The 71,128-nt window shown below is 36.3% G+C and overlaps 4 protein-coding genes, 2 non-coding genes and 2 pseudogenes across 12 annotated transcripts; 6 read left to right on the top strand and 2 right to left on the bottom strand.

Moving 5' to 3' along the window:
• The first annotated feature begins 29,996 nt into the window (after nucleotides 1-29,996).
• LOC110631577 (14-3-3-like protein GF14 kappa) lies at nucleotides 29,997-33,721 on the top strand. Of its 2 annotated transcripts, none has more exons than XM_021779458.2 (4): nucleotides 29,997-30,581; nucleotides 30,763-30,885; nucleotides 32,826-32,942; nucleotides 33,445-33,721. In XM_021779458.2, exons 1-4 carry the CDS (start codon nucleotides 30,084-30,086, stop codon nucleotides 33,457-33,459), a joined length of 753 nt encoding a protein of 250 aa, XP_021635150.1. In that variant the 5' UTR covers nucleotides 29,997-30,083; the 3' UTR covers nucleotides 33,460-33,721. The 2 variants fall into 2 exon arrangements, with proteins under 2 accessions (XP_021635150.1, XP_021635143.1); XM_021779451.2 differs by having other exon boundaries at nucleotides 29,999-30,581; nucleotides 33,439-33,721.
• Nucleotides 33,722-35,827: 2,106 nt separating this feature from the next.
• LOC110631590 (protein CURVATURE THYLAKOID 1D, chloroplastic) lies at nucleotides 35,828-39,675 on the top strand. 2 transcript variants are annotated; one of them, XM_021779468.2, is made up of 6 exons: nucleotides 35,828-36,078; nucleotides 36,403-36,617; nucleotides 36,975-37,013; nucleotides 39,066-39,170; nucleotides 39,273-39,344; nucleotides 39,429-39,675. In XM_021779468.2, the coding sequence occupies exons 1-6, from the start codon at nucleotides 35,937-35,939 to the stop codon at nucleotides 39,498-39,500; spliced, it is 645 nt and encodes a 214-aa protein (XP_021635160.2). In that variant the 5' UTR covers nucleotides 35,828-35,936; the 3' UTR covers nucleotides 39,501-39,675. The 2 variants fall into 2 exon arrangements, with proteins under 2 accessions (XP_021635160.2, XP_021635168.2); XM_021779476.2 differs by lacking the exon at nucleotides 36,975-37,013 and having other exon boundaries at nucleotides 35,831-36,078.
• Nucleotides 37,184-37,278, top strand: LOC131181933 (small nucleolar RNA snoR128). The gene has a single exon (XR_009150405.1). It is a non-coding gene; the product is annotated as a small nucleolar RNA snoR128 (small nucleolar RNA).
• On the top strand, nucleotides 38,239-38,328 carry LOC131181935 (small nucleolar RNA snoR128; annotated as a pseudogene).
• LOC131181934 (small nucleolar RNA snoR128) lies at nucleotides 38,559-38,643 on the top strand (annotated as a pseudogene).
• A 1,560-nt stretch (nucleotides 39,676-41,235) lies between the features above and the next one.
• On the top strand, nucleotides 41,236-53,016 carry LOC110631602 (uncharacterized). Of its 5 annotated transcripts, none has more exons than XM_058150293.1 (22): nucleotides 41,238-41,477; nucleotides 41,970-42,013; nucleotides 43,196-43,287; nucleotides 43,396-43,446; nucleotides 43,530-43,601; nucleotides 43,755-43,892; nucleotides 44,813-44,931; nucleotides 45,034-45,339; nucleotides 46,058-46,145; nucleotides 46,226-46,526; nucleotides 46,677-46,840; nucleotides 46,947-47,067; nucleotides 47,870-48,094; nucleotides 48,190-48,377; nucleotides 48,593-48,760; nucleotides 48,860-48,965; nucleotides 50,136-50,273; nucleotides 50,373-50,534; nucleotides 50,622-50,822; nucleotides 51,587-51,781; nucleotides 51,903-51,974; nucleotides 52,586-53,016. In XM_058150293.1, exons 2-22 carry the CDS (start codon nucleotides 41,987-41,989, stop codon nucleotides 52,736-52,738), a joined length of 3,087 nt encoding a protein of 1,028 aa, XP_058006276.1. In that variant the 5' UTR covers nucleotides 41,238-41,477; nucleotides 41,970-41,986; the 3' UTR covers nucleotides 52,739-53,016. The 5 variants fall into 5 exon arrangements, with proteins under 5 accessions (XP_058006274.1, XP_058006273.1, XP_058006276.1 ...); XM_058150292.1 differs by having other exon boundaries at nucleotides 41,240-41,477; nucleotides 43,196-43,446; nucleotides 46,226-46,331; nucleotides 46,413-46,526; XM_058150291.1 differs by having other exon boundaries at nucleotides 41,236-41,473; nucleotides 43,196-43,446.
• A 1,286-nt stretch (nucleotides 53,017-54,302) lies between these two features.
• Nucleotides 54,303-55,979, bottom strand: LOC131181572 (mitochondrial uncoupling protein 5-like). Its single transcript, XM_058150289.1, has one exon. The coding sequence runs from the start codon at nucleotides 55,589-55,591 to the stop codon at nucleotides 54,614-54,616; it is 978 nt and encodes a 325-aa protein (XP_058006272.1). The 5' UTR covers nucleotides 55,592-55,979; the 3' UTR covers nucleotides 54,303-54,613.
• A 2,128-nt stretch (nucleotides 55,980-58,107) lies between these two features.
• On the bottom strand, nucleotides 58,108-58,189 carry TRNAS-GCU (transfer RNA serine (anticodon GCU)). The gene has a single exon. It is a non-coding gene; the product is annotated as a tRNA-Ser (tRNA).
• Nucleotides 58,190-71,128: the final 12,939 nt, after the last annotated feature.

Below are 71,128 nucleotides of genomic sequence, written 5' to 3'. Positions count from 1 at the left end.
AATGCGTCCTAACAGTGAAATGTAACACCATCATACATATCCGTACTGTCGACACCATATTTTGGCCGATCCCTGAAATCAATAAACTTTAAAGCCGATCCCCAACATATAGTCTCCCTTTACCAACTAACCACATTTCCGATCTCTCCTCAAAAGGAATCTAATTAATACTAAGTCTCCGTATCATTTAAAGCCTCACCGATCTCTCAAACCAATGGTCAAGTCCCCTGATCAGTCAATTATATTTCCGATCTTGCTTGTCAAACGAGATTGAACCAACATTAGACCTTCGTGCCATCAGTCTTATTGCCGATCTCTCATTTAAAAGTTTGGGAATAATAAAGTTAAGGTTTCGATCCGGTTTAATGATGATCCCGATCTTAAGTGTTCAAGTCAAATTTCCAATTTCAATCAAGTCCCGTTTAGCGTTGGTTCCCTGCCGATCTCATGCCTATTGTGTTTTCCGACCTCTTACACTTAGATCAATAATCACTTTTAGTTGTTGTTTTAATATGCTCAGACAATCAAGTAATTAGGCAATTTAGAGATTTTCCGATCACATCCATTCATTAAACAAAAGGGGAATTTTCATTTCATTTAAAATTTGTACAAGTCATTCGGCTGGAGGATCACCCCCAGCCTGATCTACATTTTGTTTGCTCCCTCTCTCACCTTCGGCCTCCTCCTCGCTTTCCTCTTCGTATTGGGGAGCCAGGTCGACCATCCAGGAGAAGTCCTCCTCGGGATAACGCTTCTTGAGCTCGGCCAAGAGATCCCTGTGAGCATTTACATAAGCGCCAGCCTCCCTTGTCACCGCCTCTTCCTCTTTCGCTTTGAGCTCCTCAGTGAGGTGAGCAACTTCACCGGCCCGGAGCGCCTGATGAAGACGACAAGACCAGTGCCTTTCACTGCTAGCCCTCGGATCGCTCTTGACAAGAAAATTTTGAGCCGTCAGATTAGAAGAGAGAAAAGACAAATATTTCGAAAGGGATCTCAGCCGTCCGTTCTGATTCTCTTTAATTCCTGAGCCTCAGATCATGTCCTTTAAAATCTCAACCCTCCATCTCCCTCAAAAAAAATCCTGACCCTTCATGGGGAGCACCCGGTTCCTGTAAATACCTGCATGAAAACTGTTCAAAGGAGGACGGAAAATAGTGAATATAGTGGAAGGACTCTGAAACTTAATTCAGTTCGTTACTCTGCTATTTTTGAGTTTTCATAAGAAAAAACTTTTGAAACCAGTTTTCTGAAGTATTTTCTTGCAAAAGGGATTTTTGAATACTGAAACTCTCCATTTTCAGTGTTATTCATTATCCGGTGACACTCTCACTTTCTGTCTTTGTTATCTTTATTTCCACTCCCATTGTTCGAGCTCAACTTCATTCAAACTCGGTTATTCTTTTGACTTGACTGCATCCTTCATTTCAAGGCGAACCTTAGTCTTCCGGTTATCAACCCGCACTCCTATTACGTTTTGTGATTCCGTAGTTAGTTTAATAGATTCGGCCCCCTACAGGTGAGAGCTCATATCGCTGCTTTATTAAGTGTTCGCTTTATTTCACGTATTTCCTGTATTTTTATGTTTGTAATTTTCACCAAGTTTATATTACGTTAAAAAATGCGAAGAAGGTTATTCCCGAGTTTATTTCTTTGTTAATCAGTCCATTCTTTTTGTTAATCTTCGTTACTTCTGAATGTAAGAGTTCTAGTCCCGAGCAGCGTATAAGTAGTTGGATAAAATGTAGGTAACTGTATCTTAAGCGTTTCTTTAAAAATGAAAGGTCTAAATAATAAGTCAAGAAAATAGTAAAGCTGAATCACTAGGCTAACACAGAAGACAATTGGGTAAGACGCCATAAGGCGGAATAAAACCAAATCTCAGATAAATAAATGGAACAGATCGGGTATCAAAAGGTACTGGCTAGGCGACCACATAGGAGGTCAGAAAATTCAGTCTGGTATCCCCTGTCTAGTCGCAAGGTACCAATGGGTCAAAAGAAGCCTTATTCTGATCCCCGCCATCTTTGAATGCAGAACCCTTAGTTCTAGGCTTGTGTGATGTGTAGCTGTAATCGAATTTCGAGAGATCAGAAAAGTCCTTATCCGACTCCTATTAAAATATAAGAGATCGGAGGAGAGTTCTTATTCGATTCTCAATCCTAAATTTTAACAAATATTTAAAAGAGATCGGAGGAGAGTTCTTATCCGATTCTTAACCAAAATTTTAATAAATATTTAAAAGAGATCGGAAGAGAGTTCTTATCCAATTCTTAATCCTAAATTTTAACAAATATTTAAAAGAGATCGGAGGAGAGTTCTTATTCGATTCTCAATCCTAAATTTTAACAAATATTCAAAAGAGATCGGAGGAGAGTTCTTATCCGATTCTCAATCCTAAATTTTAACAAATATTCAAAAGAGATCGGAGGAGAGTTCTTATCCGATTCTCAATCAAAATTTTAATAAATATTTAAAAGAGATCGGAAGAGACTTCTTATCCGATTCTCATCCAAAATTATAATAAATATTTAAAAGAGATCGGAGGAGAGTTCTTATCCGATTCTCAATCCTAAATTTTAACAAATATTCAAAAGAGATCGGAGGAGAGTTCTTATCCGATTCTTAATCCTAAATTTTAACAAATATTTAAAAGAGATCGGAGGAGAGTTCTTATCCGGTTCTCAATCCAAAAATTCTAATTTTAACCTAAAAGAGATCGGAGGAGAGTTCTTATCCGATCTCCAATCGAAATTTTAATCTAAAAGAGATCGGAGGAGAGTTCTTATCCGATTCTCAAATCGAATTTTAACAAACATGCGAAATAATCCCTTAAATAAAACTAATACGCAACAGTAACTCACTAAGGGTCGACTCATTTAGTTGTGTATCTGGGTAACCCGAATTGGTGAAAAATCAAATATTCCCTCTTACCAAGAGGATTAACATTTCCGTTCGAACCTTCTAACTATCAATTCTAGTTTATAAAGAGCTTGAAGTTAAATCTGCTTACCCTCATTGAGGGACGAGGTGGGGTGCCTAACACCTTCCCCACCCGTTCACGGACCCCCAACCTAAAATCTCTGTTTCTGAAGTGGTCTCATTTTAATTTGTTTTTGCAAATGGTTTTCTTTAATTTCCCTCAAAATTAAAGTGGCGACTCCTCACTCTTTCCCACTTCGGTGAGTGTTCGTCCAGGCGACCCCAAAATACCTTGCGACAGCTTGGCGACTCCACTGGGGAGGGTTGGACTTTTCTTCAACCCCGGCCCAAAGGTCCAAAAGCGGATTTAATTTTATGTTCCTATAAACTAGAATTGTATTTAGATAGGTACAATTTACGAAATTCAAAAATCTTAGTCTATTAATGTTTGTTATTTCCTCTAACTGCTTGATTTATTTTTGTTTTATATCTTACAACATTCTCCGTTTAAAAAGGAAAAATAAAAATCCCCCTGTATTAGGAAGAGGTAAAGGTGTCTCTTCACACACTGAACACTCACATAATGTCCTCACACACTTCAGCCCTATACCCGGGCTTTTTTACCCTTTTAGGAAAGTAGGAGGGGGTCATGTAGCGGTAGCCGTGGGTTTTACCCCGTTAGTATCCGTGAAGGCTTCTGCTCAGATTGAAACTCGTTCTATCTACTGTGATACCCGTGGAACCTTTCCGACAATATCATGGGGGATAGAATGGGGCTCTACTATTTACAGTAGGGGCAATTTGGGAACCTATGGCTTTTAGAAGATTAGACCTTGAGCTAAACTATCACGATAGCTAGAAGCCGTAGCAAGCTACCTTATAAGATAGAACTATCCAATCAGGTAGCACCTAGCCGATACTAGGACTCTCCTTATTTTAGGACAAAAGGGGCATGCTTACTCTTACCCCATTCTGCTTGTATTTTATTTAGTTCTTATTTTTTAGGGTAATCTTGAATCATACTGTTAAGAAAACCTACACACTTTCCTACTTTGATAAATGTGTATAATTCAAGATTACCTGAATTTATCCTGCTAACAAGTTTTTCTTGCAGGCATCACCAAAATAAGATTTGTAAAAGGATAATGTAACACCCCTGATTTTTTATATATTATTATTGGGCTTCGTGTAGGTATCCTCAATTCGCGGAAATTCGACAGTTGTCCGGATCTGTGAATTTCCGGCCAGACAGACCAGCTACCGGAAAAGTCTCCGAATTGGATCGAGGTTTTGGCTACCCCACCATTGTCAGGCATCCCGAGCGCGTCCCCGAAGTCGGAATCGGCAAAGGTAAACCCGAACCTAGTTTTTACGTAATTTTCTAGTGCTTAAATAGGATTAAAAATCCATAAAATATTCGTGGTAGCTTAGAAAATTACGATTCTTTTTGCAATAGCTTAGTAATATTGCTAAGGACCGCGGGGCAAAGTTTTATAATTTTTAGAGCTTGTTTGGGCAGTTTTTGCAAAAATGATCAATAATAAGGACTAAATTGAAATTTTACGTATTGTGATGGATGATTGATTTGATGGGCCCAGGAGGGGCTGTGTGATATGATTGAACTGTTGATGTATGGATTGTGAGTATAGAAGTGCGTTTTTAGCCCTTTTGCAGGTTGGGTAGGTCCTAGGTATAGGGGAGACTCTGCCGGATTTTCGGCACGACTTAGGACGTAATTGGTCTTTTTCTTTATTTGTATTGAGTCAGATTGTATTAAATAAATGTAATATGATTGTCAGGTGAGCCGATGCCTTCTTCCTCCGCCCAAGACCACGGTAATTTGTCGTCAAGTCTGTGAGTAAAATATTAATTTTAATTGTAATTTCGATATTATTATATGTTCAGCATGCCCATGCATCACTTATATGCATATATTTATTTAGTTAAACTCTAGGCACGATTTATGTTGCATTCATAACTGTTAATATGCCATGGATGTTGTTGTGGTAATTTGGAGCAGTGTGCGTGCGTTGGCGTGCGTGTGATGTGGTGTGGACTATGGATAGGGCCGGGGTAGTCACGGCTTGAGTAATTATGGGACGTTCCTTCGAGGGTAGTCACGGCTTGAGTAATTATTTGGGACCCTCGATTTGGTTATTAAGTGGAAGTCCGAGCTTGAGTAATTCGGCACCAGTTGGATTTAAGAGAGTCAGATAGGGATCAGCTCCCATATGTTATGATTGATACTACAGGGTGTGTGAGTGCTCCAAATTACCTTTTTGATGTTATGATGTGAAAATGTTGTTTATGTTGCATTTCACTCTACAGGGTGCATTAGTTCAGATAGTTATAGAGATTACAGTTAAGATTGATATTTTACTCTTTGAGTCGAACGCTCACTCCTGTTCAATATTTTTTTCAGGTTACAGGAGGATTTTATTTTGGTTAACCTGCTTTTCTCCTTCGCAGGTTGTTTATCAATATTTGTGTAATTTTAATTACTCCTAGAATTTCCGCATGTGTTAGCAGTAATTATTTGAATTTGGTCTGTAATATTATATTCATGTTGGACCTGTAAACTTAATATTTTAAGTCTGTTTTGATGGATTGGATGAGGGAGCTGAGCTCCCGTTTATTATTAGGTTGATGAGTATGTGGAGGGTGAGCTGAGCTCCCCAATTGACTATATATTGTGTTTACAGGTCGGGTGAGTCGAAAACTCCCCGTTGGAAAGTCCATTTTATGGCCGGACTCTGTCCGTTTGTTTTCTTGATATTGGGCCCAAATGGGCCTTAGAGTTGGGTTAATGAACAGTTAGGCTTACTACGGGCCTCGGGGGCTTTAAGTTGGCCCAGGTCCTAGTGCCGGTCCGGCCCATAGGTTGGGTCGTGACAAATGTGGTATCAGAGCTTAGGCTCCAGATTCCTAGGGAAAAGTTGTCTAAAGTGTTGGGAAGAGTCTACTAGGAGTCACATGCGGAGTATAGGATTCTGTTTCGTCTTTTCCTGTAATTCTTTGTTTCTAGATTCTACGTTATACCTCGGGAAATATAAGATTACCTCAGTTAGTGTCTTGATTTTCGTGGAGTACACAGAAATGTGAAATAGAGTTTGTAGACATGTGAGATCTATCATGAGGATACGTACTCCAAGAAATATTATATTTTTGTCAGTATGGGTTTAAATGGTGTGCCCATTTCGTGTAAGACACGAGTACATAAAAGTGAGTCTTAAAAGTACAGTTGCCCTAGATAAGGATGAGGATACCACTACTGGCAGTCATCAGTAGATGACCCAGTCAGAATAAGTTTGTGATAATAGAAGATTCAGGAGAGATAAGAAATTAGGAGACCTAGTGCATCGGGGCGTATCGTAGTAACTATACAATATTCTCGATGTCCGCTCGTAGTCGCAGACACTGATCGACATGAGATTATTGTGTAGAGCTGCGCATCCCCGTGGTGCTCCATAATGAGGGTGTTTGAGATGGCTTCATTTTGGTACGATTATGCGAGCAGAGTTCTATATTTGCAGAGGAGTTGGGAACTCCTGGCTAAGAGTTTAGAGTTAGAATATTGAAAGGTCACAGTTGGGTGATAACTAGAGTCAGTGACTCAGTTACCCCAGCATGAGTTAGAGTTTCCCAGCACAAAGACCAACAATTGATGAAGATTATAGAAAGAGTACAGCAAGGTGAAGGTGGTGAGTTCGGATTTGCCAATGATGGCGCCCTAGTGCAAGGTTCTAGGATATGTGTGCCCGATGTGGACAACCTCAGGAATGAAATCATGCGAGAGGCACACTACACACTGTACAGTGTCCACCCAGGTTCCACCAAGATGTACCATGATGTGAAAGATAGCTACTGGTGGAATGGCATGAAGAGAGACATAGCAGACTTTGTGTCCAAGTGCTTGACTTGTCAGAAGGTGAAGTTTGAACACCAGAGACCGTCAGGGAAGCTGCAAGAGCTCCCTATCCCAGAATGGAAGTGGGAAATGATTACTATGGATTTTGTGACTGGGTTGCCTCGTACCACGCGAGGATATGACTCGATATGGGTAATTGTAGACCGCTTGACCAAATCAGCTCACTTCTTACCTGTAAAGACTACATACTCTGTGGCACAGTATGCCCGGCTCTACATTCGAGAAATAGTCAGATTGCATGGAGTTCCGGCTTCCATAATATCTGACAGAGGGCCCCAGTTCACTTCTCGGTTTTGGAGAAAGTTGCAGGAGGCACTTGGCACACAGTTGAACTTCGATGACCTTCCACCCTCAGACAGACGGACAGTCCGAAAGGACGATCCAAACACTGGAAGACATACTTCGCATGAGTGTCTTGGATTTTGGAGGTCAGTGGGATGAGCAGCTAGCTCTGGTGGAGTTTGCCTACAACAACAGTTATCACTCCAGCATAGGGTTGGCACCCTATGAGGCACTATATGGAAGAAAGTGTAGGTCTCCTCTGTGTTGGACAGAAATGGGGGAAGCGAAGGTGCATGATGTAAACTTAGTGCAGTACACTTCAGAGATAGTTCCTTTAATCGAGCAGCAGCTTGACTTTCGATGGCGAGAAAAGTTATGCGGACCCGAGACGGAGGATGTGGAGTTTGCGATGGCGACTATGTATTCCTGAAGGTTTCTCCAATGAAGGGAGTCATGAGATTTGGAAAGAATGACAAGTTGGCACCTCGGTATATTGGACCTTTTGAGGTTACTGATAGAGTTGGAGCAGTTGCCTACCGGTTGGAGCTACCACCCAACCTCTCTCACGTTCATCCCGTGTTTCACATCTCCATGCTCAGGAAATACATTCCCGATCCTTCTCATGTACTACAATGGATGTGATAGAGCTAAAAGAGAACTTGACATTTGAGGAGCAGCCTGTAGCCATAGTGGACTACCAAGTGAGACAGCTGAGATCAAAACAGATCCCTATGGTTAAGGTTTTGTGGAGGAGTCAGTTAGTGGAAGAGTGCACCTGGGAGTTAGAACGGGACATGCGTAGCAAGTACCCTTATCTGTTCAATGTATAATCATGTGCTTTATTCTGCCTTGTGTAAAATTCGAGGGCGAATTTTACGTAAGAGGAAGAATGTAACACCCGATTTTTATATATTATTATTGGGCTTCGTGTAGGTATCCTCAATTCGGAAATTCGGCGGTTGTCCGGATGCGTGAATTTCCGGCGAACAGACTCTGGAAAAAGTCTCCGAATTGGATCGAGGTTTTGGCTACCCCACCATTGTCAGGCATCCCGAGCGCGTCCCCAAAGTCGGAATCGGCAAAGGTAAACCCGAACCTAGTTTTTACGTAATTTTCTAGTGCTTAAATAGGATTAAAAATCCATAAAATATTCGTGGTAGCTTAGAAAATTACGATTCTTTGTGCAATAGCTTAGTAATATTGCTAAGCACCGCGGGGCAAAGTATTATAATTTTTAGAGATTGTTTGGGGTTTTTGCAAAAATGATCAATAATAAGGACTAAATTGAAATTTTGCGTATTGTGATGGATGATTGATTTGATAGGCCTGGGAGGGCTGTGTGATATGATTGAGCTGATGTATGGATTGTGAGTATAGAAGTGCGTTTTAGCCCTTTTGCAGGTTGGGTAGGTCCTAGGTATAGGGAGACTCTGGGATTTTCGCACGACTTAGGGCGTAATTGGTCTTTTTTTTATTTGTATTGAGTCGATTGTATTAAATAAATGTAATATGATTGTCGGTGAGTCGGGACAGACCTTTTCCTCCGCCCAGCCGCCACAGTAATTTGTCGTCAAGTCTGTGAGTAAAATATTAATTTTAATTGTAATTTCGATATTATTATATGTTCAGCATGCCCATGCATCACTTATATGTATATATTTATTTAGTTAAACTCTAGGCACGATTTATGTTGCATTCATAACTGTTAATATGCCATGGATGTTGTTGTGGTAATTTGGAGCAGTGTGCGTGCGTTGGCGTGCGTGTGATGTGGTGTGGACTATGGATAGGACGGGGTAGTCACGGCTTGAGTAATTCGCTGGGACCCGTTCCTTCGAGGGGTAGTCACGGCTTGAGTAATTCGCTGGGACCCTCGATTTGGTTATTAAGTGGAAGTCCGAGCTTGAGTAATTCGCTGGCACCAGGTTGGATTTAAGAGAGCTGTATAGGGGATCAGCTCCCATATGTTATGATTGATACTACAGGGTGTGTGAGTGCTCCAAATTACCTTTTTGATGTTATGATGTGAAAATGTTGTTTATGTTGCATTTCACTCTACAGGGTGCATTAGTTCAGATAGTTATAGAGATTATAGTTAAGATTGATATTTTACTCTCTGAGTCGAACGCTCACTCCTGTTCAATATTTTTTTCAGGTTACAGGAGGATTTTATTTTGGTTAACCTGCTTTTCTCCTTCGCAGGTTGTTTATCAATATTTGTGTAATTTTAATTACTCCTAGAATTTCCGCATGTGTTAGCAGTAATTATTTGAATTTGGTCTGTAATATTATATTCATGTTGGACCTGTAAACTTAATATTTTAAGTCTGTTTTGATGGATTGGATGAGGGAGCTGAGCTCCCGTTTATTATTAGGTTGATGAGTATGTGGAGGGTGAGCTGAGCTCCCCAATTGACTATATATTGTGTTTACAGGTCGGGTGAGTCGAAAACTCCCCGTTGGAAAGTCCATTTTATGGCCGGACTCTGTCCGTTTATTTTCTTGATATTGGGCCCAAATGGGCCTTAGAGTTGGGTTAATGAACAGTTAGGCTTACTACGGGCCTCGGGGGCTTTAAGCTGGCCCAGGTCCTAGTGCCGGTCCGGCCCATAGGTTGGGTCGTGACAGATAAGCATCATTTTTAACATGGCATCCTCGAGTCAGTCGGCAGAAGAAGTTCTTAAATCAGAATAGAATGCTAAACCATTATTGAACCTATGAGGCAGTTTGGGCCATTGTTTTTCAAAATTGTGAATGAATAGTATAACTCCCGTAGGAACCCCCTCACCAGGGTTATGTGAAAAATTGGATGTGCCATATGGACAGGTATCATAGATGCGCATTCAATCTAGTCATTCACAGTCAGACTATCGAACGATGCCATGATAAAATTGATGCAATCATCCTTCTGCAGATTTCATTTTGGCTCCCAAATGCCACTGTATCCTTCGTCCGAACCAGGACCTTTAGTTTTTTTTACGAAATTCAAAATTCATTAAAAACCTTTTTACTTCCCTACAGAAAATCAACATTGCTTCAAACAAAGCAAGTTTGACCAGGCACACGGTTCAACCCAAACGAGTGTACTTAACAAGATTGCGAACAAAGAAGATAATGGAAGACCAGGAACAAGTACAGAACCTACAAGGGCAAGTGTCTGAGCTAAAAGACCAAGCCTCAGAACTCATGAGACAAATGAGGGAGATGTCCCAAAATAAACCCGCTTCAGAACCTAACTTACCACTACCTCCCCCACCACCTACAACAATGGATCCTCATCAGGCTTCAACCTCTTTCACCTTTCAGTCACCTATCCCGGATCCGACAATCACTGTCAATCCGGCTACCATAAATAATGAACTACCTTTCTTCCATTACCCAGCCGTCTCAAATGCCGACCCATACCCTTCAATACTAATTCCTCCAGTTCACTCTGCCCCTCATCTCCCAACTGGGGGAGCATTTAATGCAGTAGGAGGGGAAAATAAGACCAGGGAAAATGAGAAGTTGTCTGCTCTAGAGGAGAGATTGAGAGCAATAGAGGGGCTGAACATGTATGGTTTAGTCGACGCGGCATCACTGAGATTGGTGACAGACGTGGTGGTGCCGCCCAAGTTCAAAATCCCGGACTTCGACAAGTACACCGGGAACTCAGACCCCCGCATTCACCTGGCAACCTACATTGCCAAAATGTCAGCCTTGACAGAAGATGACAGACTTCTCGTCCACTTCTTTCACGAGAGTCTCTCTGGGGCAGCCCTGAGATGGTGCATACAGTTGGACAGAAGCAAACTGCGCTCCTGGAAGGGTTTGGCTGATGCTTTCCTAAAGCAGTATAAATTTAACTGCGATGTAGCCCTCACGAGGAGAGATCTCCAAAACCTGGTGCAGAGAGATAGGGAAAGCTTCAAGGAATATGTCCAGAGATGGAGAGAGAAGGCTGCAGAAGTATATCCTCTGGTGACCGACAATGAACTATGCTCCTTGTTCATCAAGACGTTGAAGGCTCCTTATTTCAATCTGATGATTGGAAATACCTCCAACAGCTTCTCAGACATCATCCAAGCGGGGGAGAGAATTGAGGCCAACTTAAGGATGGGGCGATTGCAGGAGTTGGCCAAGAACCCTGCGAAGAAGACTGCCAGTTTTAGCAAGAAAAAGGAGGGTGATGTGCATTCCATCACCCGGTAGAACAATTACTCCCCGCTTCCTCAAAATAACTACCAGCCATATCTTCCCCCTCATGGCCAAACAATTGCCAACATTCCTCCCCCTTTTCCAAATTATCCTCACCCACGCCCACAGTATCCGCCCCCGACAAACTACCAGCCCAGACCACCTCCTCCTCCTGCTCAACCTAGACCACCTCAAAACAACCCCAGACCACTAAGAAACCCTGATCCACCCTTTCCCCTCCCACTCAGCGAAATATACCGATACCTCGTCGGTATAAACCAGATAATACCGGTTCCCCTTGACCCAATTCAGCCACCATACCCCAGGTGGTATGATGCCACTGCCCGTTGTGAGTATCATGGAGGGGCACAAGGGCATTCAACTGATAACTGCGGCGCACTCAGAGGGAGAGTGCACGCTTTAATCAGGAATGGGTGGTTGAAGATTGAAGGGAATGGTTCCCTCCCCAATGTCACTTCAAACCCATTGCCCACTCATGGTACAGGCAATGGCATGAATATGATAGAACCTTGGGATGAAAGCAAAGAGTCTCCTCTAGAACCATCCATTGATATCATCCATCTCGATTCCTTGTATGAAGCCCTGGTCTCGCCAATAGCTGAAGGGCAAGAACTAGACAACTGGACAGCAGATGACATCCCTGTACTTAATTTCAAGTAAAGTATTTTTGGTTATCTACACTTGATCATTTTGTCCATGGTGGCAAGTATAATGTTGTAAATGGACTCTTTTCTTATGTCATAAATGTTAATGAATTAATAGCGCATTTTATATCCAATTCTTTTTTTTCCCTTCCTTTTGAATTCCAATCTTATAATATATTCCATTTTCGTTCATTCAGGACCATTCATCAATTAGCACCTAATAATTCAATAGACTCAGAAATTCCTCTAGTTAATTTTGAAATCCCCATAACTGCCATTACTTCAAATGATTCTGAGGTAGAACTCACAGGAGAAAGAGATGAAAGAGATGAACCTTCCCTAGTGCCTTGTGGGGACGAAACGCGCACCATAAACTTAGGCACGGAAGAAGCGAAAAGGGAACTTAAGGTTGTGGAGAATGAAGAATTAGAAGATATGATCAGTTTGCTCAAAGAATTCCTAGACGTGTTTTCCTGGAGCTATGATAATATGGTTGGTTTGGACCCTCATATAGTGACGCACAAAATTCCCCTAATTCCGGAGACAATCCCGGTAAAGCAAAAATTAAGAAGAATGAATCCTGACACACTGCTCAAGGTTAGGGATGAGGTCAAGAAACAGTATAATGCTGGGTTCCTGGAAGTAGTCAAATATCCCCAATGGATAGCTAACGTTGTCCCGGTAATGAAAAAGGATGGGAGAGTCAGGGTGTGTGTTGATTACAGGAATCTTAATAAAGCGAGCTTGAAAGATGATTTCCCTCTCCCTCACATTGATGTGTTAGTAGATAATGCTGCGGGATTGGGCAGGTGTTCGTGTATCGATGGGATATCAGGGTACAATCAAATCCCAATGGATGAGGGAGATAAGGAGAAAACTGCTTTTATCACTCAATGGGGGGTATTTTGCTATCGGGTCATGTCTTTCGGGTTAAAGAATGCTGGAGCCATCTATCAACGCGCTATGGTCACATTATTCCACAATATGATGCATAAAGAAGTGGAGGTGTACGTGGATGATATGATCATCAAATGCCGGGGACAGGAGAGCCATGTGCAGGTGATGAGGAAAGTATTCGAGAGACTCAGGAAATATCTGCTGAAACTGAACCCTGCCAAATTCATATTCGGAGCTAGATCTAGGAAATTGTTGGGATTCATAGTGAGTGAGAAAGGAATAGAAGTTGATCCAGACAAAGTCCGAGCCATTCAAGAGATGCCATCCCCAAAAACAGAAATGGAGGTGCGCAGTTTCTTGGGGAAATTGAACTACATATCAAGGTTTATTTCCAATCTCACCGCAAAGGCTGAGCCTATTTTTAGACTACTCCGAAATAATAACACCACTCAATGGGATTCATTTTGTCAAGAGGCTTTCGAGAAAATCAAGCAGTATCTGTCCAACCCACCAATATTGGTTCCGCCGGTGGCAGAAAGGCCTCTGATTCTGTATATGGCAGTCCAATAAAGCTCAATGAGATGTGTTTTGGGGCAACATGATGATACCGGCTGAAAGGAAAGGGCTATTTATTACCTGAGCAAGAAGTTCAATGATTATGAGTCAAGGTGCTCTTTCCTAGAAAAAACTTGCTGCGCGTTAGCCTGGACAAAAATCGCCTCAAACACTACATGTTGAATCACAAGACATGGCTCATCTCCAGGATGGATCCTATTAAGTATGTATTCGAAAGCCCATTCATGCCAGGAAGGATAGCCAAATGGCAAGTCATTCTCTCTCAATATGACATTGTCTATATGACCCGGAAAGCGGTGAAAGGTAGCGTGATCGCTGATCTCCTAGTAGAAAACCCTATCCAGGATTATGAAGCTTTGGATTTTGAGTTCCCCGATGAGCATATTAACGAAGTAGATTGCGGAGAAGAAGAGCCAGCTGATGTATGGGAAATGTATTTCGACGAAGCTGTCAATTTATCCAGTAATGGAATCGGAGCTGTATTGGTATCCCCGGATGGAAAACACTTCCCGATAGCTATCCAGTTGAGATTCGACTGCACCAACAACGTCGCAAAATACGAAGCTTGTGTAATGGGTCTACAAGCTGCTATCGAAATGAAAGTCAGGAAGTTGGAGGTATATGGAGATTCAGCCCTGATCATTTACCAAGTCAAGGGAGAATGGCAAACTAAGGATCCGAAGCTAATCCCATATAAGAAGTACTTACTGGAGCTGACTAAGAAATTCGAGGAAATCTCTTTCACTCACCTTAGTCGAGACAAAAATCAATTTGCAGATGCCTTAGCCACCTTGGCTGTTATGACTCAAATGGAAGAAGGGCAGACGACTCAGGTATTAAAGATTAAAGCAAGGAGTGAGCCGGCTTACTGCTTCATGATCGAAGAAGAACCTGACGGTAAACCTTGGTACCATGACATCTTGCTCTACATCAGAACCAGAGAATTCCCCTCAGGGGCGAGCAAAAACGAAAAGAGGATGATTCGGAGATTAGCATTGGGATACTTCCCCAGTGGAGAAACCCTATACAAAAGGAGCTCCAACGGCGAATTGTTGAGATGTGTGGATGCAAAAGAGGCGAAGAGAATCCTTTTCGAGACTCATGAGGGAAACTGTGCAACCCATGCCAATGGGCATATGATGGCTAAGCAAATCATGAAACGGAGGTATTTTTGGACTACCATGGAAAAGGATTGCGTCGAATATTTTCGAAAGTGCCATAAGTGTCAAATCTACACGGATTCGATAAATGTTCCGCCTCACCAATTATTCAACCTCATTTCACCATGGCCTTTCGCAATGTGGGGCATCGATGTGATTGGCCCCATCAACCCTAAGGCATCCAACGGACATAGATTTATTATGGTAGCTATCGACTATTTTTCTAAATGGGTCGAAGCGACATCATATGCCCACATTACACAGAACACATTCCTCAAATTCCTCAGAAATAATATCATCTGCCGGCACGACCTCCCTAATGAAATCGTCACTGACAATGCCAAGAATTTGAATGGTCCGAATATCCAGAAGTTATGTGATCAATACAAAATCTGACATCTCAATTCCTCACCATACCGTCCCCAAATGAATGGAGCAGTGAAAGCTGCAAACAAAAATCTCAAGAGAATAATCCGGAAAATGACAGTCACTTATAAGGATTGGCATGATATGCTTCCCTACGCTCTTCATGCATACTAGACTTCTGTAAGGATATCAACTGGGGCAACTCCATACTCACTAATTTACGGGATGGAAGCTGTACCACCTATTGAGGTGGAAATTCCTTCTTTAAGAATTCTGAAAGAATCGGGGATTGATGAGTCGGAATGGATCCAGTCAAGGTTGGACCAATTAAATTTGCTAGATGAGAAAAGGCTAGCGGCGGCATGTCACGGGCAGTTATACCAAAGAAGAATGGCTAGGGCATTTAACAAAGGTGTTCGCCCGCGTGCATTTCAACCAGGGGACCTAGTCCTGAAGAAGGTGCTTTCGAATCAAAACGATCCCTGGGGTAAATGGTTACCAACCTACGAGGGACCCTATGTGTTTAAAAAAGCATTTTCTGGCGGGGCATTGATCTTGACCCACATGGACAGCGAAGAATTTCAGAGACCTGTGAATGCTGACATCATCAAGAGATACTATACCTAAAAAAAAAAAAGAAGAAGAAAAGAGTAGGGGTGAAAACCCGAAAGGGCGCTCCTAGCAAAATATGTGAAAAAAGGTGAAAACCCTCGAAGGGCGCTTTCTGTAAAATGAGTGAAGGATGAAAACCCGAAAGGGCGTCCTGAAAGAGCAAGAAAAAAAAAATCTAGGGGTAAAAACCCGAAAGGGCATCCCAAGAACTAAAAGGGAGAAATAAGGAAAGGGACATGAAACCGATGAGGGAAATAAACCATCATGGCATGAGACTTCAGAATACTTGAAATAATGGCAGTTAAGAGACTTCAAAGCTAACTACAAGAAATATGTGAGATCTATCCTTGTCCCCTTTTCCTTTGAAACTGTACCTTTGTTTCTTAAAACCATAATAAAATCATACTTTCTTTGTGTTTATCTCTTTGCTTTTATCTTTCCCTATACTCACTCTTTAATATTGTCCTTCTTCAATCTCTTTATCTAATGCGCTATTAATCATTTAAAATTTTGCCATAAGATTAGGATTTGAAAATTGATAATCTCACGTACTTTGCTGTGAGATTTGCAGGGATGGCCTAAAAAAAAAAAAAAAAAAGAGGTGAAAACCTGGAAGGGCGCTTCTAGTCAAATGGTCGAAAGGAAAGTGAAAACCCGCAAGGGCTCTTTTCGCAAAATAAGAAGAAAGTCAAAAACAGAAAAGGGCATCCGAAGAAAGGAGATCGTAGGTCAAGTCTTGTAACTAGTCCTCCATTAATCATTGGCCTTCGGGATCCTGTTAAGTACACTTCGTCAGGGAAGAACTTCTCGTGTCAGGATTGGACTCGCTTTGTAAGTTGATTTTAATTTTCCTGCACTTAAATTTCCTGTCAATCAACCTCTGGTTCCTTGATCTAAGTTGATTTTAATTTTCCTGCATTTAAATTTCCTGTTAATCAACCTCTGGTTCCTTAATCTAAGTTGATTTTTAATTTTCCTGCATTTTAAATTTCCTGTCAATCAACCTCTGGTTCTTTGATCTAAGTTGATTTTAATTTTCCTGCATTTAAATTTCCTGTCAATCAACCTCTGGTTCCTTGATCTAAGTTGATTTTAATTTTCGTGCATTTTAAATTTCCTGTCAATCAACCTCTGATTCATTGATCTAAGTTGATTTTAATTTTCCTGCACTTTAAATTTCCTATCAATCAACCTCTGGTTCCTTGATCTAAGTTGATTTTAATTTTTCTGCATTTAACTTTCCTGTCAATCAACCTCTGGTTCCTTGATCTAAGTTGATTTTAATTTTCCTGCATTTTAAATTTCCTGTCAATCAACCTCTGGTTCCTTGATCTAAGTTGATTTTAATTTTCCTGCATTTTAAATTTCCTGTCAATCAACCTCTGGTTCGTTAATCTAAGTTTATTTTAATTTTCCTGCAATTAAATTTCCTGTGAATCAACCTCTGGTTCCTTGATCTAAGTTGATTTTAATTTTCCTGCATTTTAAATTTCATGTCAATCAACCTCTAGTTCCTTGATCTAAGTTGATTTTAATTTTCCTGCATTTTAAATTTCCTGTCAATCAACCTCTGGTTCCTTGATCTAAGTTGATTTTAATTTTCTTGCATTTTAAATTTCCAGTCAATCAACCTCTGGTTCCTTGATCTAAGTTGATTTTAATTTTCCTGCATTTAAATTTCCTGTCAATCAACCTCTGGTTCCTTGATCTAAGTTGATTTTAATTTTCCTGCATTTTAAATTTCCTGTCAATCAACCTCTGGTTCCTTAATCTAAGTTGATTTTAATTTTTTAGCATTTAAATTTCCTGTCAATCAACCTCTGGTTCCTTAATCTAAGTTGATTCTAGTTTTCTGGCATTTTAATTTCCTGTTACCAACCTCAGGGTGCCGACCCTAGTGGGTTTTAGTTTCCTGACTTTAATGTCAAATTTCAAATTTTAATCGCCCCAAATATGGGTCTAAATCTTTACATAATCCCTATAAGGAAATTTTTCCAGTAGGAATTATGTAAAGAGGGGCAGCTGTCGACACCATACTTTGGCCGATCCCTGAAATCAATAAACTTTAAAGCCGATCCCCAACATATAGTCTCCCTTTACCAACTAACCACATTTCCGATCTCTCCTCAAAAGAAATCTAATTAATACTAAGTCCCCGTATCATTTAAAGCCTCACCGATCTCTCAAACCAATGGTCAAGTCCCCTGATCAGTCAATTATATTTCCGATCTTGCTTGTCAAACGAGATTGAACCAACATTAGACCTTCGTGCCACCAGTCTTATTGCCGATCTCTCATTTAAAAGTTTGGGAATAATAAAGTTAAGGTTTCGATCCGGTTTAATGATGATCCCGATCTTAAGTGTTCAAGTCAAATTTCCAATTTCAATTAAGTCCCATTTAGCGTTGGTTCCCTGCCGATCTCATGCTTATTGTGTTTTCCGACCTCTTACACTTAGATCAATAATCACTTTTAGTTGTTGTTTTAATATGCTCAGACAATCAAGTAATTAGGCAATTTAGAGATTTTCCGATCACATCCATTCATTAAACAAAAGGGGAATTTTCATTTCATTTAAAATTTGTACAAGTCATTCGGCTGGAGGATCACCCCCAGCCTGATCTACATTTTGTTCGCTCCCTCTCTCACCTTCGGCCTCCTCCTCGCTTTCCTCTTCGTCTTGGGGAGCCAGGTCGACCATCCAGGAGAAGTCCTCCTCGGGATAACACTTCTTGAGCTTGGCCAAGAGATCCCTGTGAGCATTTATATAAGCGCCAGCCTCCCTTGTCACCGCCTCTTCCTCTTTCGCTTTGAGCTCCTCAGTGAGGTGAGCAACTTCACCGGCCCGGAGCGCCTAAACTTCCTCAAGAACATGATCTTGCTCGGCCAGAACATGAGCTTGCTCGGCCAGCTTATCCTCATAGAACTTCATCCGCCCCTCAATTTCAGATATGTAGTTCTGAGCGGATGAGAGTTGGGATCAGAGGGAAGCCACTTCATGACCCATCTTCTCGACCTCCTTACCCAAGCGGTGAGCCTTCTCCCGGACAATATGCTGGTTCACCAAGCACTCCACATTCAGGCTCATAGATCGGGTCAAGATGTCATCAAGATTGTTCGGAGACAGCCTGTCTCGATCCTTCCGAAGGCAGATAGAAGCCCCCAGAACTTTAGCCAAACCCGGATTCTCCCAAACAGTTCGGTTCTTCTCCAGGAAATGGATCAGCACTTGAGCACCGCGGGAGAGGGTCCTTGAGGTAGGTTGGGAAGGACCCCCTTCCGCGCTCGAAGCGACTGGAGGAGGTGGAGGCGGCTCTTCTTGGCGAGGAGGAGATCGGATCACTTCTACGTCGGGGATCAGCTTCCCCGAAGGTTGAGAGGAGCCCCCTTGCATTTCCTCAGCTTCATGCCTGGGTGTCTGGAGCAGTTTGAATCGCTTCATCTCCCGCACTTTCTGGGAGACCTCTCTCTTTCGCTTCTGGCTCTCCTTGGAGGCTTCGCCGCTTGCCATACCTGCACAAAGAAGAGGTCAGTGAGATCGCTAAGGTCCAAAGATCTGAGATATAGAAAAATACCGATGCTGAGGTCAGAGAGCTGAAGCCCGCGATCTTCGCCAGTGATCAACTCCATTGTCCAGTGATGCAGTTCGGCAGTCACTGCATCCAAACAAGAGAACTTCTCTCTGGCCGCCTGATCTTTCAGCTCCATCACCATCAGGCCTTCTTCCCTATTTAAGGTGAGGCGCTTCGAAAGTGAGGGGCCCTGGTGCAGCCAACTGCGAGGGAAGCCCTCAAAGCCGTTCGGAATTTTGCTCCTCAGAATGAAGAAACGATTCTTCCAATTCTTCAGGGAGGAGGGCAGATCGGTAAAAAGCCCACAATGTGGCTTCGCCTGGAAAAATCAATACTCGTCGTTCTTTCAATGAGTTAATCTATGTAGTTCGACGAATACCTTAGCTATAGGACAGAGTCCCTTAGCTCGGCAGAGGCCTCTGAAGGCTACTAGGATCCGCCATGAGTTCAGGTGAACTTGGGCGATGCACACTTGATGAAATTTTAAAACTTCCTTGAAAAAGTCATCAAGGGGGAACTGCAGCCCGACCTTTAATTGTTCTTCGTATATCATGATCATATCGTTCTTCTCGAAGAAATGATCGGCACGAAGATCGCCGTGATACTTAATCAGCTCGTATGAATCAGGCTGGATGTTGTACTCCTGGCTGAACGACTGTAGGTCGATTTGTTGCAGGATTGATGGCAGCTCGTCCATGGGAAGATTTTCTATCCCTGAAGAAGATACATGCCTTGATGGTGCTGCTTGCCCCCAAGCTGGAACGGAGACCCTAGGAGGTTCAGGTCGCACACTTGGTCCGACTACCTCCACTTCATCAAACGTCCATGAGATCTGAACGGAAGGGGGGCTTGCAGATCTCTGACCCTCGGCACCGCTCATTTTCAAAGGAAATAGAGAATTTAAACTAAAAGGAGGATCAAAACCCTTACCAGAGCTTGATCAGTGTCGGAAGAGCTTGAAAAATAGAGAGAATTTTGAAATCACTCGCGGGATGCTGAAAATGACATAAGAGAGCAACTGGCTGACCCATCCCCTATTTATACCCATCTGAGCATTTAATGCTCACAGTGTTCCAAGCGGTGCATCGGTTAACGGGATTCGCCAGCTTTTCTGACACGTCTCACGAATATTCCAGAAATTCCATAATAAAAGGGATCGGCTAGTTACAGACTATTGAATTAAGGCGGATCAGTTAAGGGTTGTTCAGTTAGGAACTAGATCGGATAAACACATCAGAGATTGAAAAATAATCAATGCGAAAATAATAAAAATGATAGTTGTCAAAATAAAATTTTATTCCCGAAAAGGTTGGATTACATCATTTGGGCGATCTCTAGAGATTGGATTACATAAAAGTTGAATTACATCATTTGGGCGATCTCTAGAGATCAGATTATATTGAAGGTCTGATTACATCGTAGGGGGGGATCTCTAATAAAGACCTATGTCAAAGCCTAGTCTCATGGCTGAATCAAAAGATGTGTTTGATCGGGAGACCGCCCATTGACATCGGATAGATGTACAGCTTAGATGGGGTGATTATGACTCTCATGAGGATGGAGAGTCATCTCCACTGTCATCGACCAGAACCGAGCTGTAGTCGGGACGCCCAATGTGGTGAGGAGCCAAATGAACTTCAAGGCGATCACCGATGTTAAGAGGATATTAGCGATCTTCTCTTGAAATCGATTCGCGATTATATCAGTTGAACGATTCGAGATCGACACGATCGAAGTCCTCGATCCAGAGCGGTAAGTTAGTCCGGTTCTCTCACTATCATCAAATGAGGTTATCATAATTCTCCGATCACCGGGATCGTGAATTTTCAGTCGGGGAATAAAAAGGACAATCGGAAAAAGATTAAAAGCCACTGTCATGGCTGGGACTACTGTCGGAGCAGTTAGAACAGGAACTGTGAAAAGGAAGAGGAAAAATCAAATGCGGGGGCTTCCCGGTTGAAGGTATATATATAGAAAAATCCGATCATTTATTGCAAGCAGAAAACGAAGCGGATGCCTCGGAAATCGAAGGAATAAATGCTCTGACTGAATCGAACCAGAAAGAGGAAAAGACCGGAGCAGGAGAGATCGAAAGAGAAGAGCCCGGCATGAGAGATCGGAAAAGGATCATGTTGGAAAGACCGGAAAGGAGGGGAGGTCGGAAAACAAAGGGAATAAGACAACTTCCGCTAACTGTCGTCATAATCAGAGCCGAGGTAGTTAAAGTGTTGCAGACGAAATCTCCACCGCACGCCCCAGAATCGCCCGCATTACTGACATGCGCTAGAGTATGTCATGACAGTGCTATACATCCTAATCTCCACCGTTGATCTTACTTGTAAGGACGAGCTCGGAGCCCTTGGATCAAAGAAGAAGACGATAAGACCAGCGCCTTTCACTCCTAGCCCTCGGATCGCTCTTGACAAGAAAATTTTGAGCCGTCAGATTAGAAGAGAGAAAAGACAAATATTTCGAAAGGGATCTCAGCCGTCCGTTCTGATTCTCTTTAATTCCCAAGCCTCAGATCATGTCCTTTAAAATCTTAACCCTCCATCTCCCTCAAAACAAATCCTGACCCTTCATGGGGAGCACCCGGTTCCTATAAATACCTGCATGAAAACTGTTCAAAGGAGGACGAAAAATAGTGAATATAGCGGAAGGACTCTGAAACTTAATTCAGTTCGTTACTCTGCTATTTTTGAGTTTTCATAAGAAAAAACTTTTGAAACCAGTTTTCTGAAGTATTTTCTTGCAAAAGGGATTTTTGAATACTGAAACTCTCCATTTTCAGTGTTATTCATTATCCGATGACACTCTCACTTTCTGTCTTTGTTATCTTTATTTCCACTCCCATTGTTCGAGCTCAACTTCATTCAAACTCGGTTATTCTTTTGACTTGACTGCATCCTTCATTTCAAGGCGAACCTTAGTCTTCCGGTTATCAACCCGCAGTCCTATTACGTTTTATGATTCCGTAGTTAGTTTAATAGATTCGGCCCCCTACAGGTGAGAGCTCATATCGCTGCTTTATCAAGTGTTCGCTTTATTTCACGTATTTCCTGTATTTTTATGTTTGTGATTTTCACCAAGTTTATATTACGTTAAAAAACGCGAAGAAAGTTATTCCCGAGTTTATTTCTTTGTTAATCAGTCCATTCTTTTTGTTAATCTTCGTTACTTCTGAATGTAAGAGTTCTAGTCCCGAGCAGCGTATAAGTAGTTGGATAAAATGTAGGTAACTGTATCTTAAGCATTTCTTTAAAAATGGAAGGTCTAAATAATAAGTCAGGAAAATAGTAAAGCTGAATCACTAGGCTAACACAGAAGACGATTTGGTAAGATGCCATAAGGCGGAATAAAACCAAATCTCAGATAAATAAATGGAACAGATCGGGTATCAAAAGGTACTAGCTAGGCGACCACATAGGAGGTCGGAAAATTCGATCTGGTATCCCCTGTCTAGTTGCAAGGTACCAATGGGTCAAAAGAAGCCTTATTCCGATCCCTAGCATCTTTGAATGCCAGAACCCTTAGTTCTAGGCTTCTGTGATGTGTAGCTGTAATCAAATTTCGAGAGATCGGAAAAGTCCTTATCCGACTCCTATTAAAATAAAAGAGATCGGAGGAGAGTTCTTATCCAATTCTCAATCCTAAATTTTAACAAATATTTAAAAGAGATCGAAGGAGAGTTCTTATCCGATTCTCAACCAAAATTTTAATAAATATTTAAAAGAGATCGGAGGAGAGTTCTTATCCGATTCTCGACCAAAATTATAATAAATATTTAAAAGAGATCGGAGGAGAGTTCTTATCCGATTCTCAATCCTAAATTTTAACAAATATTCAAAAGAGATCGGAGGAGAGTTCTTATCCGATTCTCAATCCTAAATTTTAACAAATATTTAAAAGAGATCGAAGGAGAGTTCTTATCCGATTCTCAACCAAAATTTTAATAAATATTTAAAAGAGATCGGAGGAGAGTTCTTATCCGATTCTCGACCAAAATTATAATAAATATTTAAAAGAGATCGGAGGAGAGTTCTTATCCGATTCTCAATCCTAAATTTTAACAAATATTCAAAAGAGATCGGAGGAGAGTTCTTATCCGATTCTCAATCCTAAATTTTAACAAATATTTAAAAGAGATCGGAGGTGAGTTCTTATCCGGTTCTCAATCAAAAAATTCTAATTTTAACCTGAAAGAGATTGGAGGAGAGTTTTTATCCGGTTCTCAATCCAAAAATTCTAATTTTAACCTAAAAGAGATCGGAGGAGAGTTCTTATCCGATCTCCAATCGAAATTTTAATCTAAAAGAGATCGGAGGAGAGTTCTTATCCGATTCTCAAATCGAATTTTAACAAACATGCGAAATAATCCCTTAAATAAAACTAATACGCAACAGTAACACACTAAGGGTTGACTCATTTAGTTATGTATCTGGGTAACCCGAATTGGTGAAAAATCAAATATTCCCTTTTACCAAGAGGATTAACATTTCCGTTCGAACCTCCTAACTATCAATTCTAGTTTATAAAGAGCTTGAAGTTAAATCTGCTTACCCTCATTGAGGGACGAGGTGGGGTGCCTAACACCTTCCCCACCCGTTCACGGACCCTGAACCTAGAATCTCTGTTTCTAAAGTGGTCTCATTTTAATTTGTTTTCACAAATGGTTTCTTTAATTTCCCTCAAAATTAAACTGGCGACTCCTCACTCTTTCCCACTTCGGTGAGTGTTCGTCTAGGCGACCGCAAAACACCTTGCGACACATACAAGTCACATCATAACAGCAAAAAGGTAATTTGGAGCACATACACACCCAATGATATTCAAACTGTACATATACAGGAGCTGATCCCCTATACAGCTTTCTTAATCCAATATTTGCTAGCGAGCATCTCTCAAGCCGGACTTTCGCTTAATGAACCAAATGTGGGGGCCAACGAGTGTCTTTCGAGCCATGCCTACTCCGACTTATCCACAAGAGGATCGGATCCCAGCGAGTGTCTCTCAAGCTGTGTCTACCCGTCCTATCCATATCCAATACCACACACCAAACGCACGCTAACGCACGCACACTGCTCCAAATTACTATAAACAACATCCATGACACTTCATCTATTAAGAATGCAATATAAAACATGCCTAGGGTCTAACTATATAGATACGTATTTATAAGTGATGCATGGGCAGGCTTGAACATATAATAATATTGAAATTATAATTAAAATTAATATTTTACTCACAGTACACCAGAGATTACTATAGAGGTTGGGTGTAGGAAGATGGTTGACCCTGATCACCTACATAATTTTATTATAAATTTATTAGTACTAATTCAAATAAAAATAAATTTAAAGAGGCAACACATTCTAATTTATGCCAAAAATTTGACAGAGTTTCCCCTATACCTATGACCTACTCAACTTGTAAAAAGATTCAAATAACACTTCTAAATCTTAACTTTTACAATCACATCTCATCAACATCATATGGCCCCTCCTGGGCCCTCCAAATCAGACAATAGTCATAAACTTGAAAAATTACGTTTTAATCTCTATAATCGACATTTTGTAAAAATCCACTCAAATAAGCTTTAAAAATTCTAAAATTTTTCCTCGCGGTCCTTAATAGGGTTATAAGACTATTGCAAAAAGAATTATAATTTTATAATCACTCATGAATATTTTATGAATTTTTATTCTAAATCGGTATTAGCCGGAAATTAGCAACTTTGAGTTTGGGTTTACCTATGCCAATTATGACACCTGAAATGCATCCAGAATGTCTAAAAATGCTAGGATTGACTATAATATTGACCACGTTCTGAGACGGATCGTGGGGCAGCCGGATCTGGTTGAAAATGCGGTCCCGACGCCGGTGAGCTATCCTCGATCCGATTGCACCTAAATTAAGTCTAAATTTTATTAATAATTATCATAATTATCATAAATTTATTTTTTAAATTTTGGGAATAAAAAAAGTTCAAAAATTTCACCAAACGATCTGGACCATCCAATTATCACATTTTTCAAACGGTGTTCGATCGGAGCGGGATCGATCCTATCTCAAAGATTTCGCCGTCTTGAGTCCATCGGTGTTCTCGATTTTCGATTTGAAGGTGGGATATCTGGAAAAATGGCCGGAAAGTGGCTACCAACATTTTCTCTCTCCTCTTTCTCTCTCTTCCTTCTCTCCCTCTCTCTCTCTCACTTCTTCTTTGGTTGCCATTCTTTGGTGAGGCCGACCTAGTTGGGGAGGAGAACCTCATGAGTCTCATTGTGTGTTGCTAACTTTGTCAGAGAGAAGACTAGAGAGAGAGAGAAACGGGGAGATAGAAGGGAGAAGGGGGGGGGGGGGGGGGGGGTTTGTCTGCCAACTTTTAGGAAATTTTTTTTTTTCACTACCCACACACTGCCCAAGATGGAAGTTGTTACTTCCATCACTTTTCATCTCTCTCTTTATATATATATATATATATATATATATATATATAATTCTTAACTTTTAAAATACATAACATTTTATTAAAAAAAACTTTATTAAACCCCAATTTAAAATAATATTTAACTATTATTAATAATATTTAGAATAACTTTTACTCAATAATTTAATTAAACATAATAGCATTAATAATAATAATAATAATAGTCATTATACCAAATTTAAAAATATCAAAACATAAAACTATAATTTAAATTCAATAATCCAAAAGATTAAATCTAACTTCATAATAATCTTATATTATTTATTAAAATAACAAAATAATGTTAGGATAATATTTAAATAACATATAAAAATATAAAATTTATATTTTTTAAAAATTCGGGTTATTACATACTTGTACTGTGTATGGGTATATGGGCATGTGTAAGCTCCTACTAGTTATATATGGAGATAGGTATTGATCAAGATGGAATCCGTTATCCTAAGTAAATAGGGACAAAATTTTATGTTCATTTAATTATTATTGATATTTCAAGTTTCTGGTTATGATAGACAGATTTAGTCAGAAAAGAGTTTCTAACAATAAAATCTAATTAATCGATAACCGGAATTAAAAGAGAACATAATGTTCATAGCAAATAGGATTTGACATTAACCTTGACTCCAGCTCGAATTAATATTTTGTAACGGAGAGATTCTAATACATGGTAACATATGATTAAATATTCATTTAAGATATTCCTTATTACTGATTGAGTGGCCATGGCATACTATGCTAGGTGTCAACCATGGTCTATGAGAAGTCTAAAATGATTTAGAAAAATTATTTAAGATAAGAAAAAGTTCTAATGATATTAAGAGTTAATATCATTTCTCATTGCCAATAAGTAATGGGTCTAGTAAGTCACACATCTGCACAAGCTGATCACCATTTAAAATGTGATTTAATTGATTAATTAAAGAGTTTAATTAACTAATTAAAGAGGTTTGGTTTGCAATAAGATTGCAAAGTTTATAGCATGACTTAAAATCAAATCTAGGTTTTTTGATGTATAGTATAAATTAAATTTATATTTAATTTCATTAAATATAAATTTAATTATGAGAAATTAATTAATAGAGATTAATTTATTTATTTATATTTGATATAAATTGATTTAAAGAGGAGAAATTATAATTTTGGGTTGAGAACTCAAATTAAAAAGTAAGGGCAAATTAGTCTTTTTACATGGTGACATGTGGCACCGTGAGATGGTGACACATGGCACCATATGATCTTGCCACTTGTCTTCCTATGATGGAAGACCACATGTCATGATTTAAATGGAGCTTGATACTTGGCTTCATAGGATTAAATCAAATAATAACAATATGGGATATTGTGATGACATGTGACAAGAGAGTAAGCTAGGGTTTGACCTAAGTATATAAAGAAAAGTTATAAAGAAAAAACACACTCCTCTCTCTTTTCTCGCAAGTTAGACGGCAACTTTGTCTCTCCCTCTCCTCTTCAATTTCTCAATTGATTCAAAGGAAAACTATGATTTCCTCTTGAATTAAAATTATTAGAAAATGTTTCTAACACCCAATATATCCATACAACCTTTACAAAGCATAAACTTCATCTCAAAATTGGTTGACAAGGCTTAAGAAGCCAATCTAGGGGCTGCCATTGCATCTTTGGTGTGTACTTGTGATGGACAAACTAAAGGGACAATATTTGGGATCCTAAGAACATCATAAGAGGCTTCAATTATGCATTAAGAGGTTAGTACCTAAAAATCCCTCTTTTAGTTAGGGTTTAATTAAATTAAATATTAATTCACAATCTTTAATGGCAAATGAAATTTTAATGTATACTAAAATATGTTTTGGTATGCAATTGGGCATTGAAAATTGATTAGGATTATAAGACACTTGGTATGGTGCATGTAACCTTAGAAATAATTTTTGAAATTCAAGGTTCTAATGCCTTTATTCACACTTCCACTCCTTCATAAAAATGCTAGAATCGACTATAGTATTGACTATATTCGGGGACTGGTTGTCGACCAATCGGATCTGGCTGAAAACTCAGTTTTGGGCCCCAATGAGCTATCATCAATTTGATCACACCTAAATGAAGCCCAAAAATTATTAATAATTATCATATAATTATATTTAATTTTTGGGCGTCAAAAAGTTGAAAATCTCATCAAGCAATCTGGACCGTTCAATGATCGCCTTTTTCAAACGGTGTCCGATCGAAGTGGAATTGATCCCATCTCGAAGGTCTCGATGCGCTGAGTCCATCAGTGGCCTCGGATCATCGATCCAACAATTGGATCATCCTACATCTGTTCGGAAAACTTGAAAAACCTAAAACTTTTCTCCTCCATATCTCACTCATCCCACCATTAAATGTTGCAAAATTGGTATTAAAAGAAAACTCTCAGAATAAGCTTTTCTAAAACCACCTGAATTGCCTTGATCTGACGTCAAATGAAGCCGAAATTGCATCGGAAAGTTTCTGCCTATGCACATGTCTTTCTCTCTCATCCCTTTTTGCTGCCGCTTCTAGTGGTCTTGGCCACTGCATTTGGAAGATCACAGGTCACTGTGGGTTTGGTCTGAGTGGCTTGCCCACGGTGATAGTGGTTGGTCGGAGCAAAAAGAAAGAAAGAGAGAGAGAGAGAGAGAAGTGAGATAGAGAGAGGAAGAAGATGGTATCCTATCGTTTTGAATTTTTTTTTTTAATTGTTGCACTAAAATATGCTGTCCAATTCAGCAATGTCACTTTAATCAACTTTTATATATATATATATATAATATAATATAATAATTTTAACTTTTAAATATATAATATTTTATTAAGATATCTTTATTAAATCTCAATTTAAAATAATATTCAATTATTGTCAACATTTAAAGTAAACTCCTTCTTAATAAACTAATTAAACATAATAATATTATTAATAATAATAGTAGTAATGATACTAAATTTAAAAATGTCAAAACATATTACTATAGTCTAAATTCAATAATTCAAAAGATTAAATCTAAAACTTCATAATAATCTCATAAAATATATTATAATAACAAAATAATATTTAAATACTATAAAAATTTATATTTGAAAATTCAGATTATTACAATATAATTAAATTGATATTGAATTAAAATACTAAATAATTGTGAAGTAATAACTATGTGGTTATATTAAAGGAAAAGTGTCGGGAATCTCTCATTGAAAAATATAAGTAAAAAGACAATTTATAAATAACTGAATTGTAATATTAAATTAACCAGTTATTTTGTAATGTAAAGTAGATCAAGAGCTTATATAAGTTCAAATTAAAATAAATTAATACGTTATTTACGTAGTTCTCTCTCAAAATTTAACACACTTAAATTTTAATAATTTATATTTATAAGAGAAATTTGCTGCTATGATTTTATTTAAACATTGAAGCTAATACTTCCTATTTTAATTGGGCAAGTAATTCGAAATTTATAATTTGAAAATAAGTGATTTTTTTTTATATTTATCTATGATATAAAAAAAATTAATTTTAAAAAATTACAATTAAGCTAATATAGAAAAAAACCACAAGACCAACAAATTTGATAGAGTTTTTTTTTAATAACAAATTTGTATTATTTTTATTTATCTATTTTTATTTTTTTTTTCTTAAAGTGAAAGAAAACGATATATTTATATTAAGAAGATAAAAAGATAATGAAATATTAAAATTATAGTATTTAAAAAAATTGCATAAAATTTTATATTAACGATATTAATAATAATATAAAAAAATAAATAACATTATTTAACAAAAAATTTTTTTGGTGTATGTTTTTTTATTTCTTTTATTTTTTTAAAATTTTTGTAGGTATAATAATATAAGAAATAAATAACATAATTTAATTTAAAATCTTTTTATAATTACATTTTACAAACAATTTTTTTATATAAAGAGAATCAAAATATTAATGGTAAAATATGCTACTACAGTAAAACAAAATTTAAAAACTTTTTATTATTATTAATATATAGTCAAATTTCAAAAAAAAAAATCAGAAATATTTATTTATCAAATCTAATTAAAAAATTCGGCATATTTCCTTATGGGCTTTAAGAAACTTCCAATTTGCCGAAATTTGACTCTGAAGCTGCCCGGACCGATGTCAGCGGTCGTGTCAGTGACAGGAGATGGAATGAATCTTACTGTAATCTATCGCACTCAGCTCTCAACCAATCACACTCCACTTCCTCTCTCTCACGCGCTCAATCTCGTTACATAAAACACTCTCGCATTCACTTCAGTAAAACGACACCGTTAGTGGCATGCTTCCCCTAGTCTGAGCGAGTACTGGGCTGTTACAGGTTACAAGCAACTAATCTACTCTCTCTTATTCTCTCCAATAAGCCAACCATGTCCCTTCTGCTCCTTTCAAATTCTGAAAGTTCAAAAACAAGCACACTTTTCTCTCTAATTCTTCAATGGCGATTGTGATGCCGGAAAACCTGACCAGAGAGCAGTGCGTGTACATGGCGAAGCTCGCTGAGCAAGCTGAGCGCTACGAGGAGATGGTGCAGTTCATGGAGAAGCTCGTCACGTCTTCAACTCCTGGCTCCGAGCTTACCGTGGAGGAAAGGAACCTGCTCTCCGTGGCCTACAAGAACGTCATCGGCTCCCTTCGTGCCGCTTGGAGGATCGTGTCGTCGATCGAGCAGAAGGAGGAGAGCCGCAAGAACGAGGAGCACGTGGCACTCGTGGAGGCCTACAGATCGAAAGTTGAGACTGAGTTATCGGCTGTTTGTTCTGGGATTTTGAGGATTCTGGAATCCAATTTGATTCCATCGGCGGTAGCCGTTGAATCGAAGGTGTTTTATTATAAGATGAAAGGAGATTATCATAGGTACTTGGCGGAGTTTAAAGTTGGGGATGAGAGGAAAGCTGCTGCTGAGGATACTATGCTTGCTTACAAGGCTGCTCAGGTATTGATTATGCTGTGGATTTCTGTGATTTGAGGAATTGTTTCATTTGAAGTTTCGAATGGCGAGATAATATTTTATTAATTTGCGTTTATTTGGATCTCATATGGTTTCGAGTAGTCAAATTTGGGTTTTATCAATAGCTTCTCTCACTTGTTTGCTTCCGTTCTTTTTGGGTCTGAAGGATATAGCTCTTGCTGATCTTGCACCAACGCACCCTATAAGGTTGGGGTTGGCACTCAACTTCTCAGTGTTTTACTATGAGATTCTCAATTCATCGGAGAAAGCTTGTAGCATGGCGAAACAGGTTCTCTCCATCCCTATTACTGCTAGAATTTAGCAAATAATATTTCTTGTTTCCTCTGATGTTAAAGCATAACTTTAGGTGGATAATAGCTGGTTAGCTAGGTTCCATTTTATTCTTCGTGATAGAATTAGGTTTGAGCATTATTCAGTTCAAATTGAATAAATCAAATGGAAACACCTTAATTTAGTGATTCATTTCGGTTTTAAAATAATTAGGTTCGGTTTTAAAATAAATTGGTTCGGTTGTATTTTGTATTATAAAAATTTCGATTATTTCTGTTCTGAGAAAAAAATTGAATAAATCGAATCGAACATTGATTTTTTATTTGATTTATTTTTATGGGGAATTTATGAATTATATGTAATTATATATATATATAAATTATTTAATTTCATTGATTAATAGTTATTAGGTTCAAATCAACAAATAACTTGAAAATCAAGTCCAAGTTAAAAAATAATCAAAAATCAAAATCGATTTGTTTGAACCAAATCGAACCAAAATAGAGTGATTTGGTTTGATTCGATTTTATCAATTTCGATTCGGTTTGATTTCTAAAATTTATAATTCAGTTTTCATGATTTAATTTGGTTCGGTTTGGTTTGAACCGAATGCTCACCCCTAGTAGAATCACCTTTCCTTTATTGCTCAATGTAAATAGTATATTAAATGGAATACAATATATCAATAAAATCATAGTCTTGTCCTATTACTTGTTTGTGCATTATATTTAGCAAATCTGCATCAACATTTTTTTATTATTTTGTCTTTTCATGGCAAGTTTCTGTTTCATTTTGTTAAAATTTGTGAACCAAAATAGTTTTTGCATATGGTCCATCCTATTTTTGCTATGTGCTGTGGGATGTACTGTGGACAGGGTATATCAGATGAGAAAGTTCAGTTAGTTAAATTTGGTGCAGCAATGCAAATATAGAAGTCATTGGAATGGGGCTGTAGTTCTTGATTTGAATTAATTCACGTTCATAGGACCAAAGAACTTGTTCAATCCACAAAAGTACAAAATTTTGGAGAAACCGAGAAAGACTCATATTTGTACCATTTTTGACTGAGTGGTTAATAAATTTGATCATGGAGGTAAGAAATAGAGTGTGGTTTACAGGATGGTAATTGTTTGTATATCTCATCTAATTTTGATTGGTGATATCTCCTTATCTAATTTCCTTAGGTCATAGGTTTTAGATGCTTAACCTTCCTGTTAATATGGTCTTGAATTTGAGTTTTCAAGACATGGAAGGGAACGTAATAGATTTTTTGGAAATAGAAATCAAAATGCTTCGCCCTCTGATGTTCTGTTCAGTGATGCGGATATAGTGTTGTAGACCTAAAGTTGGCAAGAAACTGGGTTAAGGCTAGAGAAAATAATTCTACAAGATCACTGAATGTCTTCAAACGAGAGATTGCTCTTTGAATTGCCCAAGTCCGTGGAAAACCTAGCCTTAAAGTTCCTTATCCTATGTGTCTGGTAGGGTGTGTCAAGGATAAATTAGTAGCATATAAAAGCATGTATTTGTCATGGTTTCATTTTCTAAATTCAATTTTGTTAGCAGCTAGCTTTTAGTTGCTATGAGAGACTTCTGCTAGCCATCTACAGAAGCTAGAAGGAGCACATGGTTGTTGCTGATGTGTAGCAGAATCCAGAACCAGAATCGATGGAAAATGTGTGAGCTCAGAAGGGACACCTGTAAATAAACATGCACATCTGTCTATGCTCGCATGTCTATATTTGAGCTTGTTTGTTTTTGTCTAGATTCTAACTGAATAACTGATGTTAATTTACATGTTAGCATGAAGCAGTTGTTACTAATGCATACTTTTTTTTGCGCTTATATGTGTTTTGGTTGTGGATCTTATGTTTTGTTTATTTGTTCTATCAATTTGGTGCATGTGAAATCTTATATATGATTACTTTCAATTTTCAGGCCTTTGAGGAAGCCATTGCGGAGCTGGACACATTGGGTGAGGAGTCCTACAAGGATAGTACTCTCATCATGCAACTGCTGAGGGATAACCTTACTCTCTGGACTTCAGATATGCAGGTTAGTGCAACTAAATTAATAGGTTTTCATTTGGTAAACATTTTTGTTTATAGCAAAGTCAAGCAAAAAAAGTAAGCATCAGATTCTTTGTTGAAACAAAGAAATACAAAAAGAAATGAATGTGGACTTTAGATATGCAGGTTAGTGCAACTAAATTTATAGGTTTTTATTTTTTAAACATTTTTGTTTATAATAAAGTAAAGCAAAAAACTAAGCATCAGATTCTTTGTTGAAACAAAGAAATACAAAAAGAAATGAATGTAGCATCACCCAAACATACGAAGGACCCCATCTTTCTATCGTAAATGTGATTTTGATGAACAGTTACAATTTATAAAAAGCGACCATACTCATGGTGCCCATGCCTGCCTGTTTCATGCGTACCTATATCTGTTTAGGAGAGCACTGTAGATATTAAGTCAGTTGTGTTCTTTTTCATTTTTCTATCCCTTTTTAATATGGAAATAACTAAAGCAGTATGGTTGGATTTATGCAGGAGCAGATAGATGAGGCATAATTGGATGGGATTGTTTTGGCTCTTCCAAGGGGGTGGGCTAGAATGTCATGAACTTTGGTCCAAGTACAACAAAGCTGTGTAAAATATGCTCTGGTTTTAGCTTCCTGACTTTTTCCGAAGATGTAATGTAGCTACAACTTTTGGTTGTAAACAACTTTAGGAAATGAATTTCAATTCCCAGTTGAGTGATTGATCAGTGCTCCTTGAGTTGAATATTTGAAATTGTGCTTATATATTATGTAGTAGGTTCTACTTTCTTCTATTGTTGGTTCTGCTGGAAGCCGTCTATGACCTGACTCGATTGTTGTTCATGAGTTGAAAATACAAGATATGTGGCGGGATCAATTTATAGAGAGTTAGCGTAAGGCTTATTCGTATTCAAGTCATAGTCGCGCTGATCTGTTTATGACAAATTAATAATTGTGTTGTGTTGTGGGTTTGACTGAGTAATCCGATTTGACATTTTTTATAATTCATGTATGTTTTGACCTGTTAACTTGCTAAACTTGTTTTTAAATCGGTAATCTCACAAATTACATTTTTAGATGATAAATTAGTGTGTATCAATATAATTATTCATTATATTAAAGCTTTATTATAGTTGTTTTTTATTTTTTTTAATTAAAATTTATTTAATTTATGGATTTGTATAACAAGTTAAATATTACATTGTTTTACAAGTATTTATTTTTTTAATTTTTTTTGTTAAAATATTAATTAGCTAATTATTAAATAATTGCTTATTTATTTAATGTTAGATTTCATTTTTTTTATATATTATTAAATTTATGTAACAATTAAAATTAATATGTAAATTTTGTGTTAAAATATGTCCAATAAATCATATTAAATTGTATTAAATCATATTAAATAAATCAAATTACATCATATTAAATAAATTAATTTATATAAAATCTTGTTAAATGGATTGTTTTGTATTAATTAACACTGTCCGATTTACATGTTGTGTTAGTGTTGACCCTTAATAACATGAAAATAATTCATCAATTCACATTGCCACTTTACATAGATTATACATATTTATATTTTGAATAAGAATTTTTTACATGGGATTTTTCCTACGAGTTGCTGAAAAATGGCCGAGTAGATCTCACATGTTTCCTGGTGAGTGCCATGTACTAGCATGTAAATCCAATTTCACAGCGAGACATGTCTATGGATTTTTTTTTTTTTTAATTCTAACCAATTCTCTACTTTTTTTTTTTTTTTTTTCTTCCGAAAGGTAGATGGGACATTCATTGGAAATCAAACCATTTCAAAGATGGGCTTCTAAACAACAAAGAAGGATCTAAAGCCCATAACCAGTGAAAAAAAGCCCAATACAAAAACAAAAAAAAATCCTAAGCAACTAAGAGAAAGATAATTTTATATCTTTGTCCCCAAACAAAATCCTAAAACCCTAATAATGTTTTCTCCCCTCTCGTGTTCTTCCATTAACTTGTCATAGGCACGAGAACCCTTTTGCTCTTTTGCGCGGCAAAGTAGGTGACCTCAATATTTAATGATGGAGATGGGATTTATTTTCACAGCCAAAACGCCCTTAGTCCCTTAACTCCGTCACTAGCGCAACTTAACAGAACTAGCCTTTGGATGGAGGGAAAATAAGAGAGAAAAGAAAAGTTTAGAGGAAAATAATTTTATTTTTTTATCATTTGAGAGAAAAATAAAAATAAAATTTTTTTATTCACTTTAACCTTCTCTCTGAAAGAGAAAGAAAGTAGAAGGAAAATATAAAAAATTACAAGTATATTCTTATATTTTATAAATTTTTATTTTTTAATTTATAAATAAAATTATAATTTTATTATTTATAAAGTAATTTTTTCTTTAACATTTTTATTTCTCTATCTAAATATAAAAGAGAAAATATACTTTCCTCTCATTATTCCCATATATATATTTTTTTTTTCATTATTTTTCTTCCTTCACTCTAAAGGCAATGTTAAATTGCTACAAAGATTGCAATAGAAATGTTAACGGAGTGGATTAGGGTGGAAATCGATTCTCTTGTACACGGTAGTTTAGGGTCGGAATGGTAATTTTCTTGTGAAAAAGCAAGGTGAAATGAGTTTTTCTTGAGACTTTTTTTAAAAAAAAAATTCATTTTAAATATAAGTCTTACTTTATAATAATTATTATTTATTATACTATTAAATTAATAATTATTAAATAAAATATAATAATTCTTTTTAATTATCAAATCTACATTACAAGACTTAAAGAGCGATTTATAATAATACTAATAGATTTGAGATGAAGGGAGTAGTATGAAAAAACAAAAGTAATAAGGGTTAGAAGTGTAAATTCAATCCGAATCCTAGCCTAGTAAAGTGGGGAACGATAGAAAGCCCTAGTGGCGCAATCCATTTCTAATCGGGGCATTGCATTTAAGCCCTGCAACACTCTCCGCTCCAGCAACAACTGCCTGAAGCACTTTTCTATTTCAGCCTCCTCAAATGGAGCTGTGCACTACTCAATCCCTTTCTAATCTTCCCAAAGTTTTCACCTCAAAGACCATTCTCCTCCGCTCCAAAACCGCCTTCACTCTCCAGCAAGCCCAAATCCCTCGCTCCGGCCTCCTCTGCAGCCTCCACTCCCGTACGAAACGGAACCCTAGGTTTCCTTTGTCATTTTTCCACATTTGCGTGGAAATTTTCTGTATTTAAACTTCTGTTTTGTGCTTTTACTCTTCATTTTTTGATTATTAATGCTTGTAGCTTTTTTATTAAAAAAAAATCCCTGCAGTTGCAGACCTTTATCTAGATTTGCTTAGCTTTATTTGGTTTCTAGTTGAATATTTGGATGCAATTTCTCTGTTTTTTTTTTTTCCTTTTTTGTTGGAGGCAATTGCATAGAAATAACAAGTTGCTAGGTAGAGAAATTTGATATTTGTGTCTAAAGCATTTGCTTCTACTTTCTCAGGATTTCTTTCTGTACCAAGAGCAACAGCACCTGAGGAATCTTCGACCGGAGCAAGTCTGTATGCCACCGAAGAACGAGATTGTGCAGTGGTAGTAGAAGTTGATCCTCCAATTGAAAAGAGAGTGTACAATGAGAGCAGGGCAACTGGAGCGCCCCTGGATGATTCTCCTGTTGATGAACAAGTGAACGGGTTTTTGGATAACCTGAACATTAAGGTTTGTTTGGAGTGCTAGACTTTTCATTTTACGTCAATTCTTTTACTGTTTCCTGTTGTACTTGGAATCGCTGTCCTAATCTAACAAACTCCATTTTGATGTCAAAAATGAAAGTACTGAATTCCTCAACCATGAGCAAATTTTTATGGTGTGCTTGTTATGTGTATTTGGTTATTGGGAGATCAACACAATCTTACAGCTATATGGTGATTATGAACTATGCAACAAAATCTCAGTGCTATCTATGGTGATTATGAGCTATGCATTAAATTCTTTAGGCCTCTGTTTTTTCATTTAACATATTTTTGACCTTCTATAATCTGCATTCTGTTTGCTTATATTTTCTTTGCTGGCAAGAAAAGCGGGTTGGAGCTCTGGGCTGATAACTGGGAGTATGTGAGTTCACTTATTTGGCATTTCCTTCTTTCAGTTGTTTCTACTTCTCTTTGGTATATACTATTTGATATTTCCCCTTTTTTTACCTCATACTCTCATTTGTTCATACAAGTTGAAGTCATTTTTCTTTTCTCCCATGAAATAGTGATTGGATGGAATTGAAAATTTGGTTGCTATGATGATGTCATAAATAAGTAGAAAGCATCCATTGAATGCTTGATGAAACTTCGACATTCAAGTCGATCCTGAGCGGTTACCTGAGCAACATTGTATGTTTTACTAAAATATTTTTGTTAGTGGCTCCTTTGATATTTTTCTTATATCAAAATTCCATATTCTGTTTACTTATTTTTTGGAGCCGGAAATTTTTATCATTTGAAATTCTTGCATTTTTTTTTTCAATTAAGAATTAATCAATAGAGAATCGCAGAACCATGGAAACGATACATAGTTTTTGTTGTATGTGATTACTATTCATTTCAGTGTGAACTAGTTTTTGAAGCTTTATGTATTCCTTTATTTTAAATTTAACCTTTCATCTATTCCTTTCATTCAATTGTATATTGGATGCTCTAATGATTGTTGAAATGGGTTGGAGTCTTTAAACACTTGGTAAAATATAGACAATCTTCTCTATCTTACTTGTTACTTGAACTTGTCATTTTTGTTCTTTTAGTCCTCTTCCTATACTTTACCCTCTTCTTTCTGTTTTTGGTGGTCCTCCATTTTCTTTGGCCTATCTATACAAATCAAAAAAAGTTTTGGTCTGTAAATTATGCTTCATGATTCTCTTTGTTTTTCTATCAGAAATATTTATTGTCATTTTGTCACACAAGTAAATATTCATAGTAGTTGAAGATTGGGGAATTTTACTCATATGCCTTATGATAATATTCATCCCAAGTGATTGAAAATTGCTCTCACCGTCTTTCTCACTTGAGTATGTGCATGCCCATGCGCATGCAGAATGTGCACTGTGCACACATGCTCATCTGTATCTTCTAATTATAGAGGACAATGAAGATGAATGATTATAAGGTTCGCTCGTCAGAATGGCTGACTGGCCTTGTCGATGCATAATTAATCTGAGTCCTTTTTGACGTTTTCCTCATCTTCTTTTACCTTATTATTTTTTTTTTCTATCGTATACATCTTCCCCTTTTTTAAAATAAGCTATTAAGGTTTGATATTTTTTGAATGTGCATGAGTATTTCATGCAAATTGGTTGCAATGGTGAGTAATATAAAAAAACTCCCATGAAAGTTTATACCATAATTGCTTGATGAAATTCAATCCTGAGCGGTTACCTGAGCACCACTTGGTTAGATAATTTGATTGGTAGTTGTTTTGAGTTCTTTTTGATGTTTTACTCTTCTTTTTTTTTTTTTTGTTTTGGTCCTTTTACCATCTATTTCTCTTTCCCCTTTGTTTTTCCCACTCCTTTTGGCCCGCCCCCCCCCCCCCCCCCCAAAAAAAAAAAAAAGGAGTTATTAACGTTTTGAATAGTCAATATTTACTGGTACAAGACATTTGAATGCAAAATAGTTGCTGTGATGAGTGAACCAGAACCTTGTGAAAGTTAATGTTTAATTGCTTGATGAATTTTCATCCTGAGCGGTTACCTGAGCAAAATATAGTTCATTTTTTATATATATTTTTTTTAATTTCTTACTTTTCAATTCCTTCATTAAATCATTTTTCCTCCCCTTCTTATTTATATGTAGTAAAAATGTCTTGTTATATATTTCTAATGTTCTCTTAGTGCTGCTTTGAGATGTGAACCGCACTCCAATTCAGAGCTCTTAGTGAGGTCTTCGAGGGTGTTTGATAATAAATCAAATAAACATGTAGTAGTTATTTCACAATCGTTTAGAGTGGAGAAAGCGAATCCATATAGCCTATTCCAAATTTTTGGGATAAAGGCTTAGTTGAGTTGAGTTAAGTTGATTAGTTATTTCACATAGAAAACTATTATTTGTTTTTCCACACACATCGAACTTCTAAAACTGTCACTTTTAATTACGTTGATCATGTGTTATAAAAAATTTGCAGTTTGACTCTGAAGATACTTATTCTATTCTGTTGTATGGTGGTGGTGCCCTGCTTGCCCTGTGGTTAGCATCAGCCATTGTTGGTGCTATTGATTCTATTCCATTGGTATGTATACTTTTTATGAATGACCAAGGATTTGATTATAATTGTGGAACATCTTGTATAATCATTTTGCTTAAACATGAATTTTGTTTCCCGCAAATTCAGTTTCCTAAGTTGATGGAAGTTGTGGGTCTTGGTTACACCATCTGGTTCACTACCCGCTATTTGCTATTTAAGGTGAGTCATCTGTTGCTAATTGGATTTGACAAAACGTAATACTAGAAGCGAATACTGATTGGTGATTGGTAACGTGTTCTGCAGAAAAGTAGGGATGAGTTGGCTGCTAAAGTTGAAGAGCTTAAGCAACAGGTCCTTGGAACCAGCGACAATTGATGTGCAGGATGTATATATTTTTTGGCATAATTTTTATTTGTTCTGTTATTGTAATAGTTGAATGAGTTAGATAAGCTTTCTTGTCAATAATTAGGTTTCTAGATTTTTAATATCAATAAATAGAGCAACGCATGTTTTTTATCATTGAAATTAATATAGTTATAAAATTTCATTATATCTGTTATCTTCTGGGTGGTCAATATACTTGTTCATTATCATACTTATTATTTTTCAAGTCATGCTACATTTGCAATAGTAATTGCTATCAATGGTTGTGCTTTTTTGACTTTTTGGCTCTCAATTCTCGCTATGTAATACGAGAAAAATGCTTTGCTTGCTCTCTTTTGTGTGTGTGTTTTTGGGCTATGCTGAAAAATATTATAAGGAAAATAAAAGGGTGAAGTTTTGCATCTGTTCGAGGATAACTTATATTGGCGACTGTTGGGCATTTTAGTCCCATGCTTTGTTTCTACGTCCATTGGAATTTTTAAATAATATCAGATAAACATAATTGTGATTTAATAAATTAAAATGTTATAAGCTATATAATTGCAAAAATTTTTAAATTGGCTAATTGACATTTAGTCTATTTTTTGTTTAAAAAGTAGTAGCTATATGTATATTCATCACTTTTTTTTTTGCTAGGCTTGTATTGCTCATAAACGGATTAAAAAAAAAAAGAAAAGAAAGCTCGCTCTTCACACACAATCATTGTTCATATATATTATTTAAATTAATATAAATAAATAAAACAGATAATAAAAATAGGATATGGATAATTAATTAAAATATATATATATATATATATATATATATATATATATATAATGAATTTCAATATTTTAATATATATTTAAGTAATAGAATGATTAAATATAAATATATATAATATGAAAATTTAATTATTTCAACACTAGGGGAAGTTATGAATTCTAACTTCTCATGATTTCAATTTTAATTATTTCAAACACAGTCTAAAATCTCTCTGCAGAAATATACATTTGGACTTTCCAGAAGTTCGGTGGGTTGAAATTTGTAATATTTTTTGATTTTTCTGTAGGACGGATGACAAGGATTTGTTTGGGAGTAGCAAAGCAAAGAGTGATTCCAAATTAGAGAAATTGATAATCAAGGCCCCTCCCTTTCTTACTGTCTAAGCTTCCGTCAAAAAAGGTATGCTTTTTAATTCATTATTTTATTCCAACTTTCCAATTTTGGATACAGCCCAGCACACAGTTAGTGGGGGGCTGCAAAGCGTATTTCTCGGAGTTTTCTTTTTCTTTTTTTTTTTGACAAATAACAAGTCAGAAACAGGATTAAATCACACTTGACATGCACACTCTCATCGTGCGATGTAAATTTTTGTAGAATCAATGCTAAGAGTGTACTTGATATTACTGTTTACTAATATTTTAGTCTCATAAACGATTTGAGTATTTTTATTAATTTTAACTAAATAATATCATCAATTAATCAAATTTATATTTTTAATTAGTGCAATTTTTATTTTTTTTATTAGTATAAAGCAGACATTGCATTCGCATGTCCAACCGACCAAACACAGCTTCAATCAGAAACAGCGACAACATGCGACCGGTATAAAAGGCGCGTTTCTATTTGCCACGTCAGCTTTACACGTTAATCACACGTCTCCTCCGTTAAACCCACTGCCAAGGGGAATATCTCATCCTGCGTCTCAGATTAGAATATTTTTGGGAATTAATTTGTATAATTAAGTAATTAATAATTCTTATTTTTTTTTTTACCAAAAATATTAAAATTCTGAATGGAAAAAAGAAAATTTAAAATATTATAAAAGCAGAGGGAACATGGAACAGTGGAAAAAGAGAAAGAAAAGGGACTTCAATCAGAGACAGAGACTCAGAGTCACAGCAGCAAAAACCCATTAAACTTGCAGTCTCTTCTCCTTCTTCTTCTTATTCTTCGTCAGTTGTATCTCTCGTTCTCTCACTGTAAGTAAGTAACTATTCTCTATCTCTATTTGAGTACAATAATTAAGTTTCCATTTCAGTGTACGTTTTTTTTGTGTGCACATTATATGGTAAGTGATTGATGTGATGCATTCACGATCTTATTGATATTCTCTTTTGGGTACCTTCATTTCGATTCAGATTTTCTCCTTTTTGTGTGTCTATTAAAATGGAACTGAAGGGCTAGATCTTACTTTCTTACTTTTATGGCGATGATCAATTAAAACAAGTCGTAGAATTGCGGTTTTGACCGTGGGGTCTTTGGAATTTTCTCTCTACACATTGTTGATTAGGTTAAGTTTTGATTTTGTGTTTAAAAGGGTTTTCCTTTATCTTTAGTTTGGTTATTAGGAAAGTTAAAGAAAATAGTGGGAAAATTCATATCTAGGATAAACCAATCAAAAGGAGTGTTTTGTTTTGTTGAAATGTAGTACTTTGAGTCTTTGCATTGAACTTTCTGTGTCACTTGTTTGTTTAGGTGAAAGAAGAAAGACAATGTTCACTGATAGATGGGTTCGAGAGGTGAGCCAATACGGAATGCTTCATTTTCTGCTTATGGATGGTGATTGATTTTTAGATTTTTTTTTTTTTATACTGTATGGATTGCTATGTGAGTTTGTGCTTATGCATAATGTGTGATCCCAAGCTTATACATGATTTTGTGCTTGAATGCCTACATATAAATAAATTAGAGCGATGGCCCTTGACTTGGTTATGCCAAAACTAGAAAACCGGCACAATTGAGCTGGAATTACTTGTATTTTTTATTTTCCTCGTTAAGAATCAGTCTTCGTGAAACATATAAGATTTTACACACTTACCAAATCTTCTTAATTTTTAGAAGTGAGAATGTCTTATCATTATAGTTTATTTAATATGAAAACAAATTGGAAAATTTTACACCTATCAAACACCTTGAATTTAGTATAGACATGAGGTGAGGTGGTAACATAACCTTCAGGTGGTTTCAAACTTGCAAACTTAGAAACCTTCGTGATGGCCAGTAGTAGTATTAGCCTAAAGAAGTTGGTTAGCTTGCATCCCCTTTGTATGGATGGAATTGTTAACTTTAGTGGACTTCTTAATGCCCATAGTTACCAAATAATATTAAATAAGTCATTAAATAATTAAATAAAAAACTTAGGGTTGATAATCATAGAATCCAAAATTATTCTTGAAGTTGTACTTATCACCATTTCTTAGAAAATGAGTAGTAATTGTTGCTGGGTCATAGGAACCCATCTAATAATATGTAAAATTAACTTACTATATTCCCATCACAGAAACATATCTATGGGAGGTTTAACCTGCTGATAGCAGTCCACAAAAATTACTAACATGTGTGCAATTATTTATTTACTTTTTTTTTAATTTCTTTTCCATCTTAGAATTGAATTTACATTTATTTAACCCAGTCTCTATGGATTGGCTTGATTGCAACCCATTACTGAATTATCTGTCAATTTTTGGTTATTTCTAAAGAAATGCAATGATTGCAATTGGCAAATATTTTGGGTATAGACCCTATAAATATTTTAGGCAGATTGTGAAATGGTATCTTACTTCTAAGTGTCAATCACCAATTCTTCTGGACATGTGAACAAGATTATGACCATCTTATTATGTTCTGCTTGAACCAATAGTCAATTGATAATTTGTGTACTATGCCATCAAGCTGTTCTAAGTTGGATGAATGCTCTGCAGGATTTTCGTGAATCAGTAATGGACAAAAAACTTCTTTATAAAGAAATGCCCAGTGCACCTCCTATCAGTTCTACTGTAAACATGGAACAAAGGTTTGAGAAAATTTCAGCTTTTAGCGCTAATGGTATACCTCATATTGCAAATTTGAATAGTCATGTAGCCATAGATAAACCAAAATCAGCAAACTTTGTTTATTCTAGCAACACTGTACTGAATGGAACTGGCAATGGTATTCCTGACCCATCTGAAAGGTTTGTCTGGGCGTTTTGATTTCTACATGTACTGAATACTCACTTCCTGACAAGAACTTACAATTGTCTCTTGTGCATTATAGGTTTGCAGCTGGCAAAGAAGTTAATGTACCTACAAGTTCTTTACCAGCTCGCCTCCCCACATTTCATGCAAGGTAGGTTATGTAGCAGAATAAATGATAGGGCTATGCTGGTTTTTGTTTTAATTTTGATGGGTCAGGATAAATTTTGCCCCTCTCTAATACAGGGATTTTATTTTTCATCATTACTTTAGTTTATTTTATCAATTGCTGTATGATTGGATTCAGTGCACAAGGTCCTTGGTGTGCTGTGATTTCCTATGATGCATGTGTTCGCCTATGTCTTCACTCATGGGCCAAAGGTTGTGCCGAAGATGCTCCCTACTTCTTGAGTGATGAATGTGCATCATTGCGCAATTCATTTGGGTGGGTGCTTTTTTTCCCCTATAGTTTTTTGTTTTTCTCTTTTTATTTGTGATTGTTGTCTCATAGTTGTTTTGGACAAGGTATTTGTGCGAAATATAAGAGTGGGGCAAACCTCCTCCCTAGATTTAACTTTTGGAGTGAGTTAGGTCTAGTCTATTTTTTCTACATAGTATCAAAACCTACCTTGCTTCAATGTTGCGCTACCCGCAAATATATGTGCCTGCAAATTTCACGTTTTAGATGTTCATGCCTGGGCACGAGGGGGTTGTCTTGTCCTAGTTTTGGGATAAGGTATTTGTGCTAAATATCAGACTTGGGAAAACCTCCTCCCCTTGTGCTAGCTTTTGGGATTGAGTTAGACCCAATCTATTTTCTCTGTAATGATTTTAATTTTGGTGGTTTATGCTCTGCTGTGAATTCCTTTCTTCTTTTATTTGTATGGTTGGCATATGAAGATATGTGCAAGGTAATCGGAGAAACAAGAACTAGGGGTTAGAAAATGGGGCTAGGAAATAGTTGAACGTATATTGGCTTTACTCTGCTGGTTTCACTCTTGAAATATTATGTGCAATATTTTGGCACATACTCAGCTTCTTCACTCTTTAGCCAATATTCTTACCATCAAAGTCGGAGTTATGTATGGGATTAATGAAGCTGCATCATGTAATGATTTATTATTGTTAAAATTTGTGAACTGCATATACGTTGAATCCAAGACATTTCTTTCTTTTCAAGATTTGCTTTGCACATAGCAGATAGTGGTTATTTAATAGTAAAGAATTTAAGTTTTTTTTATCTCCTAAAAATTTAAGCATGAAGTCATGGAAACTGTTTCATGAGATGCTGTTTTGAATTTTAATTTGCATTGTATGTCAAATCTCTGTTTTCTCATCATTTATCATTCCTTCTTAATATTATAGTTTACAGCAAGTATTGTTACAATCAGAAGAAGAACTTTTGGCAAAACGATCTTCAGAGTTGATAAGTGAGGGAGCTGCCCCAAAATCTAAGAAAACTTTTGGCAAAATGAAAGTGCAAGGTACTATCATGTTTTTCTTATTAAATCATTTTTATTACTTTTGTATCTAGTTTGCATTTTAAAGGCCTGTTTGTCCTGTTTGAATTTTTGCTTCTTGTGCAGTACGTAAAGTGAAAATGGGTTTAGAACCACCTGCTGGCTGCAGCTTTTCATCTTTAAATCCATCTACACTAAAACTCGAACCACTTCGTCAACAGTTGTCAATTTTAAATTCTACATTACATACTGGGTGGGAAGCTGTAAGGAAAGTTCGTGTGACTCCTCATATTCCTCCAAATGGTTCTATTTCACAACAAAGTTTGGCATACATGCGTGCAAGCACTCAGTATATCAAACAGGTCTCTAGGCTCTTGAGACATGGAGTGACTACTTCGCGCAACAGCCCCTCTCCATATGAAGTGGAGCAAGGTACGTGAACCTTAGCATTATTTAGGCCTTTATATTCAATTTATTGAGCTACTACTAGCCATATAGTTTTCTCCTGTAACCAATTTTGATGAGTCACCCATCTGGGTTCTAAATAAAAATACAGGCTTGAAATCTCAGAATTATGCAGCACAGAATAATTCAGATGACAAGATTCTGAATTTTCCTGCAGCGCCAGTCAAGCCTTGTCCATAATATTGACATTCTGAACCTCTTCTTAACCTTATTCACTTTTAGAAAAAAAAAAAATATATATTTTTTTGTTATGAGGTTCTCCTGTAGAGTACTGAATACTGATGCTCATTTTAGTTGTGGCAACTTTTGGTTGAACTATTCAATTGGCAAATGATGGAAAGCATTAACTTTAGCTCAACATGAAGAGTTGAAATGAGTGATGGGGAAAAAACCATTACACATTTAAATAAATAACATCAATTCTAGGTTGTTTATTGTACCTTGGCTGGTATGCAATTGACTTATTTTGATTCTTGATCACTTTTCATTCTGCCAGTTATTGGTGCCCACTTTTTTTTTTTTTTTTTAAAAAAAACCAGACCAATGAATTGATTAATCTTAATTGAAATTATAGGGTTTAATGCGTTGAACATGGCTTACTGTTATCTTTGTTCTCTCAGACCAGTGGTTGACCCATTTGCCTTTTGCTTTATGTAACTGAATTTGATGATTCTGGCGTTATCAGAGACATACACGTGCATGATGAGGTTGAAAAGTTCTTCCGAAGAGGATTCAGTTCGAATGCAACCAGGATCTGGTGAAACTCACATGTTGTATGTGTCCTTTTCAATTTCAAATTGTTTTTTCTCCTTGTTGTTCCTTTGCCCATGAAAATTATGTTATTGCAATGCAGCTTTCCAGATAATCATAGTGATGATTTGATCATTGAAGTTCAAGATTCTAAAATACGGCATTGCGGCCGTGTCCTTGCCCAAGTGGCTGCTATTGCTGATGACCCTGTAAGACAACTATTTTATCCATTTCTAAGTGTTAAGAAGTCAGATAGTGTACTAGAAGTTTTAAACAATGATTCAATGCAGAGTGACAAGCTCCGGTGGTGGCCCATATACCATGAACCAGAGCATGAACTCGTTGGCAGAATACAGTTGTACATAAACTATTCAACTACTCCAGATGAAAGTAATCATCCCAAGGTATATTTCAGATTTTATTCTATAATAATGATTAGGGGGTTATTTGTAGCCTGTTCTTAGCAGTTTGTCATCCAGTAGACATTGCACATGAAGCACTATTAAGAAAAAGATAATCTTTTTTATATTGTTAATGTTTCTCCTTGTGTCCAGTGTGGTTGCGTTGCAGAAACTGTGGCATATGACTTTGTCTTGGAAGTTGCAATGAAAGTTCAACATTTTCAGCAAAGAAATTTATTTCTACATGGTCCATGGAAGTGGCTAGTGGCTGAATTTGCATCTTACTATGGAGTTTCAGATGCATACACCAAATTAAGGTATTGGGATAAGGCAGAACCTGTTGTTTTATAATGCCTAATTTTGCCCATAAAATGCTGTGTTTGAAACTACTAATTTATTGTTTGGTTTTTATTGTACTTGGAGATACCTTTCCTATATCATGGATGTGGCTACACCCACTAAGGACTGTCTTGACTTGGTATATGATCTGCTAGAACCTGTTATCATGAAGGGTAAGAGGAAGAGTGTTTTGAGCCATCAAGAGGTATGATTTTGGATTTTATTAGTTTCATGATCTATAAGTATGAAAATGTTTCTCTTGTTCTTCACATACTACACATTTAGTTTGCCTTTGGGGCTATATCATATTTTTTCGGTAATGTCATCTTTTTGTGCACATTTTATAGGTGATGAGAAAGTTTTGATTCAGAATAGGAATTGTTAAAACACAGTAGTGAAGATGTTCCATCCTTTTTTTTTTTTTAACAAAAGGAGAGCACTCAGCTCAAACCTAATTCCCCAACCCCATCCACCCAACCTTGTATTAGTCATCCAATTTTAAACCAGTGTTTGTAAAATGGAATGGTTATCAAACCAATCTGCGGGCAGGTTCACCAGTCCAACTGGTTCAACCATTTTTACTTGGTCAATATAATTTTAGAAATTAATTTCTTTGCTATTTTATTTATTTATTTATTGGGGGGGTTGGGGGGGCACACTGAACCAGTCGATAGTCCAGTTTGCAGTTTAACTGGTCCAATTAATCCTGTTTTTAAAACACTGTCACCATCTTAGTTTTGTGGTGGTTGGTTAATCTGTTTACCCATATAGGTATCCTTAGCTCTATAACTTAGTGTCCGTCATTATTTTTTTTGTAGTTCAGGTGTTCCATGCTTCATAAATTTAGCATTGAGTGTGCTTCACCTTGTTAAGAATTTACAATTAAAGCATGATATTGAAACATGGAGGGTGGAAGTTACATTGTTTAATTATCAGTGTTCATGGGAGATAACTATTCTCATTTAGCAAAAGAAAATAAATTAATGTCAGATTTGTTAATAATCCAGAATCGCATCCTTGGAGAGGTTGAGGGTCAAATTCAACAGATTCTTGTTCTAGTTTTTGAAAACTACAAGTCACTTGATGAAGAAGCACCATCTGGTATGATGGATATTTTTGGTCCTGCCACTGGATTGGCAGCTCCTGCATTGACACCTGCTGTCAAACTATACACCCTCTTGCATGATGTATTAAGTTCTGAAGCACAGTTGAAGTTTTGCAAATATTTTCAGGTACTAAAAATTGATCTATTTTCTATGATTTTTATTTTCTATGATTACTATTTTCTTTGCCCCTTGTACTTCATATAATGCTAATGACCCTTCAGGCTGCTGCCAAAAAAAGGTCAAGAAGGCATGTGGTTGAGACAGATGAATTTATAAGCAGTAATGAGGGCACGTTGATGGATCCCATGATGCTTTCAACTTCTTATCAAAAGATGAAATATCTTATTTTAAGTATGAGAAATGAAATATGCACCGACATTCAGATCCACAATCAGCATGTGTTGCCAAGGTAACATGCTATCAACTGACTCGTGGTTGGTTCTTAACTTGGACATTGTATGAAAAACAGAAATTTTTTATTTTCTTTTATATGTTTGTACACTCAAGTAATTTTGTCAGCATTTAAGTCCAACTCAAATTCTTTTTTTGACTAAAACATGTTTTCATCACTCATTATTTACCATCCCAGTTTTAAACACTTTATATTTTTTAAAATTTCTTCAGTTTCATAGAACTTCCAAGTCTCTGCGCATCCATATACAGTGTGGACCTGTCCAGTAGATTGCGCACATTTCTTGTTGCATGTCCTCCTCCTGGCCTTTCACCTCCTGTTGCTGAACTGCTTATTGCAACAGCAGATTTTCAAAAAAATCTTGCGTCTTGGACCATTAGGTAATATATTTAACATATCATTACTGTTAATATTTTAAGCTTATAATGTTCATTGTTCCTGGTAATCCCATTCATCTTGTTACATTTTACAATTTACAGTCCTGTGAAAGGTGGAGTTGATGCAAAAGAGTTGTTCCATTCATATATAACCCTCTGGATTCAAGACAAACGTCTTACCTTGCTGGAGTTGTGCAAACTAGACAAGGTATAAATTTTTATATGTGATTTTTGTCAACATTTTGTATTAAGTTGATTAGCAGTACTGCTTCTAGACATTATGCTATATGATATATTTTTGTTAGCATGATAATGATTACTATCATAGTTCTGTTTTTGGCGAACATTGATGTCTGTTTGTCTTTTTGCTTTATTGCAGAAAGAAAAAAAAATCCAAATGCTTAATTCCTGCTTACAAATTCAAAATTGCACACTTAACTTGTGTGTGCATGTAAATGTATATAGATCTTATAGTGCATCCAGTCTTTGGCTCTTTGCGCATGTTAGCAATCTAATAGATTCTTTTTTTCACTTAAAATAATCTTTTTTTCTTTTTTCTCAATAGAAACAGTAAGAGGGTTAATTTATCATTTCAGCATCCAAAATTCTTTATTTTCCTGCAAATCTTCGAGGCTAGGAGTCTGCTTTCCTCCTCTATTTGCAAATGATCCAAGTTAGATGCTATTCATTTCAAGTATATGTGCAGATATACCAAAATAATAAATTTCATATGATAAACCCAAAACAATATTTGAATTATCTTGTGACAATTTTGCAAATTTTGATGATTTAACATTTTTTTTTTTTAATTCTTCAAAATGTATCTTGTCTCCCCATTGTGTTGACAGATTTCCAAAACATGTAATAAGTTTGCTGGTGATTGATCTTGTAACCTTTGTTTTGAATAAAACTTAAAATGCAAGTTCTTGAAAGTTAAAGAATTTAATATCCTTCAAATGCACATTGCACCACTGCTGTTCATGACAGAGGTAGTTTCAATGGTGATAACTGTTATGATGAGATTTGGAGAACAATTCACGACAGCGAATGAAGAATAGAAAAGGAAAAAGGAAGAAAAGAAGGGTTTCTGAACAATGATTTACCCTGAATAAATGAGAAAGTAATTATCAAGGGAATTTATTTTCCCCAATGAATGAATGTGAATGGATTACTAACTTAACATGTCCAAAGGTTGGGTATATTAGGTGGATTCATGCGTAGGCACATGCATATTGTACATGTGCATGTGCAGCCATATTGTATCATAAAGGTTCTAGTTTATAAGTTGAATGGTATTTCCTTTTCTTTCTTTCTTTAATTGGACAATTTTACTCAATAAAAAATAAGCACAATTTCATTACAAATTGATTACTTTCAGGTAAAGTGGTCTGGTGTCAAAACACAACATTCAACAACTCCTTTCGTTGATGAGATGTATGCGCAACTGAAGGACACACTGAATGAATATGAAGTAATAATTTCTCGTTGGCCAGAGTATATTGTCATCTTGGAGAATGTATGTTTCTCTTTTCCTTGATCTAATAATATTTTTATTAATATATTATTTAGCTTGATTTTTAATTACTGATAGAATAACATTTGTGTCCATCAAAAGGCTATTGTAGTTGTTGAGAAGGCAATTATTGAAGCTTTGGATAAGCAGTATGCTGATTTCTTATCACCATTGAAGGATAGTCTTGCACCAAAGGTCTTTGGCCTCAAATATGTTCAAAAGTTTGCCAAACGAACAGGGGAAATTTATTTTGTCCCTGATGAGGTGAACATCTATCTCAATTGCAAGTTGTCTTAGATGCATTGTATTTTTTTTGTTCTAACCATTAAAAGTTCTATAATTATGCTTTAGTTGGGGGTTCTTCTGAATTCCATGAAAAGGATGCTGGATGTCCTACGGCCCAAGATAGAAAACCAGATGAAGTCATGGAGTTCTTGCATCCCTGATGGCCTAGATACAGTCTCAGGAGAATGTCTTAGTGAAATTACAGTGCTGCTCAGATCCAAATTCAGAAGTTACCTTCAAGCAATTTTGGAAAAACTTGTAGAGAATGTGGGTATTCTTTTACTTTTCAAACAGTTTGCTGAAAATTATATGTTGATGGAAATCTATTAATGAATTGTTCATCTATGAACAGTGAAAATTCAATTATTGGTATACATGACTAAATTCTATATTATTTTGCATCAGTCGAGAAAAATATCTGAAGGTCTAAAGAGCAATATGATTGAATTGCCGGATTTTGGAGAATCCAGTTAGTGAAATAATACACTTATCCTATAGTAGCTTGTCTGCAATTTTGGCAAGTTAATGAGCTGGACCAAGAAACATAATTTATCACACCACATTAACCATTCAATTTATAGACCTCATTATCACTTATAAATACCATGATATCAACAGCATCAAATTAGATCTAGCAAATGCCATAATGATTTTGGTCATGAAGGGCCCTTTAGACAATGGAAACTCTTTGCAGTGATGGTTTTTACATCTTGGCATGTTCTGGCAAGCAGCCATTGTTATTTCATGTTGGTTGGTTCCTTTTCGAAGCTGATTATGGTAGGGATAGTTTTTTTTTTCAAAAAAAAGCAGTTTAGACATTTGAGGCTATATTTGTTTAGGTGAAGTCTCAAGAAAAACTTTCTTTCCATATTGAGTACAAATGTTTTCCATTTTTTTGAAATAATCAATAGGATTTTGAAGATGCATTTTTTAAAATTTGTGGTGCCGTTTCTTTTTTGAACGTCTAATTGCGTGCTTGATAAAGTGTTCATTAAGATTCAGTAATGTTTCTGTTTCATAATTTTATACAGACAAAGATGCAGAGTGCAACAAAACTGAAGAGCATAATCCGAGATTCGAAGGAAACTTTGGTGGAGTCAGATCTAAGGAACAGAATGCAGCCTTTGCAAGGTCTTCTTATAAAGACAATAGATCATTTACAATCTGTTGTTGAACCTCATGTGTTCATAGCCATTTGCCGAGGTTTTTGGGATCGCATGGGACAGGTGGTTACTTTTGGATCACATGCTGTACCTAGGATTATGAACATTTTTTTTTTTTTTTGCATGATTAAAAAAAATCCTTTGAACTTATTGTTACTGTTGTTACCATCATTATTTTGCCCAGGAGATACTACGCATTCTGCAAAATAGGGGAGAGAATAATTCCTGGTATAAAGGCTCACGAATTGCTGTTTCTGTAAGTCATACTATAGCCACTGGACTTACAAATAGCTTTGTTATAAGCTGTATTTCATCTCGCTATTTTTCAAAGTTAGCATCATGCAGTGAAAGTGTGAGATGCTTCGTGCGCTAGGTTACCCTTTTTAGCTTCATGCAGTGAAAATTTTAACTTTGTGTTTGGTCTAGAACTATTGAATTTCTTACTGAGCAAATGGACCCCTATGTGTAGCTCAATTATTTCATTGAAACTTCGAACTTTCACAAGGTTGAAATGAAACGCTGGTGCTTTTATGTTATAAGATGGGATCCAACTTCCAAGTAAATGCAGAAAAGAAAATAAATAAATAAAAGTTTTAGCCAAGCGGCTTTTGCCTAGGACTGTTGCTCAAGCTGCTTTTATAAATTACTTTCTTTGCATGGTTTCCATTTATATTAGCTGTGCTGCACTGAAACTGATCATTGGACTCGATGAATATTTCACCTAATTAAATAAATAGGCTTGATCTCTTTTACTTTCATGGAGTTGCTGCTACAAGTTAATTTCACCATTGAGCATTTCACTAGCCATATATACCAGTTATTGAGAATTCTTAGCATCCTTGTTCATCACTGCTATTGAACTTGCAGATCTTGGATGACATTTTTGCATCACAGATGCAGCAATTGCTTGGAAATGCGCTACAAGAGAAAGACTTGGAGCCACCAAGATCTATAATGGAAGCACGTTCAGTGCTTTGTAAAGATGCTATAAACAACCAGGACAACAACTACTATTATTAGATTTTTTGCTACTGTACATACAGATTCACATCATTGTTTTGGCTTAATATTTTTGCGTTGAAGAAGGAATGGTGCAAATCAGAGTTGAAAAGACCACAGACTACCACAGCAACAGTTTTGGATGCACAGAATGAAGTTGTCAATGTAAAGATTTTACCATCACCATAGCCTCTGTGGTGTATTTTCCCCAATGAATGTAAAATTATGGGTACCCCATTGCAATCCTTCTGAATTACAGTTGAGATTGTTATATGTGAAATATCTCTTTTTTTTTTTTTTTTTTTTTTGTAGTGTGAATCTAATGGGATGAATTAGATTTTTTTTTGTCACATTCCCTTAAATTCAACTAAATTCTATTAAACATGTAGTAATTTAAATCTACAAGAGAAATCACGATGTGAAAACTCTTAACTAAAAATGGTAACGTGCATTACACTTCATGGATTAGTTAAGTGTTCAATCGACGAAGTCAATAGCTCGTAGAGCCTCACTTTGCCCTTTTGAGGGAGAAAAATCTTTTGTCAACCGGAAAATGGGACCAGAGGATACCTAATCAATGCAAAAGGTTGGCAATCCATGTAACCTAGACAAGTAAAATCATGCACATCTCATCTAACAGTCCAAAAATTAGTGCTTTCATTGTCATACCATCCTATACATCAGCCATAAAATGCTAATGGGTGAAGCCCCTTTTGCTCACCATCAACTCAATTCTCTCCTTTTGCCGACAACAAATTAACCAACTAATTCATTAACATTAATAATAATTTTATATCACTCATAAGTTTTAAAGGCTGAAAATTTGAGTCATAATTTATAGTTTGGATTAACAAATATAACAACATTTTATGGATTATCCAAATAATTTAGGGGCTAAAACATATATTTATTGATCTAAAATGGGATACAAATGAAATAGTGGGATTCGCATGTAGCATCCACGTGAAGGGTGCAAGATTTAGTTGACATTAAACCCGAATAAAGATAGGATTCTTGGAGCAATTTAGGTATTCTTTGAGACTGAGTCACTGGCCATTACAAGGGAAAGAATGATGCGGCTTTGTATCAATTGGCTTTTGCTTTTGGGAACCAAAATGCATTGATGTGTACAAAAGATGATCAATAATTAAGATTTGGGTCCACAACCAAATGTTCTAAACGTACTCTATCAGACATCTTCATGTGACTAACTCGTTCTATTGCAAAATTCCACCATTGGTCATCTTTTCTGATAAAATTTCATATTCATTATAATCTTTTTTATTAATTTCAAAAAAAATAAAATATTTAATAATATGAATTTTGACAAGGAAATGAATTTTATTTTGGATATTAAGTGTCTTTTTGTTATTATATTTGCAGGGCCAAAATTATTTGAAAAAATATTATTTTAAATATTATTAAAAAAATTATTTTATTATTTTTATATTTTTATAATTAAAATTTAATTTTAAATTATTTTTTAATATTTTTTATTTAATATACTTTAAAAAAATAATTTTCTTAATAATAATTCTAACTACAGCAATATTAAATAAGCGTTAAATCATTAAGATAGCCTTGATTCGATCTCATTGGACTTCTGCTTTTTGTTCTTCAGCAATTTTCAAACACTAATTAATACAATCAAGAAAGGAAGACAAATTAAAGATTATTACTTAATATTTTATAAAATACTACATAATTAATTCAATTATCCCTACAGAGTTGGGGAGCTTAATTCCTTCTCAATATTAAAGCACAAATAATATATATATATATATATATATATATATATATATATATATATATATATATAATTTTTTTTTTTTTTTTTTTTTTTTTTTTAAATCCCAACATTCAAAGACGCGATGTTAAGTTCCTTTTTCGTCGTCATCAGAAATCCTTGAACAGCTTCCTAACCTGTTCCAGTGTCACAAACAGTACAATCGTGAAAGGGCCTTGTCTCGAAATCGTTGGTATAAAACCTTTGTACAGCGCCATCGGACCCTCCGCCTTCACAGTCTTTATTGCGCAATCTAACGCCCCTGCATACGGTGGCGCCTCCCCTGCTTCCACCTTCATGTTCATCACCCTTGTCTTTATCACGTCCACTGGATTTGATGCTACCGATGCCACGAATCCCGCCGCGAAACTTGCTGTCACGTGGGTTCCAAGTCCATCGCGCATCAATCTTTTTTCCAGGATCATTTCCTTGAATTGGTCGTATGATGCTAGCTGCGATGCTGTCACCAGCATAGCCCGGTTGACTGTCAGCGATGACCCGCGCCACAGGCTAGCAATGCCTTCTTGCTTTGCCATGCGTGTGATTGCGTCGATCACGCTCTTGTAGTTCCGGCGCTGAGCTGGTGGCAGACGCCCGTCTGCCTGCATGCGGACCATCGCAACATCGGCTGGATTTCCAACGGCTGCACCGATGCCACCAGCTATAAGCCCTGCAGCAATCTTGCTAGCTAAAGGCATGGTTTTGGTGTTAGGATCGGTCCATTTCTGTTTCAAGATGTCGTAGAGCCCCATGCGGGTGGTGGAATAGAGGGTCTGGCGGAGCATGGTGGCAGAGACACCTGAAAAAAGCGCGGCTACACCTTCTTGCTGTACGATGCGGACACCGACAGCGATGGGACCCACACGAGGTGCTGGAACGGGTAATGGTTGTTGAGGCAAATGAATGGTGGTTCCAGGAGTGGTGGTGTGGAAAGCGATAGCCGGCCGGAGAGTTTGGACGGCGGCAGGATTTGGTGCGTGGGTTTCCCCTTGGAGTTGCATACGGACCTTGATGAGGTCCAGAGGGTGAGTGGAGCACCCAGCAACAATTGAAGCTATGCCTCCTTCAACAAAACCTTTCAAACCCATTTTTCAAAAGCTTGCCAAGAATCAAAACAACAAGAATCGTCGGTAATAAATTAAAGAATGGCAAAATTATGAGGTTTTCTTGTCTTTTTCAGGGAAAAGAAACAAAGCAACAATCAGAGAAAGAAAGATCTAAGATTCTTTAATGGGAAATACAAGACCAGTTAGAATTTGGGTTCATCTCACTGGAAACCAGGAGATGGGAATGGAGACCAAAGGCTACAGAAGAGAAGTGGGGGACGTTAGGTCTCTGAGACATATGCAGCAGGAAAGAGAGAATGAACTGAATGATGATGGGAGAAGGTGCGTGGAGAGGAATTTATAGTGTGCTAAGCGGGTGGGGTGCTTTGAACGGAAAGGTGGTGGAAATTAGGCTCTTGCGCGCTTACACGAAAATGTGAAAATTGCAAGTTTCTTTCCAATTATTTTAACGCGGTTTTCTAGAGACGGATGCTTCTTTAGTTCAGACTTTCAGGTCCCTTGGCAAGCACATGCCAAAATGGGCCAACCTTAATCCCAGATTTAATTTATTTTATTTATTTGATTTAATTTGTTATTAATTTAATTCGATAATTAAAAATATATTATCTTTTCAGATGTTAAATTTAATTTTTTTTGCTTTCTTCATCTATATAGAAGAATGAAAAAATAGATTCGAACCCATTTCTGTTAGTAATAATACCTTAATTATGGATCACATTAATTAGTATTTATTAGTTAATTATTTTTAATTAATATTGATAGAGTTCTAATTATAATTTTATAAGTTAGAGTTTTAATTTTGAATAATACTTGTGAGTGTAACATTTGGAAACGTTTATTGATGTAATAAGAAAAATAAAATAAAATAAAACAAAATTAACATTTAAATTATAAAATTCAAAGTCTTTTAGAAGACAATTCTGCTGAAAAACGAAAGAGTCATAACAGGAGGGAATAGCGTCTAGAATTTTCTTTCAAATTTTTAATAATTTTTTAAATGGAATTGCGATATAATGTACATTTTATATACAAAGCAATCAATTTAGAAATAAATAATTTTTCTAATAACATCAAATTATTGTTTATAACATTTTTGGAAAAATATTAATTTTTATTAATTTAATATTTTATTTTTCCTTACTAATAAATATGATGTAAACTGTTAATTACCATTAAATAATGATAATGTGATAAATATATAATATTAACATAACAACACATCATCATCACGTAAGCATTAGCGCTATATAAACACCATGTTTATTATGTCTTATCAGATCAGTGTCATATATTTATAACTATAGTAATTAATAATTTAAATTATATTTATTAATAAAAAAAAATTAAAAGGTATAAAATTTACAAAAATTAAATTACTATTTTTTTATATAATAAAGTGTAAAATTATAATTTTTTTTCCCCAAAAGTTGAAATTCAATCCATGAATCTAATTTATTTTATATATTGAAGTTATTATCTTTTGTATTCTTTATTAGTAATATATTCAATTTTTACCATTTTAAACAAATTCAAATATCTTAAATTTCTAAAAATAATAATAAAAAAATTAATATCTTTATATTGCTAGAAATAACAAATATTTTTAGATAATTTAAATAAAATATTTAATTTTAATGCTAAACATACCCTTAATCATAACTATGTAAAAAGTCATTGCATGACTTTTTATTTAGCGTCAACTGCAAAAGTTTTATTTTATTTTATTTTATTTTTCTTTGGAATTAGTTGTGGACTCCAGACATCTACAGGAATCATTCCAAGCCAACATTAATGGATTCTTGACCTTCTAGTCAATAATTTCATCACCTCCAAATTTTCAAAACAATTTATTATTTTTTTTTTCGTAGTTAATTTATTTAGTTTATATTGTTCACATTAAAAAACATAATGAAATTTATTTTGAAATTAATGTAATTAATAAATATTATTTTATTCAATTGACTCCATTGATATATATTTTTTCATAAATAATGTTAAAATTATTACATTATTAAAAGAGATTTTTTTAAAAATTTTAATTTAAAGCTCTATTTATTTTATGAAAGATATTTTTTATATTTTTTAATATTTAAAATACTCGTTAAAATAAGTTAATAAAAAAAATAAAAATATATATATATTCAAAGAGGTAGTTGTGTAAATTAAGCTTTTCGTTGATGCCGATGGTCACATTAACTAGCTTTTGAAGAAAAGCCGTTGGCTGAACAATGAAGAGCGAAGGGTGGTAGAGAAAAGGGGCAAATCCAAATAAAAGTAGACCGTCCATTCATCGGCGCCAGATCCTACTATTGACTTGGATTCCCAATTGGCCTTTTGGTTTTGGGTTGCAGTTTATGCCCTCCACGTTTCGTTAGGCAGTTATATCATGGAACCGATTCCATTGACCGACCGAGTCACGTGGACCGAGTTGAGGTCAAAAGATGGCGTTGACGTGTTTCTTCAGGCCCACCGCTGGAGAAAATTCTTAATTGGACCCACCGAGGACAAAAAAGGAGTAATAGCCCAGAAAAGCCTTGCGTCGCCTGAGAGATTCGAACTCTCGCGGGGAAACCCCATGTACTTAGCAGGCACACGCCTTAACCACTCGGCCAAAGCGACGTCTTGTGATCACTACATCAAATCTAAATAAATATTGCTATTTATGCCACTTTAAGACTTATAATCTATATTTTAAAATAATTATAAAATCCCAATTCAAATATAAAAAATTTCCCTAATTTATTTCCACTTATTTTGTTATTTGACAAAATTGATTTAATGTTTTAATTACTTAAAACAATATATTTTTCATAAATTTTTTTAATTAGCATTTAGGAAAAAATGAAGTTAAGATTAAATAATTTTAACTACAATTAATTTATATTAATTATTAATGTCACTTTACATTAAAAAGGGTAATTAGTGCTAATTACACAATACATGACTAATCTCTCCAATCATTTTAAAATATTTGAGATATGGTATTGGAATCTTTACCAAATATTATTGTTGTTATTGTGTAACTCATGTGATATTGCAACTATCAATCTCTCCTTTTGAGAAAATAAATTATAATTATGTTTGTAAAGTTTTCTACTTTTAGAACATATTGTTCATGAACGCTTTATAGAAGTTTAAGAAACAAAACTCTTAATTTGGTTTAATTGAAAGTGTTAAATTATTTGGAGTTAAGATAATAAATGTTTGAATAATAGGGTTGACATTTATTACTTGAGTAATTTTAGGTAAAGTATACAGTGCAAATAGTCCACCCATCACTTATAAAATAGTCAGTAATTACTTGAATTAAAAATATAAAATCTACGTTTTTGTGAATGACAATATACATATACTAAAAATAAATACTCTCCTCGTCCGATAATTATAGGCCTAATTTGATTTTCATATAAATTTAAAAAATCAATATAGTTTAATTATAATTTTTCTTTATTTTTTCTTATTATACAGTTATATTAATGGTTTTGAAATCGATTAAAATTTAAATTTTAATGCAAGAATCGATATGGAAACCAATATTTTATCTACTTATTATTTATTTATTTTAATTGGCTAACAATAATTTAATATATTTATTTAAAAAAAAGAAATAGTTTATTGGATGGTCTGCTTATATATATATATATATATATTATTTTTGAAATTAAATATATATATATATAATCTGAACAACCTAATTCAATAATAACTCTTACCCCATTCTATATTTAATAGAACTCTTGAAATATATATACCATAATCATCTATTTCTGTTGAACTTTGCTCTAAAAGTCTATTTATCACATTCTTCTTCTACCAAATACTTTCAACAAGTATTTTCATCATCTTTTATTATTATTACATGTGTGTGCGTGTGTGTGTGTGTGTGTGTGTATATATATATATATATATATATATTTACGATTTATAATCTGATGTGTGCAGAGAATTCATAAATTCTTACTTCTTTATTCATTACCTTGGATTCTATTTTCAAGGAGATTCGAATATTCAATCTGTCAGTTGAAATTGTCTTTCTTTCATTAAATATAACTATTGTCTTGGAGGTTTCAGGTGAGTGGTAATTATAGTATATGACACCATTTTAGTCCCTTTTAATATTTCTTAGCATTAAAATTATTATTAAATGAAAATTTAATTTAATATTTTAACAATTATTTTACATGTGATTTTCTAGATTTTTATTTTATTATTGAATTTTATTCCGATTTTGATTAAATAATTAATTTTGTCAATTATCTTTGCATTAGAGCCATTAGAATTTCGGGAATAGGCTTTTAATGTCTTTTATATTGATTGATATCTAATTGTGGAATTTATAGATATGTTATGCAGAATTGATTTGAGATTGATTTGATCTTGTTGACTCTCTGAAATTATTGAAATAAACTATTGGAATTACACTATCAGTTATTGTTCATTATCTGAAATCTTTGAGTTGATTTTGATTGATTTTTGGAAATTGATTTTTTGTTTTGAATCAGTACTTGTACCCAGTATCTGTATCTACTATCTGGCCCCGCCGTGTGAACTATCAAGGTATTAGATTGCATTGTTGAGTCATGCATCATTGTAATTTATGGTTTGCATTAGTATCATATGCATTGATATCTGTGAAGGAGGAGGAAGGTATCTACTATATTGTAGCGTGCTTACCATCTAGCCTTTGGTGATGTAGGGTATCATCACCTAGGTGTACTGTACCATAAAATTTTATTTAATGAATTTCTTTTATTTATATATTTTATGAAATTATTTTATTAATGATTTTGATAACATGGGCATGATTTTATGGGATAGAAAATTTATTGCGAAATTAATCAAGCATCTACCTGTTCCTGTTTTGTTGTGTGCTATAATTATCATTCACTGAGCATTAGCTCAAACCACGTTTTCTCTCATGCATATACATTTTGGATCGGTAGAGAATTGTAGCTGATCCAAATATTCAATCCAGTTTTTGAAGAGGGACAATCTTTAATTTGTTCTCATTGTATGCCCGCATTCATATTTCCTCAGGCTAATAATTAGTTTAGTTTATTGAACAGTTTAAGGTTTTATTTGAAATTCGTAGAGACTCTGCAGTTTACTTATGGGATATTTATGATATTTATTCAGTACTTTGTTTATTTGGATTTTGTCTATTTTTTTGGGATTAGTTAGTGACAATATATTTATTCAAGATACTCTAATACCAACTTTGTCATGACCTTGATTTTGGAAGAAATTCCAAGAAGCTTTAGGAACATGAGTAGACTTTAGTACTGCTTTTCACCCTCTGATAGATGGACAATCAGAAAGTACCATACAAACATTTGAGGACATGCTTCGTGCATGTGTTATGGATTTTGGTAGTTGTTGCGATCATCATTTGCCTTTAGTGGAGTTTGCTTATAATAACAGTTATCAGGCAAATATAGAGATGGCTCGACAGGAAGCATTATTTGGTCGAAGGTGTAGGTCACCAATTTGTTAGGATGAAGTTAGAGAAAAAAGGCTTACTAGACCAGAGTTGATACAATTAACTTTAGAGAAGGTTTGGCTAATTCGTGATAGACTTTTGACTGCTCAAAGTCAACAAAAAAGTTATGCTGACCGTAAGCATAAAGATTTAGAGTTTATGGTTGGTGATCATGTATTTCTAAGAGTTTCACCTATGAAAGGAATCATGAGCTTTGGGAAGAAAAGGAAGCTTAGTCCTCATTTTGTTAGTCCATTTGAAATTTTCGAGAGAATTGGAGCAGTTGCTTACCGTTTAGCCCTTCCACCTGGTTTTGCACATGTACATCAAGTTTTCCATATTTCTATGCTTAGAAAGTATGTACCAGATCCATCTCATATTTTGCAACCTCATACCATACAATTTAGGGATGATATGTCATATGAGGAGCAACTAGTAAAGATTTTATATTGATAAGTTATGAAACTACAGTCTAAGAAAGTGGCTTTGGTCAAAGTCTTATGGCATAATCACTCAAGTAGTGATGCCACATGGGAGGCAGAATCAGAAATGCGAGCCAAATATCCTCACTTATTTGATTCTTCAAGTTAGAATTTTGTCCGTTTAAATTCGAGAACCGAATTTCTTTTAAGGGGGGAAATATGTAGAAACCCAATATTTTATCTATTTATTATTTATTTATTTTAATTAGCTAACAATAATTTAATATATTTATCTAAAAAAAAAAGAGAAATATTTATTGGATGGCCTGCTTATTTATTTATTTATTTATATGTATATATATTATTTTTGAAATTAAATATATATCTGTAATCTGAACAACCCAGTTCAATAATAACTCTTATCCCATTCTATACCTAATAGAACTCTTAAAATATATATACCCTAATCATCTCTTTCTGTTGAACTTTGCTCTTAAAGTCTGTTTATCACCTCCTTTTTCTATCAAATACTCTCAATAGATATTTTCATCATCTTTCATTATTGTTATATGTGTGTGTGTGTGTGTGTGTGTGTGTGTGTGTATAAATTCACGATTTATAATCTGATGTGCGCAGAGAATCCATAAATTCTTACTTCTCTATTCATCACCTTGGATTCTATTTTCAAGGAGATTCGAATATTCAATCTGTCAACTGAAATTGTCTCTCTTTCATTGAATATGATTATTGTCTTGGAGGTTTCAGGTGAATGGTAATTGTCGCAAGGGTTTTTGCGATCGCCGGACGAATTCTCATCGAAGTGGGAAAAGTGAGGAGTTGCTACTTTAATTTTGAGAGAAATTAAAGAAAACCATTTGTAAAGATAAAAGAAAACCACTTTAAAAATAAAGATTTTATGTTCGGGGTCCGTATGCGGGTGGGGAAGGTATTAGGCACCCCACCTCGTCCCTTAATGAGGGTAAGCAAATTTAATATTGTGCTCTTTATAAATCAAAATTGATAATTAGGGTGTTGGAATGATGATGTTAATCCTTTGAATGGATAAAAGGAATATTTGATATTTCACTATTTTGGGTTGCCCAAGAACATTAGTACATGAGATGACCCTTAGTGAGTAGGTGTTGTGTAATGAATTTTGTTGGGGTTGATATGAATGCTGAAGTTGTGGTATTTTAGTTTGGATTTAAGCTAAGAAAATTCAGGTAAGAACTCTCTCCCGATCTCTTAATGTATTCTGTTTGAACTTTAAGCGGAAGATTTTGGGTAAGAACTCTCCCCCGATCTCCACATATTTTATTAAGATTTTAGCCGAGAATTGGGGTAAGAATTCTCCCCCGATCTCTTAGTGTATTAGGGATTTAAGTTGAGAACTCGAGTAAGAACTCTCTCCCGATCTCTTAGTGTATTAAGAATTTAAGTTGAGAGCTCGGGTAAGAACTCTCCCCTGATCTCTTAATGTATTAAGAATTTAAGTTGAGAACTCGGATAAGAACTCTCCCCCGATCTCTTAGTGTATTAAGAATTTTAAGTTAAGAGCTCGGGTAAGAACTCTCTCACGATCTCTTAGTGTATTAAGAATTTTAAGTTGAGAGCTCAGGTAAGAACTCTCCCCCGATCTTAGTTGTTGAGAATTTAAGTTGAGAACTCGAGTAAGAACTCTCCCTCGATCTATTAGTGTATTAAGAATTTAAACTGAGAATTTGGGTAAGAACTCTCCCCTGATCTCTAAATATGTTGCATTTAGAATGGCATTTTATAGGAACTTTGAACTAAGGATTTAGGTAAAGGATCCTTCTTGACCCCTTTTATGGAGTACCAAAGACACAGGAAACCCTGTGTAAAGTTTTCCTAGCCTACAGGACCTTATAACTAGATGGTGGATGAAAGATTGAACTCCTTACCGATCTTCTGCATGATCGCTTTATCAGAACTCTTTGATTGGTGACATCCGATCTCTTTTTAGTCGCTGACCTAGGATCTGAACTTATCTTGATTCCCGATCTATTGTCTTATCGCCAGGGTTCGTTCCAAGGCCCGATCTCATTACTTATTTGTTTTACCTAATCTTGTTTCCAACTTATTCGACCTTTGCTGCGCCTATCTTCCTTTATCATTTTTCATTTATTAAGTAAAGAGTATTTCTGCCTATATTCTTTTGAGTATTTATGAGTCACCGATGACTCGAGCATCTACTCTCGAAAGGAAAGAAAACTGGGTGACGATAAATGGAGTCTACAAATAAAAGAAAAGAAAAAACACAGGAAATAACTACTAGCCTAGATAACCTATTCTGAGATTTAATGTGACTGGATATAAAAAAACTTTAAAAGAAAACTGGGGAAAACAAACCAAAGATATTTAGCAAAATGACAGTTTAGACGCTTACCTGTGGGAAGTTGAGGAGACAGGCAAGCTAACTTCGGTATCCACAACTCTTGGGGAGGTGAAAGCTGATGGCCAAAGGTCTTGAGCTTATTTGAGGTGATGGGAATGGATCGGAATGAAGTTGAACTTGGGGGGGGGGGGGGGGTGTAATACATAGATACTTGAGCGGTGGAAGTGAGGTGAAGTGAAGATGGTTTCACAGGGTAATGCACAGGTACTGAAAATGGAAAATCTTCAGGATTTAGAGCCCCTTGTGATGAAACACTTCAGAAAACTGGTTTCTAAAGTTTCCTGACACTACGAAAACTTCAGGATTTAGAGCTCCTTGTGATGAAACACTTCATAAAACTAGTTTCTAAAGTTTCCCAACACTTTTAAAGCTCTGAATGACAAGTAGGAAGACTGAATCAAAGTCCAGAGTCTTTCCACAATAATACCACCTTTTTTTCTACAGTATTGCATGCAGGTATTTATAGGGAACGTATTCTCAAAATGAAGGGTCAGGATTTTATTAGGGGAGACGGAAGGCTCAGATTTAAAAGGACATAATCTAATGTCTGAGAATCAAAGAGAATCAAAATGGAGGGTCGAGATTCCATTCAGAATATCTGTCCTTTCTCCTCTTAATCCAACGGTCAAGGGTTTCGCCTTATGAAATGCATCCAAGGGCTAGGAATAAAAGGCATCGAATCTGTCATCTGCTTTTGATCCAAGGGCTCCAGATCCATCCTTACAATTGTAATCAACGGTGTAGATTGGGAAGTACAGGGCTGCTTTAACTGCTTTGGCATTTGGCAGCTAGGAAGGTGTCCTTGCGAATGAGATGTGTGGTGAGGATCTGATCATGCCTACAATGCTTTAACTAACTTGGATCTAACGGTGGGGGAAGCTAATTGAAGGCCATGATCAGTAGTTATTTAACCCCTCTGTGCTCTCCGATCTCTATAGGTCGTCTCCTGTTTCTTTCGATATTCCCATTATGACCATCCCCTTTTAGGGTCATTATTCCGATCTCTATCTCTTGCCTCGGGTCCCCTCCTATTTCTCGATCTCTCTCACTCTTGATCTTTCCCCTTTATCTAACTTGAATTGGTCAAAGCAATAAATTCTTCAATTACAGATGCGTTTGCTTCGGGTTCTGTATGCAATAAATGCCGGGGCTCTATATATATGCAACAATAGAAAATCACCTTCACACTTCACTTTTCCTCTTTCAGTTTATTTTCAATGTACCACTTCCCCAATTCTAGCTTTTTCAGTGATAATCCTAATTATGATGGCCATTTTGATCTTTTTCTGACTGTTTCCTTTGCCCCTTGCCTGAAAATCTATGACGTCGGCGATCGGAGAGCTATGAGAATGTCATATAATGACAGTGAGGGAACCGGACTAATTTACCTATCAAGATCAAAAGTGATGGCCATGTCGATCTCGAATTGGTCTATCGGTATAATCGGTAGACCGATCTTGGACAAAAGGACTATTAATTTCAATCTTAATATCGGTGACCGCCTCTTGAAGTTCATTTGGCTTCCAACCATATTGGGCGTCTCGACTGCAGCTCGGTTCTGGTCAATGATATCGGCGATGACTCCACTCAATATCATGAGAGTCATAGTTACCCTATCTGAGCTGCACATCTATCTGATATTTGTGGTTGGCTTTCTAATCAAACACATCTTTTGATTCAGCCACAAGACTAGGCTTTGACATAAGCCAGCATTCTGGGCTTCGGAGTAGTCTTAAGCTAGGTAGAACATAGTGCTGATTTTGAGAGATCGCCCAAATAATGTAATCAGATCTTTTGAAATCGCTCAAATAATGTAATCAAATCTTTTAAGATCGCCCAAATGATGCAATCAGATTTTTTGAGATAGCCCAAATGATGTAATCTGATCTTTTGAAATGAAATTTTTATTTAAATGTTTTTGTTTAATTATTGCATTGGTTATTTTTTTGATCTCTGATAAGTGTACCCAATCTGTTTCCTAGACGGATCGCCATTCGCCGATCCGTGGGTTTGAAAATTTATTCAATCCGATGACCTTAGTTGGCCGATCTCATTTATCTAATTTTTTTACTATGTTTCTGAAACCTTCTTGCGACGTGTCAAGAAGGCCGCACGGTTTCGCTAACGGATACGTCACTTGGGACTTCGTGAGTATTTAATGCTCAAATGGGTATAAATAGGGAAAAGGTGAGTCATTTGTTTCCTCGTGTCATTTTTAGACCTTCCTGTAGTGATTTCAACACTTTCTCTCACTTTCTAAAGTTTTCAGGCACCGATTTACTCTTCGGTAAGGATTTTGATCTTTTCTCAGTTAATTTTCCTTTTTGTTTTCTGAAAATGAGAGGTACCGATGGTCAGAGAGCTGCTAGTCCTTCCTCCGTTCACATCTCATGGACATCAGACGAAGTTGAGGGTAAGAACTCTCCCTTGATCTCCACATATTTTATTAAGATTTTGGCCGAGAATTTGGATAAGAACTCTCCCCCGATCTCTATATGTATTATGTTAAAATTTTAGCAGATTTCGGGTAAGAACTCTCCCCCGATCTCCATATATTTTATTAAGATTTTGGCTAAGAATTCAGGTAAGAACTCTCTCCACATATTTTATTAAGATTTTGGCTAAGAATTCGGGTAAGAACTCTCCCCCGATCTCTATATGTTGCGTTAAAAGAATTAGACTGAGTTTGGGTAAGAACTCTCCCTCGATCTCTTAATATATTGCGTTAAAAAAATTTGGCTGAGTTCGGGTAAGAACTCTCCCACGATCTCTTAATATGTTGCATTGAAAATTTAGGCTGAGTTCGGGTAAGAAATCTCCCCCGATCTCTTAATGTATTGCATTAAAAATTAGGCTGAGTTCGGATAAGAACTCTCCCCCAATCTCTTAATATGTTGCGTTAGAAAAAATTAGGCTGAGTTCGGGTAAGAACTCTCTCCCAATCTCTTAATGTGTTGCGTTAAAAAAATTAGGCTGAGTTCGTGTAAGAACTCCCTCCCGATCTCTTAATATATTGCGTTAAAAATTAGGCTGAATTCGGGTAAGAACTCTCTCCCGATATCTTAATGTATTGCATTAAAAATTAGGCTGAGTTCGGGTAAGAACTCTCCCCTGATCTCTTAATATGTTGCATTAAAAAATTAGACTAAGTTCGAGTAAGAACTCTCTCTCGATCTCTTAATATATTGCACTAAAAAGTAGGCTGAGTTCGGGTAAGAACTCTCTCTCAATCTCTTAGTATATTAATAAGAACGGTGTTTTATAAGAACTTCAAACTAGGAATTCAGGTAAAGGGTCTTTCTTGGTCCCTTTTATACGGGAATAAAGTATCGAAGACACAGGAAACCGCTGTGTAAAGCTTTTCCTAGCCTACGGGACCTTATAACTAAATGGCGGATGATAGGCCGAACTCCTTGCCGATCTTTTGCATGATCGCTTTATCAGAACTCTTTGATTTGCGACATCTAATCTCTTTTTAGCCGCTCACCCGGGATCCGAACTTGTCTTGATTCCTGATTTATTGTCTTATCGTCTAGGCTTGTTCCAAGGCCCGATCTCATAATTTATTTGTTTGACCTAATCTTATTTCCAACCTATTCGACCTTTGCTACACCTATCTTCCTTTATCATTTTTCATTTGTTCAGACCAAAAGCTCTCATGTTAAAGTACTCCTGCCTATATTCTTTAGAGTATTTACAAGTCGCTGATAACTCGAACATCTACTCTCGAAAGGAATGAAAACTAGGTGACGATAATGGAGTTTATGAATGAATAAAAAGAAGGCGCAGGAAATAACTACAAGCTTAGATAACCTATTCTAAGATTTAGTGTGACTGAATATAAAAGAAACTTTAAAAGAAAACTGGAGAAAACGAACCAAGGGTATTCAACAAAATGACAGTTTAGACGCTTACCTGTGGAAAGTTGAGGAGACAGGCGAGCTGACTCCGGTGTCCACAAATCTTGGAGAGGTGAAAGCTGACGGCCAAAGGACTTGAGCTTACCTAATGTAATGGGAATAGATAGGAACGAAGTTGAGCTCGGAGGGTAATGCACAGATACTAGGACGGTGGGAATGAGGCGGAGTGAAGATGGTTTCATAGGGTAATGCATAAGTACAGAAAATGAAAATCTCAGGATTTAGAGCTCCTTTTGATAAGGTACTTCAGAAAACTGGTTTCTAAAGTTTCTCAATACTTCAAAAGCTCCAAATGACAAGTAGCAAGACTGAATCAAAGTTCAGAGTCTTTCCACGATAATCACCACCTTTTTTCTACAGTGTTGCATGCAGGTATTTATAGGGAAATGGGTGTCCAAAATGGTGGAGATGGAAGGCTTAGATTCAGAAGGACATAATCTGATGTCTGAGAATTAAAAAGAATCAAAATGGAGGGTCGGGATTCCATTTAGAATATCTATCCTTTCTCCCCATAATCCAATAGTCGAGGGTCTCGCCTTACAAAATGGATCCAAAAGATGGGAATAAAAGGGGCCGAATTTGTCATTTGCTTTTGATTTGAGGGCTCCAGATCTATCCTTACAATTATAATCAACGGTGTAGATCGGGATGTACAGGGCTACTTTAACCGTTTTAGCTTCTGGTGGCTAAGAGGGTGTTCTTGTGAATGAGATATGTGGTGAGGATCTGATCATGCCTGCAATGCTTTAACTAACTCAGATCTAACGATGGGGGAAGCTAATTAAAAGCCATGATCGGTAGTTATTTAACTCCCTGAGTTCCTCGATCTTACGAGTTATTCCTTGCTTTTCCAATCTTCCCATTATGACCATCCCCTTTTAGGGTCATTATTCCGATCTCCATCTCTTGTATCGGGTCTCCTCTCATTTTTTGATCTCTCTCATTCCTGATCTTTCCTCTCTATCTAACTTGCATTGGTTATTTTTCAGATCTCTGATAAGTGTACTCAATTTGATCCCTAGACGAATCGCCATTTGCCGATCCGTGGATTTGAAAATTTGTTTAATTCGATGACCTTGGTAGACCGATCTCATTTATCCAATTTTTTTACTATGTTTCTAGAACCTTCTTGCGATGTGTCAAAGAGGCGGCCCGGTCCTGCTAACCGATGCGTCACTTGGAACTTCGTGAGCATTTAATGCTCAGACCGGTATAAATAGGGGAAATGTGAGTCATTTGTTTCCTTATGTCATTTTTAGACCTTCCCCTAGCAATTTCAACACTTTCTCTTGCTTTCTAAAGTTTTCAGGCATCGATTCACACTTCAGTAAGGGTTTTGATCTTTTCTCGATTAATTTTCCTTTTTATTTTGTGAAAATGAGTGGTACTAAGGGTCAAAGAGCTGGGGCCTTCCGTCCATATTTCGTGGACCTCGTAAGAAGGCGATGCAATTAGACTAGGTGGACGATCCAGCATAGCCATCACTCCGGTTACTGGTTCGACTACCAGACCGAAGCGAGGAATGTCTTCGAGAAAGGAAAACCTGCCAATTGATGGACTACCATAAGTCCTTAGAGAAATTGATCACCAATCCATAAGTCAAGAAGACAATCTGCGGATCGATTCTTTTGAACTGATAAGATGCCATGGAAATCTTCGGGCCGATCACTTCTTTGAAGAAGGCGATCTTATCATAGTGTACGAGGAGTAGCTGAAGTCCGGGCTTCGTTTTCCCTTAGATGGATTTTACAAGGCCATCCTAAAATTCCACCATATCTCGGTAGCTCAAGTGCATCCGAACTCCTGGCGAACTTTAGTAGCCTTCAGAGGCCTCTGTCGAGCCAAGAGATTGGAGCCCACGATTAAGGTCTTTGCTGAGCTGCATAGGCTTGCCAGAAGAAAGGATGATGAATTCTGGTTCTTTCAAGCAAAGCCAAACTGCGGGCTTTTCACCAATCTCCCTTCTTCGCTGAAGAACTGGAAAGATCGATTTTTCATCCTTAGGAGCAAGGATCGAAACGGCTTTGAGGGAATCCGACGTAATTGGAATTATTTGGTCCCCCAAGTCTCGAAGAAGCTTACTTTAAATAAAGACAAAGACGCCATGGTGAAAGAATTAGAAACTCAGGCGGTCACCCATAAATATTCATGCTTAGATGAGGTCATGGCCAAACTGAAATGGTGGATGATGCAGCTGATCTCCGACGAAGATTTCGAGCTTCAGCTCTCTGACCTCAGTCCTGCAACCAGTACAATCCAGATCTCTAGTCTCTCAATCATGGCAAACTCACTGACTTTTTCTTTGTGTAGGTATGGCGGGTGGTGACGCTTCCAAAGAGAGCTGCAAGCGAAAGAGTGAGGTCTCCCGAAAGGTACAAGCAATGAAAAAAGCTACTACCACTGCTGCTCAGACACCTCGACGATACTTAGAAGTACCGATCTCCCCTCCTCGACTTCAGGAGCAGCCAGTCTCGGAAGTAGAGGTCATCGTTTCTCCACCTCAGCAGATTGAATGTCCGCATCCTCTAATCTCTTTCAATGTAGAAGGGGAGTCTTCTGGCCCTACTGCTAGAATGCTCTCTCGAGGAGCTCAACTCCTTATCCTGGTTCAGCCAAGGTTATGGGCGCTTCCATCTGTTTCCAAGAAGATTGAAATCAGTTGGCTGAGGAGAGTATTGATGATATTCTAACTTAAACAATGAGTTTGGGCTTGGAGGCTATTGCAAACCAAAATATGATCAGAGAAAAAGCCCACGTCTTAAGGAAGGAGATTCTTAAGGCGGTCTAGGATGCATCAGCTGCAAAGGCTTAGCTCTCCACTGCCAATGATTACATCGTCAAACTGGAAGATCGGATGAAGTATTGCGAAGAGAGGATAGCTGAAGTGGAGTGGGAACTTGAAGTCTCCTGGGCTGGTCGATTTGCTTATCTCGCTTATTTTTCTGAGGAACTTCGGGTGAAGGAGGAGGAGCTCCAAGCAAAGGAGGAGGAGAGCACTACAAAAGAGGTTGGGGCATATGTGAACGCCCATAACGACCTCCTGCCCGAACTAAAGAAGCGTTATCATGAGGAGGACTTCTCCTGGATGGATAAGCTCATCCCAGAGGCCGAAGAGAACAGCGATGAGGAGCACGAGGGTGAGGAGGGAGAGAGGAATGTAACTGGGGCACAGGGCAAAGAAGACCCCCCTTGCTGATTGACTTGTATAGATTTTATTTTTGAAATGAATTAAAGTCTTTTATATTCAATTTCTTGATGAGATCGAAAAGCATCCAAACCAAACTGTCTGAGTACTTAATTGATTGAATATAGTTGAACATT

Source organism: Hevea brasiliensis, chromosome 7, assembly GCF_030052815.1.
Source record: "Hevea brasiliensis isolate MT/VB/25A 57/8 chromosome 7, ASM3005281v1, whole genome shotgun sequence".
Classification (NCBI taxonomy): domain Eukaryota; kingdom Viridiplantae; phylum Streptophyta; class Magnoliopsida; order Malpighiales; family Euphorbiaceae; genus Hevea; species Hevea brasiliensis.
The sequence above is the reverse complement of the archived record's forward strand: the minus strand, read 5'-3'. Positions and strand labels throughout refer to the sequence as shown.

What these genes read in the sequence shown, in the direction of transcription:
- LOC110631577 (XM_021779451.2), top strand. Translation starts at nt 30,084, where the DNA reads ATGGCGATTGTGATGCCGGAAAACCTGACCAGAGAGCAGTGCGTGTAC. An exon ending in TTGCTTACAAGGCTGCTCAG is followed by an intron (nt 30,582 to 30,762) that starts GTATTGATTATG and finishes TTGGGTCTGAAG; the next exon opens with GATATAGCTCTTGCTGATCT. An exon ending in CTTGTAGCATGGCGAAACAG is followed by an intron (nt 30,886 to 32,825) that starts GTTCTCTCCATC and finishes TTCAATTTTCAG; the next exon opens with GCCTTTGAGGAAGCCATTGC.
- LOC110631590 (XM_021779468.2), top strand. Translation starts at nt 35,937, where the DNA reads ATGGAGCTGTGCACTACTCAATCCCTTTCTAATCTTCCCAAAGTTTTC. An exon ending in CCTCTGCAGCCTCCACTCCC is followed by an intron (nt 36,079 to 36,402) that starts GTACGAAACGGA and finishes CTACTTTCTCAG; the next exon opens with GATTTCTTTCTGTACCAAGA. An exon ending in CTATTGATTCTATTCCATTG is followed by an intron (nt 39,171 to 39,272) that starts GTATGTATACTT and finishes CCGCAAATTCAG; the next exon opens with TTTCCTAAGTTGATGGAAGT.
- LOC110631602 (XM_058150291.1), top strand. Translation starts at nt 41,987, where the DNA reads ATGTTCACTGATAGATGGGTTCGAGAG. An exon ending in TGGCAAAATGAAAGTGCAAG is followed by an intron (nt 44,932 to 45,033) that starts GTACTATCATGT and finishes CTTCTTGTGCAG; the next exon opens with TACGTAAAGTGAAAATGGGT. An exon ending in TTTATTTTGTCCCTGATGAG is followed by an intron (nt 50,535 to 50,621) that starts GTGAACATCTAT and finishes ATTATGCTTTAG; the next exon opens with TTGGGGGTTCTTCTGAATTC.
- LOC131181572 (XM_058150289.1), bottom strand. Translation starts at nt 55,591, where the DNA reads ATGGGTTTGAAAGGTTTTGTTGAAGGAGGCATAGCTTCAATTGTTGCT.